This window comes from Malaclemys terrapin, chromosome 9 (assembly GCF_027887155.1).
Source record: "Malaclemys terrapin pileata isolate rMalTer1 chromosome 9, rMalTer1.hap1, whole genome shotgun sequence".
NCBI lineage: Eukaryota > Metazoa > Chordata > Testudines > Emydidae > Malaclemys > Malaclemys terrapin.
Window position 1 is genome coordinate 60,662,410 of NC_071513.1, and position 66,159 is coordinate 60,728,568.

Genomic DNA, 66,159 nt, shown 5'->3' on the forward strand with positions numbered 1-66,159 from the left:
ACAAAAGGAACGTTTACTAGACACGTCCAGGAAAACAATCTGCCTGGCTGCACAAGGATCTCCTCTATGGAAGAGGAAACAATCAGTGAAGGGAACAGAGGATTCCCCACAAAAGGACAGTCCTTGCAAAAATTCCGTGCAAATACCAGAGCAGCCCATTGAGGGAGCGCCGCCTGGAATTCAGTGAGAACCTTATCCAAAAAACACACAGACTGGATTCTGGTCTGAGAAGCAAAAGCTGCTGCCGATTTCCAGTATGACCCACATGGAACAATCAGGTGGGACAGCTTTGTCAAGCCACTTGGAGTAAACGCAGAAAAAGCAGGCTCCTGGAGGAAAGAGTTTCAGAGGGGGAAAAGTGGATTAAAAACAGTGTCTCTTCCAAGAGCCACAGGCTAAAAAAAGAATGGAGGCAAATCTAGACTCTGTACTTGACCAAGTGCCAACAAAAGCAAGTAAAGGTCAACACCCATCCCCCCAGCACAGAGGAGGAGAGAGAGGGCAAGGGAATCAGAGCACAGCAGCCGTTGAACAGACCGCAGGTGAAAAGCCACCACCCTGCTGACTAGGTCAATGAGCCCCTGGCTACCCTCATCTAGTGGCAGGAACAGCAAAGCAGGGCGCAAGCAGTGGTAACCATTCCAAAAAATGTGATTCGTGTGCTTCTGAATCTGGTCCAGGAGACTTGGGGGAGGTCTCAAGGCTGTTAGCAATCAAAACACATCCCTGAAAAGAGAGTCCAGGAAGGAGCCAATGCTATTTCTGCAGGTTGCCCTGCATCTTCTCCTCAGCCCCTTCCTATGTATTGTTCAAATCAAAATCCCCAACACCTTAATCCCAGAGATGCCCCATTGTAATTGTTGGGGCAGCAGTCGGGGACTGCTGCATTGCCAAGAGCCCCATAAAATCAAATTACTCTTACTCCAGGTAATTCAAGCAGCGGACACTTGTTTGTATATTTGTGAGCAAGCACAAAGCGCCTGCATGTCACCTTCAGACATGATGAAAACTGAGACATCGTCTACACAGGCCAACAGATAAACCAGGAAATCATCAGCATCCCTGGCATAGATCAAGCCAGTCAAACAGCTTCTAAGAAGGTGCAGGAATGGCTCCAGACACCGGGCATATAACTTCCCAGACAGAGGGCACCTTTACATATGCCCCTGCAGACTGGGGAGCAGCAGCTAAGACCCCCATTAATCCTTAAGACACTAAAAAAGTTATGGTACGATAAAAAATATGACATGAACACTAGCTTCTAACATTTTTATAAAATAACTATGGTTAACTCTATCAAAGACCTTCTCCTGGTCCTCTGAAACAAGCCCTACATCCAGATTAGAAAGTTTGCTAACAATAAAAACATCATTAATTAAGAACAAATTATCAAAAATACAGCTATTAGGAATAGGATATATTTGATCAGGGTGTATCAAAGAGTCCAGGTAGTCCTTCAGCCAATTGGCTACGGCCCTGGATATAATCTTATTATCAGAGCAGAGAAGGGAAAATAGATCTCCAATTCTGTAAATCACAGAGGTTCTCTTTTCTGTGCAACAGGGAAATCACTACTCTGGGGCAACTGAGAAGGAGTTCTTTCTCCTGGATACACTCCAGCACCAGTGGAAAAAAGTCAGGACCAATAAGATGTCGGAAATGTTTGTAGAATTCAGATGGCAGCCCATCAATACCTGGGGCCTTGCCTGTAGAGAGCTGTTGGACTGCAACAGAGAGCTTCTGTAGTGACAGCGGGGCATCAAGGCACCACTGCATCTCACCAGTTAGATTAGTAACCCCTGAAGCAGCTCTGCTGGTGCCAGCATGTCATAGGTTTCAGGCGAATACAGAGTACTGTAAAAGGAAACAGTTGCTTTCTGGACCTCAGCAGGGTCAGTCATCAAATGACCATCCAGCAGCAAAAGACGAGATCTGCTGATGGTCCGTTGTCTTTTTTCTCCAACCTGAAAAAAAAAACCTTCTGAGAACATGAGTGTCCTATAGCTGGATAAAAAAGGCCCATCTCAGGGCCCCCTGCATCTTCTCTTCCAACAACTATCTCAGGAGTCAGTACATCTCATTTAGAGTTTGGTGAATCTGTACCAAGGTTGCCATGATTGCCATCTGCAAGGTTGCCATGAAGGTCCAAGATATCTCATTCCAGGGCACTAGTGGCCTGATGCAAGGACCATATGGAGGCCTGGATATGCTGCTAGCAGAACAGTTGGATCTGGACCATCTCGACATCCCACCGCTGTCTTAAGGATTCATATAGGGGCTTTTGCTGCTGCCAAGCTCCCAAACCACAGTGAATATCTGCAAAAAGAACAGGAGTACTTGTGGCACCTTAGAGACTAACAAATTTATTAGAGCATAAGCTTCGTGGGCTACAGTCCACTTCTTCGGATGCATATAGAATGGAACATATATATCCGAAGAAGTGGGCTGTAGCCCACGAAAGCTTACGCTCTAATAAATTTGTTAGTCTCTAAGGTGCCACAAGTACTCCTGTTCTTTTTGCGGATACAGACTAACATGGCTGCTACTCTGAAACCAGTGAATATCTGGGTGAAATTCAAGTCCTTTAATAATTTGCTGTTAAAACATCATTGAGAAGCACAGGCAGGAAGAGGGAGAAATACAGTGATCAGACAAGTGAGTGGGAAACACCGAGGACCAAACAAACATATTTACACTGTCCTTCATGGTATAAAAGTGATCCAGTCTAGCATCTGAGATGTGTTTGGGAGTAGCCTTCAGCCCACAGTACTGCCTAACAGTGAGGTGAGAGAACCTCCAAACATCATGACTTGCATCTGAAGAAGTGAGGTTCTTACCCACGAAAGCTTATGCTCCCAGTACTTCTGTTAGTCTCAAAGGTGCCACAAGACCCTCTGTTGCTTTTTACAAATTCAGACTAACACGGCTACCCCTCTGATACTTCCAAACATCTAGTAGCCCAAAGGTCTGCAGGAGACAATACCCTTCTCTGGCTGCCTGAGGGTGTGGCTCCTCATGGTTCCTATCTAAAACATAATCTACAGTGCAATTCAAATCACCTCCCAGGACAATAATAGTATCGGTTTCACAGCCAAGCATGGAATGGGTAAGTGTCTGCAGAAAGGAGAGACAATCTCACCCCACAGTAGGGACATACACAGTAAAAAGATTAAAAACAACAATGCCAGTATGTCTCCCCAGCTGGAAGAACCAGCCCTGCACAAACTTCTTTACAGACAGGATCTACGCCCCTGTACCCCAGGAAAAGAGAACAGCTACCACAGCAGTGACATTAGAGTCATGGCTCAAGAAAACTTCCCCCTTTCCATTCCTTCAACCAGTTTCCCTGATTATCAGGGTCTGAGTGGGTCTCTTGCAAAAGGACCAGATCAGCCCATTTTTGTCTGAGAAATTCAAAGAGTTGTGCCCTTTTATGGCCCCAGCAACCATTAATATTTAGAGAGCCAAAGTTGAGCAGCACCATGGAGACTAGAAGGAGAGAGTCAAAGAGCAGAGAGAAACAATGGAAAGTGGAAGTATCTGGGGAAAAATGAGCCATTGGGAGGCCAATATATCTTGAACAATCCCCACATACTTCCTCTCCTTGCTCAACAACTTTTTGAGATGGAAACATTTCCTATGATCAACCGAGGTATCTTTCAAGACAAGGGCAGCTAAGTGAACAAAGCACTGTAAATCATAAGAACATAAGAATGGCCATACTGGGTCAGACCAGAGGTCCATCTAGCCCAGTATTCTGTCTTCTGACAGTGGCCAATGCAAGGTGCCCCAGAGGGAATGAACAGAACAGGTAATACGTCCCTTGTCGCCCATTCCCAGCTTCTGGCAAACAGAGGCTAGGGAAATCAGGGAAATAGGCCTCAACCTCAAATCCCCACTTTCCTTTAGTGCTATCCAAAAAGTCATTAATCTCTTGCATACTGTACCTACTCTTCCTAGATAGCTGACTGGCTGGGGCATCAGGAACCAGTGAAGAGTCAGTGACATCATCAACAATCTCTTCTAGCTCCCTCAGACTCTGCCAACTCAGAAGAACATTGAGCTACTATTGTAACATTCACATTTGCGAAGGAGAGAGATTCAGTAGGAGCAGCTGTCATATCTATTTTCCCAAGAGTGGAAGGCAGTACAGTCCCAGGCTGGGACATAGTGTCATCACTGCAGTATACAGGATTGTGGATTTGAGGATTTACCATCCAAGGGGAAGACAGCACGCATTGAGAACTCTAGGCATGGAGCTAAACCCCCCCCCCCCCCCCCCCCGCCAGCACAGTGCTGTCCTCCTTCTCAGGACACACAGCTCCATCCTCAACCACTTCCAGAATCTCATGTGCCTCCAAAGTCTTAGCCCCTTTAGAAACAGTCCCACATAAATCCATCTCATCAGAGTGTTCTTCACCCCCATCTCTAGAATCTCTCTCTGCTTCCTCTGCAGGGAGGTGCTCCTCAACCTCCAGGACTTGCTTCTTTCCAAGCACAAGTGATGGGATCACAACAGAGGCTTCTTCTGGGGAGGCTGCTCCCTAGACAACAGAAGACCACATATGGCGAGTGGGAGGATAGAATCTGGCGGTACAGATGCAGGCTCTGTCTCCTGCTGGTTCCTTGATGTCCCATCTCCCTCCCCACTATCCTGGGATCCCATATTCTTACCAGAGGCCCCCAAGCCAGAAGTGCATGGGTAGGAACCTCTCAAATGACCAGGGTCTCCATGCAGGAAAAAATTCATATTTGCAGAGGTAGCAAACACTGTATAATCTGTCCCCTCTATGTGGTCCTTTAACACCAGGTTCAAGGGCTGTTCACAGTTACTTAGAACCACATAATCCTGGCACTGGAATGACATACCATGCCCGCCATTTGGGTTTTTGCAGCCCAGCGGAATCATCCCAACAGCAGAAACTACATTCCTATAATGGGAGCAATCATACACTAGAGTCACTGTGAAGCAAGGGAGGAAGGGTGGGCACTGGAAAGGCTACTTTAGTAGCAGGAGGAAACAAGAGGAAAACTGGAGCAAAAGACTCCTTGATCCAGAGTCCCTCCTGTTCCAAATTATTCACAAACTGCTCTTGAACCAGGAAAATCACTATAGATTTACTCATTCAAGAGGCAGATTTTATATTAGCACAGCCAATAAGCTTACCTACACTCAGCAACACTTCCTTCACTGTGCAGGAGACAGAAGGCACACATCAAACCTGTTGCTTGTGGGTCCTGTGATTTCTGAAATTAGGGAGAAGCATTACTTGATCTGCCATGCAGGGCCATCTCTAGAGATTGGGGTGCCTTACACAGCCCCCCTGCAGGGGGCATCCCAGGCCTCTGTAGAGGGTGGGGGGCGTCCCAGGCCTCCGGGGGTGGGGGGGCTGCGCCCAAGGGCTTTGGGAGGCAGGAGCAGTGCAGAAAGGCAGCAGGGGTCAGGCGGGAAGTGGAGTGACTTGGCCGCAGCCTGCTCCGCTCTGCTCCCCATCTTGGGGGAAGAGGGGAAACCACCCCCCAGCTAGGGTGACCAGATGTCCCGATTTTATAGGGACAGTCCCGATTTTTGGGTCTTTTTCTTATATAGGCTCCTATTACCCCCCACCCCCGTCCCGATTTTTCACACTTGCTGTCTGGTCACCCTACCCCCAGCACTCACTGGCAGCACAGCTGGGAGCTGGCATAGCATAGCGGGCTGGGTCTGGGTCGCTCCACTTCCCGCCGCCCGGTAAGTGCAGGGGCGGACCCGACCCCTCCAGTCCCCCAGGACGTATAGCTCAGGGTTTGGAGTTTGGGGGGGATGGGGCGGAGTGGTGGCAGGGCTGGGGCGGAGCAGGGGCGGGAAGAGGCGGGGTGGGGGCAGAGCAGGGGCAAGGGCTGAGGGGCAGGGGTGGGGCAGGGCAGGAGGCAGTGTTCCTGGGCCCTGTTGTGCAGAGCCCATGAGGGGCCAGCTTCACCTCGGGGGATCGGGCTGGCCGCTGGAGCTGGATGCAGCACACAGCTGCGTAGAGTGTCCCAAATTTACTGGTGCCTACGTAGCTGCATAGTTTGCGTATGGGTAGGGACGGCCCTGCTGCCGTCTGCGTGAGTCAGGTTGAATTCAATCCCCTTTTATTCCTGTTGAGAAGGAGAATCCACTTTGCTTCTCTCTCTCTCCAGGAGAATGGGGCAAGAGAAAGATGTCAGCCTGCCCTCTTGTCACAGTCCAGATACCCTCCCTACTGTAACATGTTTTTGTATGTGAAATAGAGATTATAAATTGTTTGTGCTTTAGAATAAGTTATACTTTATGCCTTTACATTTGGTTAAGATATTTGATCATGTATTAGATATGGAGCCTAAAATTAAAAATGGCGTGCCTGTCAAACAACAGCTCGACTCCATCTTTGTTTAGCTTCTTGTTGAAGTTTTGTATCCTTTTGGACCTTTGGCGGGAAAGGCAGCCAACGGTCAGCATAGAACTAGTTCAAACAGGTTCCAGCAGGAGAGCTGCCAGTTTTACCTCAAAACTTTGGCGTGCTTGTGCCTATATAAACTCTGAGCACCCACTGCCTAGCAGCTGTCCATCCTAGAGGCAGCCATGGTACCGTTGTATTTACGCAGTAATGTAGTCCAGAAAATCAGCATCTGAAGACATCAGCATTAAGAACTGTGACTGTGCTTACCAATCTCTGAACTCCACATCAGTTTCAGAGAAAGGTACAGAGGTCCTGTTGATCGCTCACGCTTGGGTGATCTCAGAGCCAGGCCCCTCTTCAGCATCATTAGATGCTATTGATCTCCCACTAAGAAGTGGTTGAGACCCAGGGTCCATCAGTCACCTGTGACAACAGTGTTGTACCATCTGCTGCTTATCAACACCTAGAAACAGTGCAGTATCTGGGGTATTTTGTTTTAGGTTTATTTGTTTATTGCCAAAGTACCTATTTGGTTGGGCCTGGGTTTTAGACCCAAACTGTCAAACCACATCTCACTGTAGTCTCTTATTAAGTTATCTGTTTCAAATAAAGCTGTTATCTGTTTACTTTATTCTTCTCGCTTCTTTATCCATTTGCATCTCGGGATAGGGAGGTACACTATCTTTCCCTTAAAAAGCAACAGACTAACAGAAGTCTTAAAGGTGCCATAGGACCCTCTGTTGCTTTTTACAGATTCAGACTAACACAGCTACCCCTCTGATACTATCTTTCCCTTCTAATCCCGTGGTGATAGATACCAGATAAGGGTCCAAGATCCTGCTAATTGGCTGCAAGGTATAGCTAGCCTATACTATCCTCACCAACATAGTTAATGTTGCAGGGTTAACACTACTCCCCCGTCACGCACCATTCCCACTTGCTGAATAAAGAAGCTTTCCCCTGTTGTATTCATTTAGATGGAATAAGTGGGCCAAAGATGTTAACATAATTTAGTCACTGTCCAACATTAAACAGTGTTAAACAAGATTTGCAAAAAGAACAGGAGTACTTGTGGCACCTTAAAGACTAACAAATTTATTAGAGCATAAGCTTTCGTGGGCTACAGCCCACTTCTTCGGATGCATATAGAGTGGAACATATACTGATCCACTCTATATGCATCCGAAGAAGTGGGCTGTAGCCCACGAAAGCTTATGCTCTAATAAATTTGTTAGTCTCTAAGGTGCCACAAGTACTCCTGTTCTTTTTGCGGATACAGACTAACACGGCTGCTACTCTGAAACAAGATTTGGTATACAGAGACTTCAGCCTGCTTTGTACCATGGCTCAAACACCATTCAAAATCCTTTTAACCTTTTATTAAAGATATGGAGAAGAAAGAAAAGGAGTTAAAGCAATTGAAATATAAAGTATTAAGTAAGGCTTTCATTTTCACAAAATTTCTTGTTCCCTTTTTCTTTAGCTACAGAGAGTTTTTAGAAGGAAAAAACATCCTTGTTTGACAGTATGTTAGATGGTGTCAAATATGGTAATAACTGTCCTTTTGGGGAAGAGAGAAGTTAGTTGAGATGAGCTGAATCTGCTCGTTACTGCTGTTTTTAAAGTCTAATCCCATTTCATCTCAGGTGGTGGTTTGGGATTCAACTGGAGCTTCCGGGGCTGCTGTTGTCCTCTGGATACCTCTCCGGCCTGACCCGATCAAGACATCCCTCAGGATTATGATGAAGGTCCAGAGTCCCAGGAGACAGTGAGGATGGAAGCCATGATGGGGAAGCTCACTCCAGTAGTCTCTGTCTGTTCTTCTTATACTTCCCACACACACACACACCCAAGTCTCTTTGTTTAAGAACACAAAAAAGGAATGATTGGTGGATAGCCCATTATTTTGTCCACCAATTAAGCCTTGTTTCTGACACACCAGTTTTGGTTCACTGATTTCTGGTTCCACATCTTGTTTGCATCAAGCATGATTTTAACAGTCTTTGAACCGATCAGCAGGCCTTTTAGTTTAGACTTATTCAGTTTTTCTGTCTCCTTTTTGTACCTTTTCCCATCAACATTTATGATTGTAGGTTGTTGTTACATTTCATGAACTTTTAAATACTTTTACAGTTGAGCTCATAATTAAAGTAAATTTGTAGGCTCAATTATTATAACACCCCAACTCATTACTGCTTTCTTCAACCTGCAGAGAAGTGAGCTGTTTGTAGGTCTAAATTTCCTTGTACTGCTGCCTCCTTCATCTGTTACTGGTTCACTAGCACTGGTAGCAGGTGAGGACATGGCAGATTGTGAAGAGCTGGGCATGCAGAGAAACTACTACCTAAATATAACCAGGAATTATACTATTTCCTCTTCTCCCCATCTCTACAGAGTGGGAGGGAGAGTCTGAGTAACATCTTGGCCCCTTTTTTCCTCATGCAGTGAACTAGCTATGCACTCAGGTGCCTTAGAAATTCAGCGGTATCGGAGCAGTGTTGTTCTCATACAATCCTTGGAGCCAATCTTGCCAAAATTACAGCTTTTCCTGAAGTGAGCAAGAAGGAAAAATCCTGACATTTGTGTTAAACACAATTAAATGGTGCCTACTGACAACACGGTGTATATTGGAGAACAGAGATTAATTGGGGGAGATTGTAGCTGGAGTAGATGAAGTAAGGATCCTCTCTTTTTTTCTTTTTTAACTATTTCCTATTTTGGGGCCTATTTATGAGAGGAGACATTGTCATATTCATTAGTCAGTTGTGTACTTTCCTAATATATATTGGGTAGGCCCCAAAAATACATTTGTAGATTTTGGGGGACACAGAAGCACCAGATACAAAATGCAACAACTGAAGAGAAAACAGTGCTTTAATTTGAAAGATATGGTACTGTCAGATTGCAAAATTATACTCACTCAGGGTGAAGGTTCATTTTTTTTTTTTGTAAGAGGAGTAAAATATAAATTGTTGGTTTTTTTCATTATAATCTTGATAAAGGGAGTTGAGTAGATTTTGGATTTAGGCTGCTAAAATTACATGATAATTTGTAAGCTGTAATACTGTATATCAGTGGGTGTTGGAGAATATTTTTCACTGAGCCTCTCATTTTCTTCTTGCCTGTTCTGCTTCCAATTTCCTCTTCACTAGTTTTTTCTTCTTTCAACTAAATCAGAATTGAAACATTGACTATCGAACAAGAAATCTAGTTTAAAAATTTCACTTATGAATAATTTTCCAATATATAATGTCCTAACAGTCAAGGGCATAAATCAGAACTTTTGTGAGCACTGATGGTTGCACTCACCAAGATTGTGGGCTCATTTTTGGAAGTGGCCTTCTGAAAATATTACCTCAAGTTACAGCTAAGGACTAAATTTTCACTGCAGTTAAGACTATTCAGTTCTAGTTCCATTCAGAAAATTCATGTGTAAATTATACATGCCAACAAATGCCTGGGTGTATCTATATTTTAGATGGGTGGTGCAATTATTTTTGGGAAGTTGGCCCTTGATAGTTGCTAATGGTTTAAAATACCAACTTCAACTCTGACCATGGACTAAAATGGGCAGGCAAACGACGTGACACGGATGTTTGCATCGCTGTGGTCTCTTTGAACTACATCTCCCAAGTACTTCTGCCGCTGTGCTCCCACTGGCTGGCGTGTCACTGACATCATGTGTTTTGGCTTTGGCAGGTCACATGTTTCTCAGGGTCTCCTTTGTTTTGAGTTGAGCTGGAGCTAGAGAGACAGCCCTAAAACAAAAAAGGCAGAACCAGAGGACAAGCAGCAGCCCCACTTCCCAGCACCAGCAAATCTGCAGGAGCCAGGACTGAGAGGTAACGGGTGTCTGTGCGTAGCTGTCAGCGAATCACAGCGGCAGTCACCCTGTGTGTTGGGGGGCTCCAGGGGCTGGGGCCAGGAGCCGTGTCCCAGCACACCAGGTTGTCTGCTGCCAGCGGGGACGGGTGTAAAGCAGCCTGGGGCAGGGACCATAGACTTTAAGCCCAGAAGGAACCAACGTGCTCATCTTGTCTGACCTCCTGCCCATGGCAGGCCACAGCGCCTCACCCACCCGCTGCTGTGACAGACCCCTACCCCCACAGCTCGTGGCCAAGGGAGCAGGAGGCTGAGCCTGCCGGTCTCTGGGCGCCTAGTAACGTCCCCCCCCCCCCCAGGTGGGTGTCAAGTTCCCCTCCCCGAGCATCCGGTCTCTAGGTACGGAGCGGTCCCCAGCCTGGCGGGGAGGGGGCGCAGGCTGGGCTTGCTGAGGGGCCCGGGGCTCGGCCGCAGGGGGACAGGCCTGGCGCAGGCGCGGAGCCTCAGAGAACCGGGCTCCTCGCCGGGGTCCCCCGTGTGCCGGCTGTGTCCGTCGCGGCGGGACACGTTGTGGTTGAGCCGATCACAGGGGATGACCCTTTCTCGGGGGGAAGAGGTGCTGCCCCCCCATCACAGTAACCCCTCCGGGCCCGGCGAGGGTACTACAGGGCCTAGAGAGGGTAGTAACGTTCTTTCTCCCCCCCCTTGGAGTATGTGGACTAGGGCAAACCACAACGGAGGGAAGGGGTGGCGCTGCACCCCTCGGTATTTAGTAATTTGGATCCTTCCTTTCTTAGCCTCCTCCTAATAACAAAGGTGTTGGGGGGGGGTTAAGGGTACTGGCGATTGGATAAAAAGGGAGCAGGAGGCGGGACTTTGGTGCTGCTTCGGTCTGATTGGGCAGAAATATTCGGGCGAGGAGATGGGTTGTCGCTAAGGCTTCCCCGGGTGAAGGTGAGCTGGAGGGCGCGCGCGTGCGCACACGTGGCAGCCCATGATGCTGGTAGTGCCTTGAGGGAGCCCATTGTAGTAACGCGCATGCGCACACCTTGTGGTGCCCAGTGGAGGTCGGGATGGTTATCATTCCTGGCGCCAGTCTGAGGCATTCCTCCCCCGTCCCCTTGGTTCGCCGCCGGACGGTCTCCAGCCGGAGCCCGAGGGAAGGGGACAGGCGGGCGGGCCAGGCTGTTGTCCAGGCCGCCGCCTAGAGTAGTTGTGTAGAGCGGGCTCCGGACCGGGAGAGACCGACCCGCTCAGCGCGGTGCGGGCCCATGTCGGGAAGTGCCAGGTGTGGAGGCCAGGGCTGCTCCCTTGTGCGCCTCCCCGTGGCCCTGGCAGTGGTACGCGCACAGCGCCTATGGCTGCAAGCGCCCTTGTGTTGTGATTCCAGGTAACAGGCTGCCAGTTGACTAGCTCCATGTAGATACTAGAAACTCCGCAAACATGGCTTTTTTTTTTACCCGGAACAACTGTTTGTGGAGGGCTACGTCTTCACTAGCAACGTTAAAGCTGTTCCCGCGCTATAAAAAACCCACCTCCAGGAGGGGAATAGCTACCAGCGCTGTGCCGAGACTACACATTAAGCGCTGCTGGGTGAAGACGTTGCCAATGAAGACGTGCCCATAGTAAAGCCTTGACCATCTTTTGCAGAACAGAATCTCCCCGGTATAGACAGACCCTGAATTGCATGTTAGTCTGAACTAGTTTTGAAATGCATTTGTTAGGTCTGAACTGCCATTTAAACCTTTTTAAAAACTTAGGCAACTGTGCCTATTTAAAAACGGGTTTTTTTTTAAATTTCTAGTATAGACAAGTCCAAAGTGGGATTAAACGAATATTAAAATGAGATATTTGGCAATGCTTCTCAAAGCAGTTAAGTGCTTCCTGTCCCACACTGATTGTCCTAAATAATTCCAAATCACAGAGATTAGAAACAGAGGGGTTTCTTAGTTGACAGTGACACAGCAACACAACTGTGTCTCTTTACCATATATTGTTTCTGTTGCAAATAATCTAGAGTCTGGTAAATCATGCACTGGGAAGAATGGTACCAGGCTTCTATTTTTGTAGTACTGTTCATACCGACCCTACATAGAGTAAACAAGTTATGAGTACATTGCCTCAGCCTGGGAATATCGCCACATGGGCCTCACAACTCACTTAGGCAAAACTCCCATTGACCTCAGTAGGCCTTTATGTTGCAACCTTTTGTAGCAGTTTTTTGCCATTTCACTCTTGTGTGTGGGGGGGGAGAGGGGGTGGGGAACAACAACCTTGAAACATTCTTGGATTATAACTGTGCTAATATGCAGTTAGCCCTCAGGGCACAAAGTATAAATAGAATCCTCCTGATAATACCTGGTGAAATAGTACTCAAGTTTCAGGACATACATTTATAACATATGCAAAATCTGTATTTAAATAATGTTAGGGCTGTGATGCAATCAGACAAAAGCCAGTAACCCATGCTCTGCCATTGACTCAAGTGGCTGTAAACAGGAAAAAGTCAACAGTGTAAACTGAAGACAATATCAGCCTTCAATTTCCTGGCTTTTGTCCATGATTTTTACCGCCTTGATGGTACAATGCATCTTTTTTCTATTTCTGTGTTTCTGTGGGATTTTTTTAACAAAGAAATATTCAGGTGTATAAACGTAAGTATAAAACCAATCTTGCCATCGTTACACGCTCAAAACTCCCACTGATTTAAATTAAACGTGACATAAGGAAATCCCATTGAATTAAGGCATTAGGAGTGGTTTTAGTGTACTGCACGTCAGTTCTTCAGTCACAGATTTCAAGAGCATGCAAGACCTGAATTTCTAGTGTAAAATAACAAGCAGAAAAAAACTCTTAAAAATCCCTGAAACTTTTTAGACCTTTCTAATGTCACACAGAAACAAAAAAAGAAACATTTCCCCCCTTTTATACATCACTTTTTAAAAGCAGGCTGAACAAAAGTTAGAGAATATACTGTAGGGAACAATCCTATTTTGGTCAGAAGGATGGACTAGATGAACAGTCTTTTCCGTATTTGATTTATGATGTCCAACTATGTGGAATAAAGCACATCCACCTGATATGTTTGTTAAAATAATCATTAAAATAATTAGAATGAGAATTAAAATGCAGTTATTAGGCTTCAGCATAAACACTGGTATTTATTTAGTTGTATTACAGTAGAGGCCCACCCAAGGTCGTTGCACTAGGACAGTGCTATACAAACACATAGCTTTGTCTTGACTAGGATTAAAGGTGTGTTGTTAGAGTAGATAACACCTAGTACTACACACAGCAGCCAGACTATGGATTTGGATTTTGTTTGTTTTTACCATGTGTTAGTAACGTGATAAAAAAACACCTGTTTTCCTGGTAAAGACAAGGCTCTGGGCCAGGTTTACATTAGCAACTTTTGCCACTGTATTAATGTTGGTAAGGGTGTGATCTTTTTCTTATGACATTTCTATGCTGGCAAAAGCCCTAGTGTAGATGCAGTTATACTGGCATAAAAGTGCTTTTGCCCATGTGTCTTATTTTGCTCAGGGAACCAGTATAAGCTATCCTGACAAAAGCAATTTTTGCCAGGGCAAGCTATATGTACAGTAGATGGGTTTGCCAGTAGAGGTATACTGACTGTAGTCTTTCATTAATTTGGGGTGCAGATTACACAAGTCACTAATCACAGGTTCTTTAGTCAGGTGGCTACTTGAAATTATTATGAGATTGGAGAGCCACACTTAGAAACTTGAATTATCCAAATAAATCCAAGGATAATCGTTAGGGCTGTCAAGCAATTAGAAAAATAAATCACGATTAATTGCTCTGTTAATAATAGAATACCATTTATTTAAATATTTTTGGATATTTTCTAAATTTTCAAATATTGATTTCAATTACAACGCAGAATACAAAGTGTACAGTGCTCACTTTATATTTATTTTTAGTACAAATATTTGCACTGTAAAAATGATAAAAAATAGTATTTTTCAATTCACCTCATACAAGTACGGTAGTGCAATCTCTTTATCAGGAAAGTTGAACTTACAAATGTAGAATTATGTACAAAAAAAACCTGCACTCAAAAATAAAACAATGTAAAACTTACAGCCTACAAGTCTACTCAGTCCTACTTCTTGTTCAGCCAATCGCTACAGACAAACACGTTTGTTTACATTTGCAAGAGATAATGCTGCCTGCTTCTTGTTTACAATGTCACCTGAAAGTGAGAACAGGCGTTTGCATGGCACTATTGTAGCCACCGTTGAAAGATATTTACCAGCCAGATGCGGTAAAGATTTATATGTCCCTTCATGCTTCAGCCACCATTCCAGAATACATGCTTCCATGCTGATGAAGGGTTCTGCTCAATAACAATCCAAAGCAGTGTGGACCGACGCATGTTCATTTTCATCATCTCAGTCAGATGCCACCAACAAAAGATTGATTTTCTTTTTTGGTGGTTCGGATTCTGTAGTTTCCTCAGCAGAGTGTTGCTCTTTTAAGTCCTCTGAAAACATGCTCTATACCTCGTCTCTCTCAGCTTTTGGAAGGCACTTCAGATTCTTAAACCTTGTGTCAAGTGCTGTAGCTATCTTTAGAAATCTCACATTGGTATCTTCTTTGCATTTTGTCAAATCTGCAGTGAAAGTGTTCTTAAATCAAACAACATGTGCTGGGTCATCATGCAAGACTGCCATAACATGAAATATATGGCAGAATGCAGGTAAAACAGAGCAGGAGACATACCATTCCCCCCCCAAGGAGTTCAGTCACAAACTTAATTAACGTACACCTCTACCCCGATGTAACATGACCCGATATAACATGAATTCGGATATAACGCGGTAAAGCAGCGCTCCGGGGGGGCAGGGCTGCGCACTTCGGCGGATCAAAGCAAGTTCAATATAACGCAGTTTCACCTATAACGTGGTAAGATTTTTTGGCTCCCGAGGACAGCGTTATATTGGGGTAGAGGTGTATTATTTTTTTAACAAGCATTATTTTTTTAACAAGCATCATCGGCATGGAAGCATGTCCTCTGGAATATTGGCCAAAGCATGAAGGCACTTACAAATGTTTAGCATATCTGGCACGTAGATACCTAGTAATGCCGACTACCACAGTGCCATGCGAACATCTATTCTCATTTTCATGTGATGTAAATAACAAGCGGGCAGTATTCTCTCCCGCAAATGTAAACAAACGTGTTTGTATTAGTGATTGACTGAACTGGAACTAGGCCTAAGTGGACTTGTAGGGTCTAAAATTTTACACTGTTTTATTTTTGAGTGCAGGGTTTTTTTGTACATAATTCTACATTTGTAAGTTCAACTTTCCTGATAAAGAGATTGCACTACAGTACTTGTATGAGGTTAATTGAAAAATACTATTTCTTTTTATTATCATTTTTACAGAGCAAATATTTATACTAAAAATAAATATAAAGTGAGCACTGTACACTTTGTATTCTGTGTTGCAAATTGAAATCAAATATTTGAAAATGTAGAAAAACATCCAAAATACTTAATAATTTTCAATTGGTATTCTATTGTTTAACAGTGTGATTAAAACTGCGATTAATCACAATTAATAACAAATTTTGAGTTAATTGCGTGAGTTAACTGCGATTAATTGACAGCCCTAATAAGCATCAATACACAGAAAACTCCTAAAGAATAAAGCAGTCCCTGCTGACATACTCACAATATAGTAGAGACTGGTGAAGATAGAAGAAAGAGTCAGTGCAGAACATCATAAGTGGGATGTAATGCTCCCGGCTTCCACCATCTGATCACCCCGATGCACACACCAGAGATTGGGCATACATCTTTTTTTATACTCCTTTTCCCTGAGCACCCACACACCCAGGTACCATATTTAGATTATTTTCCAGCCTAAGGTTCATGTAGGGTTATCCAGAAAACCATAACTGGGTTCTGATTGTTGACACAAGCCACATGCCTCGGTACATTTTCTAATATTTCTAACGCATCAATGCAGTTAACTTCATGTTTACACATACTAAAAGTCCCCCTGGTTTTTGTTCTTTTCCAGTTTACTTATTTATTACAAGATCTATATTGCAAAAGTACTTATAACCTAAGCCAAACACTCAAGCTAACTTATGTCAACTGTTTATGCTAACTGCTAGGCCTCACTAGGTCTACTGCTGATAGCAAAGCCTATTTGAAATAATTCTTTATAGTGTTTCCCCTACTTTTATAACAGCTGTTCTTAAGCAGCTTAGTTTATTTTAACATATGAATTAACAATACAGAAACTCCTAAACAAGGGTTTCCAAGATCAGGTCGGGCTTCAGTGGTCAATCTGGCAAACCTTTCATAATGTAGACCTGGCCTTAGGGCTTGTCTACACTTGGGCCAAGTCTACACTACAAAGTTTTGCCTATACAACTTATGTCAGAATATGAAAAAAATCATCCCTCTAGCCAACATGCTGGCAAAAAAAATCCATGTAGATGCAGTTTATCCTGCAAAAGAATCTTCATATGCTGTAGCTTACGTCATTTAGGGAGGGTATATATAGCTATAGACACTTACTACAACAACAAGCAGGTTCTTCTGTTGACCTAGCACTGTCTACACTGGGGCTTAGGTCGTCTTAACTCCATTACTGAGGGTGCAGATTTTTCACAACTCTGATGAATGTAGCTAGGTCAACCTTTTTCTAGTGTAGACTAGCCCTAATACCACCTTCCCGAACAACATTAGCTGTGCTGACAAAAGTACCCTTCAGTCGGAATAATTGGGTTTACACTGGACTGTTTTTTTTTTTTTTTCCAGCATAGCTATATTGGTTAGGGGTTATGATTTTTTACATTCCTAGCCAATATAATTATGCTGGCGTAAATTTGTAGTATAGATCAGGCCTACCCCATGGAGTTATTCGGGAACAGTTGTTCCTAAATCAGGCAATGTGTAGCATAGCCCTTAGACAGCATAGACTTTAACATGTGCTAATGTGATGAAATTGAAGTTTATGGGGGAGCAGTATGAGATGGTCCCTGCCCCAAAGAGTTTAGATGAATGGGGAAATTCACATCTCTCCAATCTATTGTTTCAGGTTGTCTGCAGACTCAGGAAAAGAGAAGCACAGTGGTTCACATTCCAAAAGTTTTCTTCACAACTGTAAGGGTAAACATTTACAGTATTTACTTTTTACAGAAAATGGTAGGGCCACCAGAAAAATGCCAGCTACAACAGTGATTGGTACTATATGAATACCAAAGATTAATAGATAAAAACAAGTTGGAACAGCTTTTTGCCTTTTTCAGTTAACCTTTGGCTCAGCTTAATTAAAACTTTTTTTATTATGAAGTAGCTGGATTTTTCAAGGGTTTAGATCCCCTTGTGCAATACAAGAAATTAACATTATGTTAGGGAGCAACTTTTCTTGCCAATTTTAATTACAGAAGCACAAAAGGTATGTCACATCTGTCAAATTTTTCCTTTCATATAATTTTAAGTGTATCCAAATTATGGGTAAAAATTTGGTTTAAAAAAAATTAACTCACTGCACAAACCTTATACACCAAAGCAGCGTTTTACAGTTGATGTATAGTTCACTTCATAACATGGGATTATAAAAGTGACATGAAAGACTGCTGTACTGGAACAGTGAAAATTTATGATCTTGGTTCTCCAGTGAGCTCTGCCTGGCTCAGGGGTTTGCCTACCCATAGCTCATTGCAAGATCAGGGCCTAAATATTAAAGTGACCTCAAAACTTGTCAATGGAAAAAATGGATTGTTCTTTCTGACAAAATAAATGAACATACCTTCTTTGTGCTGATTTAAGGGCCAGTCTCACCAAACCTTCCGCATGAAAGTCTTCCTTACTCTCACAAGTAGTTCAGTTACCTCAGTGTGACTCTCCATGTAAATAAAGATTTACACAAGGTCTTGCCATTATTTTTCTTCTATGTATTATGTCATTTTAGAGATGTAGGGGTTGCTTAGAAACTTTACTCTTTGGGGGATTTTTCATTTCTCTCTCTTTAGCTTTAGTTAAATTTGTGCCTTGTTCCTGTTTCGTTTAATCCACTCTGAATCCAGTAACATGGAGTTAGTCAGGAACAGCTGTTGCACTTGACATTCACACCCTAATTTACCTGTGTTAACTTTCAAGTGTAGACAAGCCCTAGGGCCCACCCCCACTCTCCCTGTTAACACTGATGCAACTGAATGGGTGGTAGCACCAATGGAAGTATTTTTCTGATATTACCTAAACAAGGCCATAGAAAGGACAGTACGTATAAATTCTAGGAACTACACCTCTACCCCGATATAACGCGACCTGATATAACACGAATTCGGATATAACGCGGTAAAGCAGCGCTCCGGGGGAGGGGGGTGGGACTGCGCACTCCGGCAGATCAAAGCAAGTTCGATATAACGCGATTTCACCTATAACGCGGTAAGATTTTTTGGCTCCCGAGGACAGTGTTATATTGGGGTAGAGGTGTAATTCCTGTTCCCATTGCAGTTAGTGGAAATACAACCTTTTAATTCAGCAGGACAAGGATTGCAATCTAAAACGTTTAAAAGCAGTGAATTCTACTATTGGTTTGTTGTAATTTGCTTTCCTCCCTAATTTCTTCCCCCCTTTGGTATCATTTGTGTGATATACTTTGTTAGTAATAATAATGTGATAAATAATAAACTAAAGCTTCATAAAAGTGCATGGTACTTTAAAGAAATGAAAGAAGATTGGTAGCTCTTGAGAGCATTTCTTTAAAGTACCATGCACTTCGATGAAGCTGTATTTTATTATTTATTACATTATTATTTTACTAATTGATTGCTGACTTTTGTCCTCATCCCTGTACAAAGTATAGAAGACACACGTTCCCTTCCTCAATGATCTTGCAGTTTAGGTCAGGGGTTCTCAAACTGTGGCTTGGGACCCCCAAAGTGGGTTGTTTCGGTCCCCGTTCGTGAGGTCATGTAGTAATTTTTCTTGTCAGAAGGGGGTCACGGTGCAATGGTTGGTTTAGAACTATTGGTTTAGGTACATGGCTTGAAAACACAATGCCTGTTATTAAGCAATTAATAAGTATTATGAATTGCACTGTATATTGCATGCTAAAACTTAAATTTGTCAATTTAATAAGAACCAAATCCTGCTTTCTTTACTTATGTGAATAATCCCATTGAAATCAATAAGATTGCTCATGGGAATAAGATGAAAAGAATTTTGCCCTGTTATGCTATACACTAAGGCCATAATTCTGTTTACATGCTAGTTTTACCTGGGTATAACTCCATCAGCTTCATTGAAGTTACTTCTGATTTACATCAGTTAGATCAAAATCAGGCCTTTAGGTTTATAGTTATATTCTCACAGTTGCACTTTCCTTTTTTACTGCTGATGTAAATCCCAATCTGCCACACTTTCTCATGCTGAGTAGCCTGAATTTACTGTACAATTAGTATCAATATGAGTAAATGTGGCAGGGTTAGGCCTCAATATAAGAATATAAGAACCATACTGGATCAGACCAATGGTCCTTTTAGCCCAGTATCCTGTCATCTGACAGTGGCTGGTGCCAGATGCTTCAGAGGCAATGAACAGAACAGGGCAATTTAGCAAGTGATCCATCCCTGTCGTCCAGTCCCAGCTTCTGGCAGTAAGAGATTTAAGGACACTCAGACTACAGAGTTGCATCCCTGACTATCTTGGCTAATAGCCATTGATCCTCCATGAATTTATCTAATTTTTGTTAACCTTCACAACATTCCACAAGTTGACTGTGTGATGTGTGTACAAGTACTTCCTTTTTGTTTGTTGTAAACCTGCTGACTAGTAATTTCATCAGGTGACCCCGATTCTTGTGTTATGTGAGGGAGTAAATAACATTTCCTTACTCACTTTCTGCACACTATTCATGATTTTATAGACTTGTATCATGTTCCCCCCCTTTAGTCATCTCTTTTCTCAGATGAACACTGTCTTTTTAATCTCTCCTCATCTGAAAGCTGGTCCATTATCCCTAATCATTTTTGTTGCCCTTCTCTGTAATTTTTACAATTCTAATATATCTTTTTTGTGATAGGGCAACCAGAACTGCATGCAGTATTCCAGGTGTGGGCATACCATGGATTTATATAGTGGCATCATGGTATTTTCCATCTTATTATCCATCCCTTTCCTAGTGGTTCCTAATATTCTCTTAGCTTTTTTGCCCTCTGCTGCCCTTTGAGCAGATTTTTTCGGAGAACTATCCACAGTGATTCCAAGATCTTTCTTGAGTGCTAGCAGCTATTTAGGCCCCATCATTTTGTAAGTATAGTTGGGATTATGTTTTCCAATTCACAATACTTTATCAACATTCAATTTCATCTGACATTTGGTTACCCATGTATGCAGTGTAGTTGTAGCCGTGTCAGTGCCAGGATATTAGAAAGACAAGATGAGTGAAGTAATATCTTTTATTGGATCAATTTCTGTTGGTGAAAGAGACAAGCTTTCAAGCCACACAGAGCTCTTCTTCAGGTCTGGGAAAGGTATTCCGAGTGTCCAAACTAAATGTAAGGTGGAAAAGATTGTTTAGCATAAGTAGTTAGCACATATCGTAAGGGACCATTCAAGGTACAGTGGCCTGTTAAAACCTCTGCAGTCATAGGACCAAAAGGGGGCTAGTGGATTACAGATTTTTGTAATAAGCCCTAAATAAGGCTACGTTTTAGTCACAGGTATTTTTTGTAAAAGTCACAGACAGGTCACAGGCAGTAAGCAAAAATTCACGGTCCGTGACTTGTCCATGACTTTTACTAAAAATACCCGTGACTAAAACGGGGGGAGGGGAGGCTGCCTGAGGGCATGGCAGGAGCTGAGGGAGGGCGGCCTGTGTGCTGGGGGAGGGCAGTTGGTGGCACACGACCTAGAACCCTCGCTGGTGCTGGAGGGGGCAGTTGCGCACTGCCTCCGCCCAGAGCACTGGCTTTGCGGCTCCCATTGGCTGGGAACCATGGCCAGTGGGAGCTGTGGGGGTGGTGCCTGCAGGCAGAGGCTGTGTGTAGAGCTGCCTGGCCATGCCTCCACCTAGCAGCTGAGCGAGGGGGATGTTGCCACTTCCGGGGAGCCCCCCAGGTAAGCGCCATCCAGAGCCCACCTCACCCCGTCCCATGCCCCAACCTCCTGCTCCCTCCCACACCTAAACTCTGCTGCTGGGCGGGGAGCGCAGTGGCCCAATACTGCCCCAGCAGCAGCTGGTACGACTGGTGCAGGGGCTGCCTGAGGTGCCCCATAGCCAGGTGCACCGGCCGCTGCAGAAGTCATGGAGGTCACGGAATCCGTGACCTCCGTGACAAATTTGCAGCCTTAGCCATAAATCCAGTGTCCATTTACCCAGTCATCCAGTTTTTTGAGATCCCTTTGTAACTCTTCACAGTCAGCTTTGGATTTAACTATCTTGAATAATTTTGAATTGTCTGCAAACTTTGCCACCGCAATGTTTACCCCCTTGTCCAGATCATTTATGAACAGGAGTGGCCAACCTGTGGCTTTGGAGCCACATGCAGCTCTTCAGAAGTTAATATGCGGCACCTTGTATAGGCACCAACTCTGGGGCTGGAGCTACAGGTGCCAACTTTCCAATGTGCCAGGAGGTGCTCACTGCTCAACCCCTGGCTCTGCCACAGGCCCTGCCCACTCCCCTCAGCCTGCCACGCCTTTGCTCCTGCACACCACGAAACAGCTTATCGGGAAGTGCAGGGAGGGAGGGGGAGGTGCTGATCACCGGTGGGTGGGAGGCGCTGGGAACAGGGTGGAGGAGCTCATGGGGGGCTGCTGACATATTACTGTGGCTCTTTGGCAATGTACATTGATAAATTCTGGCTCCTTCTCAGGCTCAGGTTGGCCACCCCTGATTTATGAATATGTTGAAAAGCACTGGTCCCAGTACAGATCATTGGGGGACCCCACTTTTTACCTCTCTCCACTGTGAAAACTGACCATTTATTCTGACCCTTTGTTACCTATCTTTTAACCTATTACTAATACATGAGGAGCTTCCCTCTTATCCCTTAACTGCTACTTTGCTTAAGAGCCTTTGGAGAGGGGTCTTGTCAAAGGCTTTCCGGAAGTTCAGGTACACTATATCAACTGGATCATCCTTGTCTACATGTTTGTTGACCCCCCTTAAAGAATCCTAGTAGATTGGTAGGCCATGATTTCCCTTTACAAAAGTCATATTGACTCTTCCCCAACAAATCGCTTTCATCTATGCGTCTGATAATTCTGTTCTTTATTATAGTTTCAACCAGTTTGCCTGGTTCTGAAGTTAGACTTATTGGACTGTAATTGCCAGGATTGCCTCTGGAGCCTTTTTAAAAAATCAGTGTTACATTAGCTATCCGCCAGTCATCTTGTACAGATGCTGATTTAAGCAATAGGTTACATACCACAGTTAGTAGTTCTGCAATTTCATATTTGAGTTCCTTAGAAAGCAGTATAACTGGTGAGTTTAATATTTTCATTTGGCCCAGGAGATGTCACTACTGGATAAAACTGTTGCAAAATCAATTGGATAGAGTATAGAGATACAGGTTAGAATATCAAGTGACACAATATTAACTGGGTGCTTTAGCAGGCTTTATTGAAAATGTTACATTGAATGCAACAGTATTCTTTAGGCAATAAATTGACATGTAATCCATGTGTTAATCCAAATTAAGGATAATTATTTTGTAGCCTTCATATGACCTTATCAAAAGTGTTTTCTACCTTGTAAATAATTTCTAGAGGTTTTCATTAAATTGTGTCTGAAATAGAATTGAGCCCTATGTAAAAAGCAACAGTATGACGTTTGGTATATTTATAGTGTTCCTTTTTAAAATTGTCTGAGTGAGAAAATTGTACTACAGAATACAGTCAAGAATAGTGCCTTCTAAAGAGGCTTTATAAAAAGCCTGTTTAAAAAAAAGTATGGTTCATTTTGTTCTATGTTAAGAGATGGTGTAACCGGACTTTGGTCCAGTAATATGCAGCTCTGAAGATGCTGGGCAGTCAGGAAATAAAATTAGTATTAGAAACAGCATTACTGTCTCTGCACATGGGGAATGAGAGGAAATGAACGTAATCTCTTAGAATCCTTTTTTTAAAAAGAATCTTTTGCACAAGTTTTAAAATAATTTGAGACACATCTTCCTGGAAGTTTAAAAATGAATCCATGCACTTAGAATTATGGAAGTTAGTGCAGGAGTGCTTCCCAGGTTTTGTAGGTCTTTAATCCAGTTGGTTTTAAAAATCAGGAATCAAAAGATATACCAACTGAGCTATGCTTATAGGGATGATCATCGTATATACCTTCACCAGGCTATGTCTAGGCAAATTAATTATATTATATTCACAGGCAACCTTAATTCATTTCCTAACCTTTGAGTGTTTGACTTTGCAATCTTAATAGTATTCTTTTAACATACTTTGTGTGTGAGTGAGAGAGCTGTATATATTGATAATGATATAATGCCTTCGACTATAGTCTTTGCTTTTAAATTTTAGATAGGAGTTAATTATTGTCAGAAAATAGAAATTCTCCTTTAACTCATTAGGTAGCCCCCACTTCTTACTTCCAGATGCAAAGACTCCTTATTCATTTGCTTGCATAATGGTTTTCTCACACATATACATAATTTTTTATTTGATACTTATTCATGCGGTTGCCTTTTTTCTGTGGTATCTACATTATGCTTCAACATGAATTTTAAGTATTTTTTCCAAAATGCACATTAGTAACCTGTATTAATTTTTAATTTCACCATAGCATATTGATTAACTGATTGTTTTGCTGATAAGGAGAAAGAGTTAAGACATTTGCTTTTGCTGATCAGGAATGGTCACTGGGATAAACAAAATCATTAAACTCCATAGATTGCATTATGGTACTGATGGATACTGAAGACTGAGATGTGGTTTGTAGCCTCCCTCTACAATTGTTCTAGTTTAAAAATTTCTTCTTTAATATTACTTTTATTAGTGGTATTACAGGAGCACCTGGAGGCCCTGAGATCAGACTTGCGTTGTGCTAGGGGCTGTGCAAACACGTAGTAAGAAGCAGTTTAAAAATCTGTATAGCAAAATCCTGAGGTCTTTACTCAGGCAAACTCCTGCTGATATCAACTGAGAGATTTGCTTGAGTAAGGACTTTAGGATTTAGCCTTTTGACATTTTTAAGCTTGATATAAAGGTGATACTCCAATTAAGCAAAGGCTAGGGTATTCATAATTATGGTTCTCACAGCAGCCTTAACTCAGTCCTTTGTGTGTATGCATTACAGTAGGATATATTTCATTGCATTGCATGGTGTCACATTTCATTTGCCAAATAATAACTTTTGACCGTTACTAGAGTAGTGTAAGTTACACAGATTTTAGACTGATCAGGCTGTTTGTTTTGTATTATGCAAGTTTCATAAATTTCATAATTCTTTCATTGCATTAACTGTCAGAATTGATTTGTTGGGTACTAAAATGTTTTAATTCTTCTAGCCATAGCACCGTACAGAAGACACTCAGAAATCTTTTCTCAATGATTCTATAGTCAACGGATGTAACAATGGTACTAATACTGGGCCGCAGACTGAATAGAGAGGATAGCGGGGTCCGTGATTCCCCTGCAACCAAACGTAAAGTTTTTGAAATGGACCCGAAGTCCTTATCAGGTCATGAGTTTTTTGACTTCTCTTCAGGATCATCCCATGCTGAAAGCATACTCCAGATCTTCAATGAGTTTAGAGACAGCCGCTTGTTCACAGATGTAATTATCTGTGTGGAAGGAAGAGAGTTTCCCTGTCATCGAGCTGTTCTCTCAGCCTGCAGTAGCTACTTCAGAGCTATGTTTTGCAATGATCACAGAGAAAGCAGAGAAATGTTGGTGGAGATCAATGGCATTTTTGCTGAAGCTATGGATTGTTTTTTACAGTACGTGTACACTGGCAAGGTGAAAATCACTACAGAGAATGTGCAATATATCTTTGAAACATCAAGTCTCTTTCAAATTAGTGTTCTGCGTGATGCTTGTGCCAAGTTCCTGGAAGAGCAACTGGATCCTTGTAACTGCCTGGGAATCCAGCGTTTTGCTGATACACACTCACTAAAGACACTCTTCACCAAATGCAGAAATTTTGCACTGCAGACATTCGAGGATGTTTCTCAGCATGAAGAATTTCTTGAGCTTGGGAAAGATGAGCTCATTGATTATATTTGTAGTGATGAGTTGGTGATCAGTAAAGAAGAGATGGTTTTTGAAGCAGTTATGCGCTGGGTTTACCGTGCTGTTGATCTGAGAAGACCAGTGTTACAGGAACTTCTAACACATGTGAGACTCCCTTTATTACATCCTAACTATTTTGTACAGACAGTGGAAGTGGAACAGCTGATTCAGAATTCTCTAGAGTGTTATCAGCTGCTACATGAAGCAAGAAGATATCACATACTTGGAAATGAAATGATGTCCCCAAGAACTAGACCACGCAGGTGAGAGATTTTTTACTGTTTTTCTGATATGCCCTAGAAGAACATTATTATTTTTTTTACCTGTTTATCTAGTAGATATGAACTGTAACCAAACTGCAGCATAGTGAAGAAAAATTTGAAAGTGTCTTTTATTTTGTGTTACTGAGTTCTGCATTTTTACTGCCTTATCCACACACAAAAGCCTGGTCACCTCACATGCTTACCTTTAAGTAGGCCTTTGAGTAATCTTATTCACACATATATGTAACTTTACTGATATGAGTAGTCCCCTAGAATTCAATAGGAAGGACACTGATGTCAGTAAGTTACTCACAGGTGCAGATGTTGGCAGGATGAGATCCTAAGCCCTTTCCACTAGTTGCCCAGTTAAGCCACTTGCAGCAGCTTTCATTCCGGCTCATTACAATGCAGCCATTAATCCACTACATTTCATAATTATTTAATTTTTACAGTGTAAAATAATAATGTATTGTACACTTATCAAGGAGTTGGGTGGCATTTTTCAGTTAGGGCAACAGCGACTACTTTTGAAAATCCCACTGTTACACCACAAAACATTTTACAGGTTTAATAAAACACTTTACAGGACTAAAAATACAGTTCTAGAATTATATAACAGATTTAGAGATGAAATAACAAAACCAATGTATATATTTACAGAATTACAGAGTAGCTACAGAAAATATTTTAAGTTTAAATATTGTAACCTGTTTTTTAAAATCCTAAAACATTACTTCTTATTATCCCATAATACAACTGGACATTGCTACTGTAAGCTACAGTAGGAAATGAGAAAAAATGCCGAGGGTGGTATTTTGGGAACTGTTGGTTATGGTGATTTCTTTTAGATTCTGCCATAGACCTTCCTTCCCAGGTAATTGCTAAAAACATTACATTCTTGAAGGAATGGTAAAGAAGGAAAACTAAGATGTTTAACCCTGGAAATTCTGCCAAACATAACATAGGTACTTGAGAAGGTTAGTTGGCTAGCTGTAATGCTGCACTGGAGAATTAGCTGAAAAAGGAAACACCCACCTTCACCCCACTGCTTATGTTTAACAGAGATGTTTTCTGAGCAGGGTTTTTGTTACTAAACTTAAGAAGAAACTAAACACTGAATCATGAATGCAGCAACAAGAGGAATAATTTATAAAGAGAGAAGCTGGCTAGTCCCCCAGTGATGATTTTTCCCTGTATCTATTATTAAATTCAAGGGATAGTTCCTTGTCATTTGATTCTGTTGCAAAAATTGATAAAGTTTTGTAACAGTTACCAGATTCCTCCCTGCCTCCTCCATGCTTTCCCCTTTCATTTCTTCTAAAATGGGATTTTGGTAGCACCTTTACCCATTCCCTCCCTATGTTCCATGTATTGCTGCCTCTTTTTTTTCCTGCTTTGCTTTTATGTAAGCTTTGTTAGTGAGGAAAAAGCATAGAACCGACTGAAAGTTCTGTATACCAAAATTAATGTTTCTACTGAAACTTTTCTTGGGAACTGTTCTTGGGATTGTGTGTGCATATGTATCAGTATGTTTCTGTACTTAAACTGGTTTCTGACTAGCTGTTCAAAAACAGTAGGATTCTGGTCTGAGTTCATTTGAAGCAACTGAAAAATTGTCTGATGTCACTGCACGTTTAAAACTTGGGTTGAGATCCTCCCTTCTTTTCCCTTATGCCCCTAGGCCAGGGGTGGTCAATTATTTTTTGTCAAGGCCCAAATTTCTTTGTGAAGGTATAGTTAAGGTCCAGACTCCAGGGAAGAAAAATAATAAAAATAACTACAATAATGATAATAATAAGTAAATTCCATTCAAAAGCCTCTGATGGTCAGGATTTGGCCTGTGGTCTGCTTATTGACTGTTCTTGCTCTAAGCTTTCATTGTAGAACAAAGTGGCGATGTGAGACCCAGATAACTGAATACAGTTGCACTGACATCTTGAGGTCGTCTCTCATATCTCCATTAAGCTTCACAGTGACATCTAGTGGTCATGTTGTTCTAGTGCAGGGGTGGGCAAACTACAGCCCTCGGGCTGCTTCTGGCCCATCAGACGTTTTTATACAGCCCTCAAGCTCCCGCCAGGAGCTCACAATTCCCTTGATGAGCACCGTCTTCCAGCACGCAGAGCCACACTGCACAGGCGCAACTTCACTGTGCTGTTTCCGGGATCGGAATCCGCCCCAGGTGGCAGAATGCCAAATTCCCTCCCGGTCTCCTACGGTCCCGCCAGTCCCAGCTAGGGTGCCTCCGCCCATGGCGGTACCTGGTACGGCCATCTTGGTGCCGCTGCCGGCAGGGCCCCTAGGAGTCCCCAGTACCACCCCTGTAGAGCCCCCCCCACGCACCACACCCCATGAGTCCCTTCTCCCCCACCTCGGTAACATCCTTTATAGAGCCTCCCCCCATGCTACACCCCATAGAGTCCCCCTCCCCAACCATGTATTCATGGCCCGCCATACAATTTCCATACCCAGATGCGGCCCTCAGGCCAAAGAAGTTTGCCCACCCCTGTTCTAGTGGATGGACTCCTGTGTATTTAAAACAAAATATGAATTGCATACCATAAGCTTTGAATATCTTTAGACTGGCTTACAGTTGTTGCTTATTTCAGTGCACAGACCCACTAGACCAGTCTAATGAAAATATATCAAGATATACTTTTAATTGGTTATTATCATATTTATCCATTTTAACCAGTTCTTCTCAAGTACTTTTTTTTAAAATGTGAGCAGTCAGTAATTTTTTCCTCTTAAGTGATTTACTTTTTATTTAACTACTGCACTGCTGGCTATTATTTTTTATGCAGCATCCAAATATGGTGGATGTTTTTACAGACAAAATTATTGGTTTTTTTCAAAAGCCCTCAGAATTTCTGTCTGTGGAAATTTTTAATTTCTTTGAACAGATTTTCTTTGAACTGATTAAAGGACTTCTACCCAGGCAGCATGTGTTGGTCTATATTGTTTCATTCAGCTTTCTCAAATAATGTCATGAGAGCTGAATAGTTTCCTGTGTGAAGTACATCAGAAATCTGATTTTTAATTTCTTTTGTGAAAGTACTGGATTTAATGTCACTTTAGTAATGTGATTTTCCATTTTTTCTATTTTGGGGACCATGTAATGACAGAGAGATCTCATGGACCACCTTCCATGTCATCTCCATAGGCCACAGTTTGAGAACCACAGCTCTGCTGACCTCCATTTGCATTTTATTTCAGTAGTTAACTGTTGCTGTTAACAGCCTATGCCTACTTGTATTTTGTGCCTGCCTCTTTATTTTTTAGCTTGATCCCTATTATCTTTATTGACGGCACACTGTCCCAATTGCAAAAAATTCTAAGGTCTGGTCTACACTAGAAAATTAGGTTGTCTTAACTATGTAGCTCAGGGGTGGATTTGGGTGTGAAAAATCCACCCCTCTGTGTAGTGTGGTTAAGCTGACCTAACACCTAGTGTAGACAGCGCTAGGTCAATGGACAGATTCTTCTGTCGACCTAGGTACTGCCTCTTGGGGCTTGTCTGCACTTGAAATGCTACAGCGGCACAGCTGCAGCACGTCAGTGTTGAGACTGTATATGCCAATGGGAGGCATTGTCCTTTTGATGTAGGTAATTTACCTCTTTGAGAGGTGGTAGCTAGGTCGACGGAAGAATTCTTCCATCGACCTAGCCTAGTGCTGTCTACACAAAAGCCTGGTCTACACTAGATAATTAAGTCGGCTTAACTGCGTTGCTCGAGAGTGTGAAAAATCCACACTCCTGAGCAGCACCGTTAAGCCAAACTAACCCCAGTGTAGATAGTGCTAGATCGATGGAAGAATTCTTCTATCAACCTAGGTCCTGCCTCTCAGAGAGATGGATTACCTATGCCAACGGAAGGGGTTCTCCCATCAGCATGATGCAGCAGAAAAGCTGCAGTGGTACAGCTCTGCCACCGTAGCATTTCAAGTGTACAGAAGTCCTGGGACTTAGGTTGGCTGTGCCACCCAGGGGTGTGGATTTTTCATACCTCTAAGTGACGTAGTTATGTTGACCTAATTTTCTAGTGTAGAGCAGGCTTTAATCTCCACATATGTGACCGTCCAGAGGTGTGGTTTGTTCATTTTTAAATCCAGTTCTGGATTTAAAATATTTTAGTAAATTAATTCTCCTTCAGAGAGAGCAAAACTATGCATCATCACTCTCAGGCAGTATTTTTGATCCACGGATATTGGCTCATTTATCTCTTAATTTAAAAAAGATTGGCAACCATGCAAAAGGCTGCGAGTTTGTCACAGAAGTCACTGATTCCGTGACCTTCCATGACTTCTGCAGTGGTTGGTGCCCCTGCGCCAGTTGTACCGGCTGCTACTGGGGCAGTCTCGAGCCACCACACTCCCATCCCCCAGCAGCAAGAGGAGTTTGGGAGGGGAGCAGGGGGTTGGGGCACGGGACGGGGTGAGGCGGGCAGGCTCTGGGAAGTGTGGAGCCAGGTAGGGAGCCTGCCGACCCCGCCAACACATCCCCACACCAGCACCAGCGGGGGTCCTGGGCTGCGTGCTGTTACCCCCGCCCTCCTAGCACCAGCAGGGTCCTGGGCCACACACCACTGCTCACCCCCTCCCCAGCACCCACGAGGGTCCTGGGCAGCGCGCTGCTGCCCGCACCCCCCCACACACACACAGCACCTGCCGTGCCCCCAGGCCACCCCCTTCGTCCCCCCAAGTGCTCCCGGAACCCCCAGGCCACCCCCCCCCAAAGGTTTAATCAGGGGTATATAGTAGAAGTCATGGACCAGTCACGGGCTGTGAATTTTTGTTTACTGCCCATGACCTGTCCATGACTTTTACTAAAAATATCCGTGACTAAAATGTAGCCTTAATCATACACAACAAGCTCCTCATTTGGCAGAAGGCCATGATTGTAGTCTTTAAAAATATCAATAGCCAAACCTTGTCCTTTGTAGATATCTTTGGTACATACGCTTGGGTTTGCCTGTTGGGGAAAAAGTAAGAGAGACAAAGTACTTGCTGTTGAAAGAAACCAATTTCTTTTTCTGAATAGTGCTTCGTCGACTCATAAGGTTCCTTCCCTCTCTCCCTTGAGAGATAACTTTCCAAGATTAGTTCCTCAAAAAAGAAGATGGGATAACTAAACATTAAACATTAAATAGATAAAAAGCAGGACCTGACATCACTTCAAGGTTGGAGCAGCTGAAGGGAAATTTTCGTTGGGTTTTTTGATAGCTATGAGAGAGTAACTGAGACTTTGCTTTTTCTAAAATATTTAGAGTAAAAAGGACTTACTTGTTTAACAAGAGAACAGTAATAATCAGCTAGTTTTTACTTGTGGTGTCCCACAATGTGAAAAAAGTATGGTTTTAAATAAAGGCCTACAGCACTTTTATCATTTATAAACAAAGTTGATGACGGGTCATGCAGTTGTTATAGACACAAGGTAATGTGATTTTTTGCAGGATTGGGTCATAGTAAATAAGATATCTGCTCTTATGGAGTTATTTGTAGTTAAAATAGTGTACAGCAGTGGCTCTCAAAGTAGAGTCGCCGCTTGTTCAGGGCTTGTTCAGGGCCACTTTGAATTTGCTGGCTTTGGTACTTGGTTTTATTATTTCAATCTTCTTTGAAGTTTTCCTCCATCACCATACCCTCTTTCACATTACTGTTACATATTTGCAACCATATGTCCTAACAAAGTTTTTATCTGATCCATAAGTCTTAAACTTTTTTTAAAAGAAATTTTCTGTAACACTTGGAAGATAGTTCTAAATTTGTGAAATATTAAAGTGATGCAAACTGTCACAGGAGTCTTTGTGCTATTTGTAACTTTGCAGAAGACTGTTTTCAATATGATGGATTTTATATGAAACTTCCAAAACTGCATATATAAATTTCTTACACATGGCTTCAGCTTTACCTCTGATATTTCTCCATTTTCAGTCAGAGGAGGAAAACAACCTTAAAGTTTAAGGTCTTTCTTTTTAAAAATTTGATTTTTTTCATGGAGCAATCATGCAATATAACTCCACCCTTTATTTAAAAAAAGGTTACTTATTGGCCTGGTTACCTGGCACACAATGGGACAGCTGGAAATACAGTGAAACCCTTAACCATTTTGTAAGGAAATAATTATTGCTGTAGAAGTCAGTATAACATTAAATAATAGATTTTCAGATTTTAAAACTGTACGACCTTGGTTTTTCAAGCTGATATTGTTTGCTACATATGCTTTAATAAACATCTATTTTGTCTTTCTGTTTTCATTCTTTTAGATCAACTGGTTATTCTGAGGTGATAGTTATTGTCGGAGGCTGTGAACGAGTTGGGGGGTTTAACCTGCCATACACTGAATGCTACGATCCTGTGACAGGAGAATGGAAGTCACTGGCTAAGCTCCCAGAATTTACTAAGTCTGAATATGCAGTGTGTGCTTTACGGAACGATATTCTTGTTTCAGGTAAATAATTCCAGGAAGCTTAAGCTTAAGTGATGACAGCAGGAACATCCTTGGATAATTTACAGTTCTTTAGGTGATTGTTGCTCTTTGAACTTCCAGAAGCTGCTGGAATGAAAATTTCACGAATTTCACCCCCTCTAGCCTATGTGTTGCTTACCAAATCATCTCCCTCAGTATGTGTTGAGCATAAACCCTATGCCTATATTTGGTAGCCACAAATATTTTTTGCTTATTGTTTTGTTTTTAATCATTAATAATTACAGCCCTGGCTGAAATTTCATCAGAGAGGTCTGGGGATATAATATTGTTATGAGTGGAGCTTAGAGCTAAATGACTGTATGAACTGACCCACAATCCAATATGTCCTCCTCCATACCGGTTAAGTATGCAGCTTTTAAATATTAGTGCTCAGGTTCTGCAGTGAAAACAGATCAAACCTTTTTTCAGCATAGAAATGCAGAGTAGAGGCAAATACCTCACCCTTCTTAAATCCTGACCTGGAGGTGCTGAGCACCTGCATCTCCTAGTGAAGTCAGTGGCTGTAGCTGCTCAGCACCTCTCAAGTTTAGACAAAAAAAACGTTATTTGGGTCCATGTCTATCATCTGGACCAATGGTGACAGACTTAGCTGGTTACTAACTCCTGTCCTGGAACTATCTATCTCCCCCATTACATTTGTTTGTTACCTCAAAGCAGGGTGGATTTGATTTAAATCAAATTGATTTAAATCATGATTTAAAGCACTAGTCAGGAAGACTCGATTTAATCATGGATTTCTACATAAAAGTGCATTCTTGTTGTTGTTATCAGGGCCGGCTCCAGGCACCAGCTTACCAAGCAGGTACTTGGGGCGGCCACTTTGGAGAGGGGCGGCACGTCCAGCTGTTCGGCAGCAATTCGGCGGACAGTCCCTCACTGCTGCTCGGAGCGAAGGACCTCCCGCCGAATTGCCACCGCAGATCGCGATCGCAGCTTTTTTGTTTGTTTGTTTGTTTGTTTGGCTGCTTGGGGCGGCCAAAACCCTGGAGCCGGCCCTGGTTGTTATAACCTTAATACATATTCTTCACAACTCAGAGATAGATGTAGATTTCATTTTTAGAAGGTACACACTATACATTTTTAAAGTGATTTATTTTGAAAACTTTTCAGATGAGTTTTACAGGTATATCAGAAAATGAATGATTGTTTGGTTATTTCATATACCAAAGGTAATTGAAGCAGATATTTATGAAGTCATTGGGAGGTGAACTATCTCCAATTCAACAGGTTAATCATTAATATTTGGAGGATTTTCTTTCCATGCTGTATTAGGAGGGGAACATCACCAGACAGACATTTAAATTGTTTCATTTAACTAAAACAACAGTGTTATGTATTCTGGATTTTTTTCTTCAACAGCAAACATATAATATTTTAACAAAACAAGCATATGAATTTTTGAATTTAGTTAAACATTCAAGTTTTTTAAGATCAGGTTTGTTTTTGTTAAAATTGTTTAACTAAAATCGTTAAATGAAATATTTTTTAAAAAAAATTAAATCGACTATGTCAGTCAGGTCAGCAACTTAAAATATTGACTTCTGCAGCTAACTCGGTCGTCTTCATCTTAATTTTCTTGTTTGTTCATAATCTGGAAAAGAAAAACAAGCTTTCCTGCTTTTTCAGGTCCCAAACGATTTATCAGTTTGGAATGAATTAGTCCAAAGGAAGAAAATATTCTTTCTACACCGGCAGAAGAAGCTACTGCTGTTAAAAGTGAGATTATCACTTCAACAGTCTCTGAATCCAAGTGCTTTAGTGACTTCCACCAGTTCTCTGGTGTGACTTTCTTTAAAACATCATCAACAAACATATATTTCTTGAATGGTTCACTCTTAGCTCTGAAGTTTATTATAGTTGGCATTATGGCATTATGATTGCTGGATGTCTATGTCATAGCCAACTCCTCTTGTTCAGTTGTTAAGGTTTGACTGTGGTACTGAGTATTGAGAATATTTGCAAGAAAATGAGCTGGAGATAGTGCTTGTCCCATTTGTTTTTTTAATGCTTGTAATTTAACTGTCATTGCATATTTCTCTTTTTAAGATCTCACTCAGTTCCTTCCAAATTTCAACAGTGCCAGCAATAAAACAGCTATTTCTCTGCATTTTGTTCAAGGCTACAGAAATAGGCTTCAGGATACTCAGTACGTGTTCAACATTTCTCTTAAGCCTAATGTTGAGAACTTTGGCTGTGACAGTGCCATCTATTTTTTCACTATTTTGTTCACAAACTGTCATCAGATTAGGCCAGTTCTTGATATAGTGCTCAAAACAGTCCACTACTGAGTTCCATTGCATGTCTTGTGGGAGAATTAGCTTGGTTCCTCCCACTTTTTTCAGAGCAGCTGCTGCAAAGTGGTTGTTATGGAACAACATGAGACTTTATTTCTGGAACACTGAAGTCTTTGGCTAGGAGGTGCATCAAATGAGCACTGCAACCGTATGTTATTATCTTGGGACTCTCTTCAGTCTCTTCTGAATTTCTTCTCCTCTTGGATACATTTGCAGCATTGTCTGTGACCAAAGCTGTGTACTAGACATTTGAATTTTTTTTCAGTTTGTTCTAGCTTTTACTGCTACTTCTTGTAAGTATTCTGCTGTGTGTGCATTTCCTGATGTATCAATTGTTCTGAAAGGAAGACATTCCCTTCTTCCGTTGTCACACAAGCACATACAACAGGATCATTGTGGACATGGCTCCACCCATCAAGACTCAGGTTAACAATTTCACTTTCTAGACCTTTTGCACACTGTTCAATTTCTCTTTCATACACTTTATTCAGTAATTTGCCTGCGACATCTGCTCTGTTGGGTGGACTGTATCCTGGTCTTAATGACTGAACCATGTTAATGAAGTGTGGGTTCTCAATCATACGGAAAGGAGAGTTTGTTGCATAAACAAACCAGGCAGTTTTTTCATCAATTACCTCTTTTTGTAATCTGCTGGTTCTTATCACAAACTCATGTATGGTTGTTTCTGCATGATGGAGTTTTCTTTTCTTTTTGCTACAGGTGATATACTGTGGCTATGTGACATACATGATGTGACTGAAACACTATCATTGGCAGATAACTCTGAAACTATAAAAAGAAGAACAGGAGTACTTGTGGCACCTTAGAGACTAACACATTTATTAGAGCATAAGCTTTCGTGGACTACAGCCCACTTCGAAAATGATGGTGATATTGAAGATGGATAGTCTTCAGAATCCTGTATGTTGAGGATGGATTCTCCTAAACGAAATAAGTCAATGCAGTTATTTAATTATTATTACCATACTGCTCATTTAGTATTACTCATTGCATTCACTGACACTCAGTACTACTTTAAAGGTGAAATTGTAAAAGGAAGATCTGCCTATTTCAGTTATTTATTTTTTTATCACAACTGCATCTAAAATGATAGTACCATAGAGTAACAACTATATTTTTTGCTCAAACATGAAAATTCAAGAATAGTCCAGAAGGAAGACAGGCAGTCCTTAAGGAAGAAGTATGAAACAAAAAAGTTTATCAACCTGAAGATCCTGCGTGTTCAGACATGTTGCTTTCATCATCTTCAGCGCAGCTTCCTCCTGAGAAGGAACACTTCATGATGTTGTTTCATTTGGGCAACCAGGCCTTGCATTTCTTTGTTGTGCTGTTTGCATTTTGCACACATGCCTGTCTTACCCACAGGTAGAGGAACTTCATTAAAATATTCCCAAACTGGGTCTCTTTTACGGCCTGCTGCCATTATAGGTTTTCCCTTCTAATGAGAGAATGGTATGGTAGATCTCAAATCAGTGAAGGCTACACTCAGAAAGACCCCAAGACTTCTGGAATATGCTGCTCAAACAGTTTCACTTTTGTTTCTACTGCCTGTCCCTCCCTTTTCACATTTATCTCCAGACTTCTGTCTGTTATTTTTATTTATTTAAATAAAATTTATTTATTTTATTTAAAAACATTTTTGCGGTTAACAAGCATGTTATCTCTGGAGACACAAATCCACAGTTTGAGAACTGCAAAACTAAGCATCTCTGATGGTATCTTCTAGACTGAGCACTGAGTCCTATTGGGTAGATAGAAAGATTAACCAAAATAATCTATACAGAAGCCCATGGAACCCCATAAGATTGGGTCCCTAATCCATGAACTATTGCAGGGGTCGGCAACGTTCGGCACGTGGCTCGCCAGGGTAAGCATCCTGGCGGGCTGGGCCAGTTTTATTTACCTGCTGACGCGGCAGGTTCGGCCGATCGCGGCCCCCACTGGCCGCGGTTCGCCGTCCCGGGCCAATGGGGGCGGTGAGAAGCTGCGGCCAGCACATCGCTCGCCCGCGCCGCTTCTCGCCGCCCCCATTGGCCCGGGGGCGCGATCGGCTGAACCTGCTGCATCAGCAGGTAAATAAAACTGGCCCGGCCCGCCAGGGTGCTTACCCTGACGAGCCGCGTGCCGAACGTTGCCGACCCCTGAACTATTGGAACTCATTTACAAAACACTTCATAGAATATCAGGGTTGGAAGGGGCCTCAGGAGGTCATCTAGTCCAACCCCCAGCTCAAAGCAGGACTAATCCCCAGACCAATTTTTACCCCAGTTCCCTAAATGGCCCCCTCAAGGATTGAACTCATAACCCTGGGTTTAGCAGGCTAATGCTCAAACCATTGAGCTATCCCTCATAGAATTAGAATTTATAACCCCTATTTCATGATGAGATATCTTTGAACTATAATGTATCTTAATTAAAACTATCTTTAGATAGTTTTTTTCCTCAAAAAGCATTTTATCAAAAAAATCTGATTTAAATAAAAAAAATCCAATTTTTTAAAATCATTTATTTTTATCCACCCTGCCTCAAAATGACTATCTTTCCAAATGTAAAATATCTTTCTCATTTCAGCAGACAGACAGTGGAACCGAGAGGGGGACATATGCATGAACCATGTAGAGGAAAACAGCCTGTGTTATGTACATGCCTCATAGCATATAAATCTTAGAGATTTCCTTTCCAGTGGCTCATCCATGCAGTGGTGCTCAAAGAAGTCTAAAGGGTGTGGAAAAAGTCATTGAAATATTTCCCAACATTAAAAAAACTGTTAGTGTAATGTCTTATCACAAAAATGTATGTATTTTGCTCAGCGTGTTATTCTGAAAGGTTTGCATAATGGGATGTATTTCTCGTGTATTTTCATGTTTGAAAATATTAATTAATATTAGCATTTCTTAGAATCATAGAATTAGAAGGGACCTCAAGAGGTCATCTACTCCAGTCCCCTGCACTCATGGCAGGACTAAGTATTATCTAGACCAGGGGTAGGCAACCTATGGCACACGTGCCAAAGGTGGCACACGAGCTGATTTCTAGTGGCACTCATACTGCCTGGGTCTTGGTCACCAGTCCAGGGGGCTCTGCATTTTAATTTTAATTTTAAATGAAGCTTCTTAAACATTTTAAAAACCTTATTTACTTTACATACAACAATAGTTTAGTTATATATTGTAGACTTATAGAAAGAGACCTTCTAAAAATGTTAAAATGTATTTACTGCCACGCGAAACCTTAAATCAGTGTGAATCATAGAATATCAGGGTTGGAAGGGACCTCAAGAGGTCATCTAGTACAACCCCCTGCTCAAAGCAGGACCAATTCCCAACTAAATCATCCCAGCCAGGGCTTTGTCAAGCCAAGCCTTAAAAATCTCCAAGGAAGGAGACTCCACCACCTCCCTAGGTAACGCATTCCAGTGCTTCACCACCCTCCTAGTGAAATAATGTTTCCTAATATCCAACCTGGACCTCCCCCACTGCAACTTGAGACCATTGCTCCTTGTTCTGTCATCTGCCACCACTGAGAACAGCTGAGCTCCATCCTCTTTGGAACCCCCCTTCAGGTAGTTGAAGGCTGCTATCAAATCCCCCCTCATTCTTCTCTTCTGGAGACTAAACAATCCCAGTTCCCTCAGCCTCTCCTCATAAGTCATGTGCTCCAGACCCCTAATCATTTTTGTTGCCCTCCGCTGGACTCTTCCCAATTTCTCCACATCCTTCTTGTAGTGTGGGGCCCAAAACTGGACACAGTATTCTAGATGAGGCCTCGCCAATGTCAAATAAAGGGGAACGATCACGTTCCTCGATCTGCTGGCAATGCCCCTACTTATACAGCCCAAAATGCCGTTAGCCTTCTTGGCAACAAGAGCACACTGTTGACTCATATCCAGCTTCTTGTCCACTGTGACCCCTAGGTCCTTTTCTGCAGAACTGCTACCTAGCCATTCGGTCCCTAGTCTGTAGCAGAGCATGGGATTCTTCCGTCCTAAGTGCAGGACTCTGCACTTGTCCTTGTTGAACTTCATCAGGTTATTTTTGGCCCAATCCTCTAATTTGTCTAGGTCCCTCTGTATCCTATCCCTACCCTCTAGTGTATCTACCACGCCTCCTAGTTTAGTGTCATCTGCAAACTTGCTGAGAGTGCAGTCCACACCATCCTCCAGATCATTAATAAAGATATTAAACAAAATCAGCCCCAAGACCGACCCTTAGGGCACTCCGCTTGAAACCGGCTGCCAACTAGACATGGAGCCATTGATCACTACCCGTTGAGCCCGACAATCTAGCCAGCTTTCTATCCACCTTACAGTCCATTCATCCAGCCCATACTTCTTTAACTTGGCGGCAAGAATACTGTGGGAGACCGTATCAAAAGCTTTGCTAAAGTCAAGGAATAACACATCCACTGCTTTCCCCTCATCCACAGAGCCAGTCATCTCATCATAGAAGGCAATTAGGTTAGTCAGGCACGACTTCTTGAATAAATGAAGACTCGGCACACCACTTCTGAAAGGTTGCTGACCCCTGATCTAGATCATCTCTGACAGGTGTTTTTCTAAGCTGCTCTTAAAAATCTCCAATGATCGAGATTCTACAACCTCCCTTGCTGCAATTTAAGCCCTTTGCTTCTTGTCCTATCCTCAGAGGTTAAGAAGAACAATTCTTCTCCCTCCTCCTTGTAACAACCTTTTATGTACTTGAAAACTATTATCATGTCCCCTCTCAGTCTTCTCTTTTCTAGACTAAACAAACCCAATTTTTTCAATCTTCCCTCATAGATCGTGTTTTCTAGACCTTTAATCATTTTTGTTCCTCTTCGCTGAACTTTCTCCAGTTTGTCCACATCTTTCCTGAAATGTGTCTCCCAGAACTGGACACAATACCCCATTTGAGGTCTAATCAGCGCGGAGTAGAGTGGAAGAATTACTTCTTGTGTCTTGCTTACAGTACTCCTGCTAATACATCCGAGAATGATGTTTGCTGAGTCTACCTCTCAGTCTACTTCTGAACAACTGCCTTGTTTAAATGTAATGTTTTATGAGACAACAGAATGAGATCCATTGTCAAAAATAGCTAATAATATCCTTCTCAATACTGACTTAACAATTAAGAGAAAAACGTTACTTTTTAGTATTAATTATCTTTGAGAGATTTATTAGAATTCTTTCAATCTAAGTTATAATTAACAAAGGATCTGTTGTCTTAAAGTGGAGGAAAGTGGTTATTTAGATTAGAATGCAAGCCTTGCCTCTTTGATTAAACTTTTCTCCAGCAGTGACATCTTCTAAGGAACAACCAACAACTAGCAAATAGAAGGCAAGAGCAAACAAACATGCATATCAGAAACAGGAGGCTTTGAAAATTGTCATCTAGGAAACAGATCTCTCCAATTTTTGTACAGCATGAAGATACCACAGTGATAGGTGCCTTATCTGAGATAGATCATGGAAGATTGTACTTTGTAGAGGGTTGGGAGAAGACTGGTGTAGATCATTATGGTAGATGGTATTTTGGGGGAATCGGTTGGAAGAGATTATTGTTTTGGGAGACTATACTTCATAAGAGATGCACTTCCTCTACACAGTGACCAAGAACATCTGAAAACCTCTATCTACTTAAATTTATATAATCACAGATGAGTCTACATCAGATGTATAGGATGTGACATTTTCCGTAGTCTACTGCAGAGGCGTACGTCAGTATCCAGCACCTCTTATTTAATAACTTCCTTAGTCAAAGATCCATTGGTTTTTTTTCTGTCTTTTTTCATAATTTTAAAGGTGGAAGAATTAACAGCCGTGATGTGTGGATTTATAACTCTCAGCTTAACATTTGGATCAGAGTTGCTTCCCTAAACAAAGGCAGATGGCGTCATAAAATGGCTGTCCTTCTTGGTAAAGTAAGAGAAATAATTCATTACTTATTGTAGCTAATACATTTCCCAAATATAAGCAAAACTTAAATGTAAAACCAGGTGTAACTATTTAGAGTTAGACTGCATTCCCCATCAACTCCTATTGCTTTTAATAACCAATGAATTATGGGCTCAGTCAGGTTGGCAGTGTCCATAGAAGTTAAACTGATGTTTCCTAACTTTTGATTCTTCTTTAAGTGCTTGGTCATGTCAATTCCAATCAGGTGTGTGCGTGCTGCATGCACGGTCATCGGAAAGTTTTCCTTTAGCGGCTCCCATTGGGTCGGCTGTGGAGCCCCCTGGAGTGACACCTTCATGGCACTCAGTATATGACCCTGCCAACCCGGCCCCTCCTCGGTTCCTTCTTATCACCAGTGACGGTCTTTTGAACTGCAGTTGCTTGCTTAGCAAGTGCTTCCCTTAGCGTTCTTTCATATAGTTAGCGCAGCCTAGTTTAGTTGTAGTTAGTCTTAATTGTTAGTGTATATATTGCATATAGTGAGGTTTGGGAGCAGGGTTTCCCCAATCCCCAAACCTCCCCTTCCCTCCCACCTCCCTTTGGGCTCCAGGGCATGCCGTGAGCGCAAGGCTTTAAACCCTGTGGAAACTGCAGCAAGCCGATACCAGCAAGCGCCCCCACAACTCATGTCTGAAGTGTCTGGGGGAGGCACACCAGACAGAAAGGCGCAAGATCTACAGGGCTTTCCGCCCCAGAACTAAAAAGGAGCGAGATTTCTGATTGAGGCAGTTGCTTATGGAATCCGCTCTTCATCCCCAGTCTACTGCAGACCGCCCCAGCATCGGTACGTGACACAGTACCAAGGAAGGACTCTAGTCTAAGAGACCTTCGGCACCAGCACTCTCTGGCACTGCAGGATGCAAAGACAACCCGGCACCGCTCGCATTCACCAGTGCCGTACAAGCGGCATAGAAAAGCCGACAGAGGGCATTCCCCGTGCAGAAAACAATGGGATCTGCAGGCGCGGTACCAGGACGTCCCATGAAGGAGCCCTCGGCATCCAGGCAGCAAGAGTGGGTGCAGTCAATTTCAGTTCCCACGATGGGACTGTTGAGTCTGGTGTACAGCGACTCCCGGGATGGGCAGTGCCAGGTGGAGGAGTTGGAGTTACCCTCCACCCCGGACACGTTTGAAGTCACCAGAGACTTAACAGCGATGATGACTCCTCAGCCCCCGGTGATCAGAGATAAGCCCCCGGCGTCGCCACAACCATCGCCATCTAGAGGCAAGCTGGCCATGATGTGGCGGTCTCCCTCTCCTGCCCGGCACCGACGAGTGAGCAGCAGCAATCCCTGGCTCCAAGAGAGAACTGGAACCGACTCTCGGCACTAGTCCCTTGGCACTGGACCCTCGACACCGGTCCCTGACGCCAGATTCCCGGTATCGGTCCCTGGCCCGGGCATCTCGACATCTGTCCCCTGCATCATCGGCACAGGTTCTCGGCGCAGTATCATGCGGCACCACCATGGTCATCTCAGTCGAGATCCATGTCTTCGAACTCAGATGGTGACTCGTACTATTCCTGTCGCAGCAGGCATAGATCCGACAAACAACGGAGGGAGGCACCAATGGCATGGCAACCCCAGTGGCAGCCTCTGGTGCAATGGCCTTTTTGGACCCCCTGGGCTTACCATCAGGCCCAGGGCTCCCGTTCGGTGGCCTTGGAGCACCGATCACCCCAGCCAAAGATCAGCCTATGCCCTGTGGTTCCGAGGCGACCTTGGCACAAGCCCCACAGCTGGCGCAGGTCGCCACCAAGGCAACTCTGAGGCACAACCCATTGCAAGGCCAAGCTACAGTTGCCACAAAGGCCCCAGAGGCTGAACAGGAGGAGATCAGGGAGTCAGAGGGTCAGGAAGACCCTGTACCACCTCTGATCTCCTCATCTTCATCTTCAGATGAAGTGGTGGCGGGAGCTTCAACCTCGGACCCTTTCCCAATTGACCACAGGGCCCACCAGGACCTTCTACAAAGGACTGCCTGTAACATGGGGTTACAGGCGGAGGAGGTGGTCAAACCCGAAGTCCCCATGGTCGACATCCTTGCACCAGAGGGACCGTCCAGGGTAGCTCTGTCACTAATAAAAACTATCCAGAGCAATATTAAGACTCTGTGGCAGATTCCTGCCTCAATCTTGCCCACCGCCAGGGGGGTAGAGCGCAAGTACTCCGTTCCCTCCAAAGGATAGGCATACCTGTTCTCTCACCTGCAACCATGCTCTCGTAGTATCGGCAGTGAATGAGAAAGAGAGACGGGGCAGCAAGGATCGGCCCCTAAATCCAAGGAGTCGAAAAGGATGGACCTTTTTGGCAGGAAAATCTACACAACTGGGGGCCTGCAGCTGAGGGTAGCTAACCAGCAAGCTATCCTCAGCAGGTACAACTTCAACTCGTGAGCCTCCATATTGAAGCATAAGGAGCTGATTCCACCAGACTCCATAGCTGAGTTCTTGGCTATCATTGATGAAGGGAAGGTAGTGGCGCGAACCTCTCTCCAGACTTCATTGGACTCAGCAGGCTCAGCTGCCTGCACCCTTTCCTCAGGAGTAGCCAGGAGGAGGAACTCATGGCTATAGGCAAACCTTCATCTGGCTCTAAAAAGGCCTTTTGAAGGGATGCCCGAGGACTGCGCACACACCATGACATTGGATCCTTCCCCCTGTTTTATGAATCACCTATCCCACTTTTACCGTGCGTGGTCCCAAATAACATCGGACTGCTGGGTTCTTTGCATGGTAGAAGTGGGATATTCTCTCCAATTCTGCTCCTCCCCTCCCTCCCACGTCCCTTCCCCGTCCCTTTTCAGGGACCCTTTACATGAGCAACTCCTTATCCAGGAGTTGCAAATGCTTGTTGCAACAGGGGCAGTGGAGGAGGTTCCTCAGGAGCTAAGGGGCAAGGGATTCTATTCCCATTATTTCCTAATCCCCAAAGCCAAGGGATGTCTCAGACCCATCCTAGACCTGCGAGGACTCAACAAATTAATGATAAAGTTGAAGTTCCACATGGTCTCCGGGGGACTAGTACACTGCCCTCAACATGAAAGATGCATATTTTCACTTAGCCATTCGACCAGCACACAGACGATTTCTCTGGTTTGTGGTCAACCAAAAACATCAGTTTGCGGTCCTCCCCTTCGGCCTGTCAACAGCCCCTGAGTGTTCACAAAGTTCATGTCCATCGTAGCAGCCTTCCTTCGAAGGAGGCAGGTGCAGGTATACCTATACCTCGACGACTGGCTGCTCAGGGGCCGCACCAGGGAGCACATGGAGTCTCAAGTCCAATTAGTCAGATATACTTTCAGCAGACTGGGTCTCCTCCTCAACGTGAACAGGTCAACCTTGTCACTGACCCAAAGAGTAGAGTTCATCGGGGCACTGCTGGACTCAGTACGGGCAAGAGTGTTTTTGCCAGAGACCTGATTCCAGGTCATGACAGACATTATTCAAGGCCTCAGGCAATTCCCGACCACCACAGCAAGGGGATGCCTGAGTCTCCTCAGCCACATGGCAGCCTACACTTACATGGTCCACCATGCCAGATTGAAGCTCAGGCCACTCCAGGCGTGGCTCACTTCAGCCTACCGCCCGGGACGCAACAGTCTAGATGTAGTGGTCATGGTACCAGGGCAAGTACTTGAGTCCCTCCAGTGGTGGCTCAAACCCTGGGTAGTCTGCGAGGGAGTTCCATTCAACAGCCCCCAGCCCTCCTTTTCCTTTGTAACAGACGCATCAGCTCTGGGATGGGGTGCGCATTTGGGAGACCTACAAACACAGGGCCTATGGTCACAGGAGGAGCTTCCCCTTCATATCAACAACAAGAAGCTCAGGGCAGTATGGTTAGCATGCCAAACCTTGCAGGCCCAGCTACGAGGTCAGTGCATGGTAGTGATGATGGACAACACCACTGCCATGTTTTACATCAACAAGCAGGATGCAGCCTGTTCCTCCCCCCTATGTCGAGAAGCCCTCCAGCTATGGGAGTTCTGCATAGCCCACTCCATTTACCTGGCGGCATCCTATCTCCCAGGAGTGCAGAACAAACTAGCAGACCACCTCAGCAGATCGTTCCAAAATCACGAGTAGTCCATCTGTCCGGATGTCATACACACCATCTTCCAAGGGTGGGGGTTTCCCCGGGTCAACCTGTTCACCACCAAGAACAACAGGAGGTGTCCAATGTTCTGCTCCTTCCAGCATCGCTGTCCTGGCTCAATCACGGACACGTTTCTGCCTCCCTGGGGAGGCCACCTGTTGTATGCCTTTTGCCCGATCCCTCTCATGCACAAGGTACTTCTCAAGGTCTGCAGGGACAGAGCGGAGGTAATTCTGGTGGCCCTAGCGTGGCCCTGACAACAATGGTACACCACGCTCCTGGAACTGTATGTGGACACTCCAATCGAGTTACCACTGCATCCCAATCTGATCACTCGGGACCATGGTCACCTTCACCACCTGGACTTCCAGTCCCTCCATCTCACAGCCTGGAAGCTTCATGGTTAAACCCTATGGTGCTTCTGTGCTCAGAACCAGTAAGGGAGGTCCTACTTGGCAGTAGGAAACCATCTACTAGAGCAACATATCTAGCTAAGTGGAAAAGGTTCACTTGCTGGTGTGCCCAGCAGCATATGCCACTCATTCTAGAGTACCTTCTGTACCTGAAACAACAAGGACTGGCAGCATCATCCATCAAAGTACATCTCGCTGCTATCTCAGCCTTCGACCCAGGAGCGTCTGGCCGATCGGTATTTGCTAACCCCAAGGTAGGCTGTTTCCTCAAGTGTTTGGAACGCCTACATCCTCAGACCAGACAGCCTGTCCCAGTGTGGGACCTCATTCTTGTCCTCTCCAAATTAATGGGGCCCCTTTTGAGCGAATAACGATTTGCTCCCTTCTCTACCTATTGTGGAAGGTAGACTTCCTGGTGGCCATCACATCAGCTAGGAGAGTAACAGAGCTAAAGGCTCTTACCTCCGATCCACCCTACACGATCTTCCACAAGGATAAGGTCCAACTCGGGCCTCACCCAGCCTTTCTTCCTAAGGTAGTGTCACTCTTTCATACTAGCCAGGACATTTTTCTACCTGTTTCCTATCCTAAGCCTCATGCCAGTAGTCGAAAGCAGAGGCTATACTCATTGAATGTTCGGTGAGCACTAGCATTCTACATCGAGCACACTAAGCCGTTCAGGAAATCGAACCAGCTCTTCTTAGCGGAGCAGACCGGATGAAAGGACTCCCGGTCTCATCTCAAAGAATATCTTCCTGGATCACGTCTTGCATCTGCACATGCTACAAGCTGGCCAAGGTCCCAGCCGTGGCACTTACAACACATTCCACGAGGGCACAGGCCTCGTCAATGGCGTTCCTGGCCCAGGTCCCGATACAAGAAATTTGCAGGGAAGCAACGTGGTCCTCGGTGCATACGTTCACCGCTCATTATGCTATTACCCAGTACGCCAGAGATGATGCAGCGTTCAGCAGTGTGGTGCTCCAATCAGCGCTCCGACCCCACCTCTGGGTTGGAGCTTGGGAGTCACCTGATTGGAATTGACATGAACAAGCACTCGAAGAAGAAAAAATGGTTACTCACCTTCTCGTAACTGTTGTTCTTCAAGATGTGTTGTTCAGGTCCATTCCTACCCCTCTGTCGGAGTAGCCGGCAAACAGGAATCGAGGAGGGGCTGGCTCGGCAGAGTCATATATTGAGCGCCATGAAGGCGCCACTCCAGGGGGCTCCACAACTGACCCAAGGGTCAGCTGCTAAGGGAAAACTTTCTGACGACTGTGAACGTGGCGCACACACACCTGATTGGAATGGACATGAACAACACATCTCAAAGAACAAGTTATAAGAAGGTGAGTAACCGTTTTTTTTTTTGTTTGTTTCTTTGTTTCTTTGCAATGGAGCGCTGTTCTGGTACATTGTGGAAGATCTAAAAGGAGATAAATGTTATGGGTACAAATGAGCAGCAAATTACACCTCTTCATAAATACACAGGTTAAAGCGTGTATCCAACAATGATTTGGTACATAAAATAAAACTGGGCCTTAGACATCTTTTATCTGCAAATCCTTCACTTATGCAGCCACTAACTCAAATTGATTGTGACTTTAGCAGAATATCTGGGCCTTTTTATTTACATGCAGATTATTTTATTTAATAATCTGCATGTATATTGAACATTTAAATCAAAATATAAATCAGTAAAGAAACTCTTATTCTTGCTGCATTTCCAAAGGCCTATTTTATTATTCTACACAAATACAATAAATGAGATCGGGGATCCCCAAAGGTTTCATTCATGAGCATGAGTGGCAATATATACACTTATCAGGGAACTGTAGTATGTAGCTTCTTAGAGATAACAGCACCTGCTTTAAGTTGGGATTGACCTGAGGTGAGCAAATTGAGCAGAGACAGTATATCTGTCAATATGCTAATGGTAATATATTTGTGAGTCTCTTTTTCTTAAACTGTAACTTATGTGATAGGCAGCCAGGTAAGAAAATACACGACCAAAAGGTAAATCAGAGTAAAGAATGTCATTTTAGACAGGAAAGAGAGAAGTAAAAAGTTGAGGAGAAAAGGGTTAAGTTAAATAGAGTTTCTTTTTATTTCTGAATATAATTTTATATTATTATAAATTTATATAATTATATATTATATATAATTTTATATTATTATAAATTTATATTATTATAATGGTTATAATGAAGATAATCATAGAGATTTCTTATAGAGCATGTTCAAGTAAGAAGGAAATCTAATGTCCATATTTGTAACATATGTTCAGGTGTCCATTGACTCCAGTATCCCCACATACCAATGTATGGCTGCTCTCTTGAGATTCTTTAGCTCAGAATCTTAAAAGGCAATATTCCTGTTCTTCTGCATAGAAGCATTCTGGAGGGAAAACCTATGCATTCAAAAATATAGCAAATCAGAACTGAGGCACTGAAGCTTTGAATGAGTTTAATCCTATACTTGCTTAATTAAAACTGGAGATAAAGATAAAAAAGATGCTATTTTCTCTTTGTTTTGCATAGGTGTATGTAGTTGGAGGGTATGATGGGCAAAGTCGACTCAGCAGTGTAGAATGTTACGATTCATTTTCCAATCGATGGACAGAGGTAGCTCCACTTAAAGAAGCAGTGAGTTCTCCAGCAATAACCAGCTGTGTAGGCAAATTGTTTGTGATTGGTGGAGGTCCTGATGATAACACGTGCTCTGACAAGGTTAGTTAACTATATTTATTTCCTTTCTATGTATCTTAATAATACTGCTAAAAATGTAAGTTATACAGAGAGATTTTTCAACTGAATTACAAATCTCCTGGCCCGGTCTATTGCCTGAATGCAAAGTATATATCTCACAGTAGAAAAAGCTAACTAAATAAAGCACAGTTATGCCATTAATACAGTCTTTGTCGTAGTCACATCATCTTTCGCTTTGTGTATTAAGAGTCATACAAGTTCTTAATGAAACAGCATATTTAAGTAAAGAATGTAATATACTATATAATTTATTATGTAAGTTGCTGCTGTTTAATATTTTTTGTTTTTAATGTTGCAGATGTACAGTAGGAACAAGGTGTATGTTTTTGACATAGCAATATCTTGAGTTACTTTGGGTTTTTTGTGAGGCACTCCAAATAGATACTGTAAAAAGCAACAAAGAGTCCTGTGGTACCTTATAGACTAACAGATGTATTGAATACCCACTTCGTCAGGAAATCTAATGTCCATATTTGGACATACTTGTCAGACAAAGTGGGTATTCACCCACGAAAGCTTATGCTCCAATACGTCTGTTAGTCTATAAGGTGCCACAGGACTCTTTGTTGCTTTATACAGATCCAGACTAACATGGCTACCCCTCTGATACAAATAGATACTGTTATCTTTAATCTCTTTGAATCAAAACTTCTGTATGTACCTAAGATAATAAGTTTGATTTTTGTTCAATTGTGGTGTTAAACCTAAAATGTGTTTACTTGTTTTCAGGTTCAATCATATGATCCCGATACTAATTCTTGGTTGCTCCGTGCAACTATCCCCATTGCAAAGAGATGCATAACAGCTGTATCTCTAAATAATCTAATCTATGTCGCGGGAGGGCTCACCAAGGCAATTTACTGCTATGATCCAATTGAAGATTATTGGATGCATGTACAGAATACATTCAGCAGACAGGTAATAAACACTAAAAATACTTGAAACATCTAAAAATGTATTTTATTTTCCTTGTATTAATAATTTGATATGAAATGAGTTTGATATGAAACTCTGTTAAAGTACATCTCTCAGATCCACTAGTTTTAGCTTTTCATTTATTAAGGTTAAGATTTTTGCCTTGGGTATTTTTAGTAAAAATCATGGACAGGTCGTGGGCAATAAACAAAAAGTCAGGGAAGCCCACAACCTGACCTTGACTTTCCAACCCCGGCCACAGCTCCAGCCCCGGCCACTGCTCTGGCCCCTGGGGGCTGAACCAGCCCTGGCCACTGCTCTAGTCTGGGCAGCTGCTCCAGCCCCAGCTGCTCCTTCAGCCCAAGTGACTGCTTCAGCCTAGGACCCAGTCCTGGCCTCTGTTCCACACCCAGCCACTGCTCCAGCCCCTGTGGCTGCTCCAGCCCTGAAGTCCACCCTGGCTGCTGTTCCAGCCCTAGCGCGGTTCCTGCAGCAGGGCCAGATAGCTGCTTCAGCCCTGCTGCTCTGGTCGGGGCTGAAGCCAAGGAAGTCATGGAGGTCTGATAAAGTCACAGAATTTATGACCTCCATGATAAAATCATTTCCTTACTCTTTATAGTCTAGACACTCAAAAACAAACCGTGAAACATCTAAAAGTAACACTTCAGGTGAGCGCCAATATGTTAGAATGGGCAGTCTACTTATTGGAAACCACTACCCCAATGTAACACATTCAAACATGGATTTATACTAAATTCAATTGGATCCTTTTGTTTAGTCAAAATATTGTTTCCTTGAAATTGATTAGAACTACAAAATGTTGTAGGAAAATGTTTTAAACAGAGCAATAAACTGGTCTGTGTAGAACTAAAAGCAGCAGAGAGCAGTGTCACAGCAATGTGTGAATGAGCCTTCTGAACAGAATTTCTGTGTGTGCCCTTCCCCTTGGGATACTATTTGTATGTCATCGTATAGCAATAAATTTCACCATGTTTTTTGAAAATCTACTAATGAAACACTATAAAATGGAGGGGAAAATGCCCTCGAAGAGATCTGCTTCTGCCCTTTCTCCCCACTTTCCATCTCTTCCTTTTACCATTTTCTGCATAGTGTTTTCACTTTGGCTCCCTCTTTCTGTCTCTCCTTTAGGACAAAATAACTCCTAGCCTCCCTTTTTTCCTCTAGAACCCAGCATCTCCTTTCTTTGTCTCTTATTTACTCTATCCCTGGCTCTGTCTTCCTTTCCTTTTTTCTAACCACTAATTGTTACCTACTTCTGTTCCCTTAACCTCTCTCCCTGTTCCCAGTCCACATTTGTTACATTTAGTCTTTCCACTTTTCTCTCTTCTTTCAATCCCTCCATTCTCTCCCCTGTTTTCTTATCTTAGCTGCTTAATTGTATTATCCCCCAACGCTGGATATCTCATGTATAGTGTCTGAATCAGCCATACTTAGCTGCTTCAGCACCTCGTAGCCTGATGCCTGAATAGCTCAAGTCTTCAGGATTATCATGCTGCTACTTCCCCCGAGTTGAGCCAGAGGAGCAGTATCCTGCTTTCTCCGGTGGGCAGCATCAGAAGGAAATAATATAGCACAAAGCTATCTCCTTTTGGTAGTCAAAATGCTGGACTATCTCTCCAACCTTGAATAGGGTTTGGGTTTTGTAAATAGTCATGTATTTGTTTGTGTATTTGATAAACAGGAAAACTGTGGCATGTCTGTGTGTAACGGCAAAATCTATATCCTTGGTGGAAGACGAGAAAATGGAGAAGCCACAGACACTATTCTTTGTTATGATCCTGCAACGGGCATCATCACGGGAGTAGCAGCCATGCCCAGGCCAGTATCGTATCATGGCTGTGTGACTATTCATAGATACAATGAAAAAGGCTTTAAACTGTAAAGAAAGGAAATCTTAAGAAAGAATGCAGTGCCTTGGTACAGGACAGAATTTCAAAGATTCATAAAATGGGAAACTGACTTTTCCCTCAGTGCCATATGAAACTAAATATCCATGTGCCTTTTAAAACAAAATGTTTTCAATTAATTAAAAGGTAAAAAAAAATCTACAAACATATCCAGGACCCGTTCAGCCATTTCTGGCATGATAGCAGTGAACTAATATTTACATAGTTTTCCCCTTCTTTGTGATCAGTAATTAAAATTTGGGATGTTGTGTAGGGAATGTGCCTTCACAAATAGCTGTGCCTATATCTTAAGGACTGATGTCTGTATTATTTTTTCAGTTATTTCAGAGTCAGTTAATTGAAAAATATTTAACCAAATTGACCTACAAAAAATGTGTTGGTTTAAAAGAGTGCATATCATTCTGATTAACAGGCATGATGCAGTGTTGTTGTAGCCATGCTGGTCCCAGGATATTAGGGAGACAGAGTGGGTGAGGGTAATATCTTTTATTGGGCCAACTTCTGTTGGTGAGAGCTTTTGAGATTATATAGAGCTGAAGAAGAGTTCTGTGTAAGTTCAAAAGCTTGTCTCTCTCACCAGAAGAAGTTGGTCCAATAGAAGATATTATCTCACCCACCTTGTCAGTATGATGTTCTTTTATCAGAAAATTGCTTGGCGTACCAAATACACTTTATTTCATGATCACCCACTACTATAGATTTTTTTAAATGCAATGCTTCATAGGAAATAAATATTAAAACCTTTGAGAAATAATGTTCCTGTGTAAATGGATAGGGAATAGAGTGGCATCATGGTTGTTCTCTGAGCTACTGCAAAAAGTTGCAGTAACTATTGTTTTCATAGTAACAAACCTGAGTGTTGCTAATAATTTATTATAAGTCTTACAAATACTGGACTACATGCATATGGAAAAATAATGATCCTTGCAGCACAGGCACACTTCTGTGAAGCAGTTTTGTATCCCAGTTCTGACCTCCTTAAGTTGTAGAGCTGAAGTCTGCTAGTTCCTGGTATCATTCTTTGCTAACTGCAAGGTACCTTTCATCATTCTACTGCATGAATCGACCCCTAGTCAAGGGGGTCTTCATGAATTCCACAGTGTAAACTCTCTGTTGATAGAAAGAGCTAGAGACTACAGGCCTAACTCTGCTGTTTTATAAATTGATCTTTGCGGTACCTCGTTATGCGAAGTTCCAGGATATCTGCCAACTCTGTTTCTACAGATTTCTTCAGACAATCACCTTTTCCAGTGCTATTGAGCTCCCATAAACCCTACAGGGGGCATGTGTGAAACTGAAAATTTCCCCACATCACCAGAACGCTACCCAGGGACCCGTCCATTTAGCCATGTGACTGTGTGAGGAGTATATTTTAACTTGTTTAATTTTGAAGGCTTAGAGACTTCCAAAGTATCCTCCCAAATTTTGGCCCATTGCTTTTCAATGAAACTGAAAATCGTGCTGAAGATATTCCTCCCATTCCTGCTTAGATCTCTGTAACAGAACTATATGCTCAGATAATTGGGGCACAAATTCATGAAACTGTACATAGTGCTTTGGAGTTTGCATGTGGAAGGGACGCTCGCTCCCCGCACCAATTTCCCACCAGAAGGCAGGGAGTGACACCATATCCTCTATCCCCATGAAGCCTCTCCTTACTTTAAGAACATAAGAATGTCCATACTGGGTCAGAACAAGGGTCCATCCAGCCCAGCATCCTGTCTGCCAACAGTGGCCAATGCCAGGTGCCCCAGAGGTAGTGAACCTAAAGGTCAATGATCAAGTGATCTCTTTCCTACCATCCATCCCCACCCTCTGACAAACAGAGGCTAGGGACACCATTCCCTTTGAACTCCCTTTATGAGGAATTCTGAGGATAGCTGTCAGCCAGAAAAGCAGACAGTACTGGAGCAGATGAACGCAAAGGGCCTCTTCAAGGACAACCATAATCTCCAGCAGACCCAGGAGATTTATGGGTTCTGAACTCTTTGTTCAGTCTGTAGGGAATAGGAACAAACCACATGTCCGGAACATAATCTGTTCTCCTTGGAATTTCTTCTCCATCTCCTTCCCACAAGTTTTCCCATGAAATAGGTATTCTGGCTCTTGGTGTGGAAATGACTCATTTAGAGGGTCATCGTTTTCAGTACTGAGTTACTGATGACATTATAAAGGAGCACTGAGCATTAACTGCGCATTGTGCCTTTTCATTTGTAACCTCAGGAATGTATGCAGATTTCAATTGCTAGCAAAATACCAAACATTGGTACAGTATATTAGGTATATTGATGAAATAAAATTATATGCATATTACTGAGGTAACTAGTGAATCAGTCCCTGAGTGTATACACCCAGGTGGACCTAAATTGGAAGAAATGGAGTAGTGTAAGAAAAGTGAATCAGATAAATTAATCCTTTTCTGGATTTCTTGGGTCCCTGTTCACCAAGCCTGACTTTGAACATATAATTCCAGCACCCGTGAATAAGGTCCATTGACAGCAATGGTAGTTGCACAGTAACTGTTTTGTAGTAACATGGTAAATAGTTTTTGCCATCATTGTAAGTGAAAATGTAATTATGGAAGGAGCACCTGATTAGAAATAAGATATTAAGATAGATTTCCATTTCCCCCAACTTCCTTCCTTTTTGTATTAAGATACTGACTGTTGATTCTTATAGTAAGCTGTTCTGAAATGTTTTTTATTTTGTAGCTATATTATAATGTTATTTGTGTGGTGATTACTTTTGATTTGTGTTCATAAGACTCTGTAAATACAAACACATTGTTTTCCTTGTGTCTGAAGATTCAGTTTGAATGTTGTCTTTTCTATGTTAACTGTTTACATGTATCTTATTACTGTTACATATTAATTTTGAAAGTAGCTATTTACTGTACCAGTAATTGCAGACATTTAGATGTAGAAGAAACTTTTTTGCATGCAGCTTTTTAGACCCTGTACCAGTAATGGAAGAGTTAGTGTGTTGAGTATAGCTAAAATGGCAGAAGTTATTTATGCAGTAATTCCTTTTTAAGTGAACAGTCAATATTTAATATTTTTGATTCAGTACATATATAGTTGAAGTTATCACCCATTCTGTCAAAATAATAATTTTTAGAATGTAAAAGAAAACTACTTGTTATTGAAAATCTAACACGGTTTAGAGGGATCCATTATATATTGAGCCACCTTCTTGGGTTACTTGTTCTCCAAGACATTTCATTTAGGGACAGATGGATTCAAAGATTCACCATGATGCCAACCCATTTGATTGGATCTTACGTGCCCTGATGGACAAAAAAAAAAAATCTACTTGCATTCCTTGAGAGAAAATATGGAAGTACCTTTCAGTATAATCAAAAGAGCTTCATGATGAAAAGTCACAACTTGTGTTAACTCCCAGGGAATGAGATCTTCTCAAGGATATAACTTAAAAATAGCTATGTTTGGGAAGCAGAGCAAAATCTGTTCTAGGTGTTCCACCCATTTAAAAACTCACTGTTAAGAGTTTATCTAATATTTAGCTAACAGAGAAAAGTAATTTCCTTAAATCTCATATCTTTAAAAGAAGCTAGATTAAATGTTTTCCTTCTGAGTTTTGATGTTCATGAGCTTTGTCACTCCACTCTTCGGAATCTTGGCATTGACTGAAAAGAACATTGGTACTTAATTGCAACTTGACTGTCAAGAAGGTACCATCTAAATAATTTAAGTAGTGCATCCTAGAGAGGTCTACAACCTTTTACTTTTAAACACACCATGCATGACATCAGTTTTATAGTCATCAGCATGTTACGTTTCCTAGAGTCTAGAAGTTGCTCATTTTCTGGTCAGTTCCCTCATACCCCATATGCCTTCAGAGTAGGCTGAACTTGTGGGACCTCTTCCATTTGTACCATTGGATAGTTCATCTTGCAGTGTATGCATCCTATATGATCCAAGGATTAAGCACTGTGTTTTCTCTCCTAACAGTGGGAGTTCAACATATTACTGATTTTTGACTCATGCACTAATACAACAGCATTAAAAATTGTTTTGATATTCTTACTCCATGGCGCAGATACCTTTAATTCAGGAGATGTTGATATGGACTCCTCCTATATTAATTCACCCAGAATTTTTATAGGATTTTCAACACTCTGCAAGCTTCAGGGAAAGGCTGATAATGGAGGAAAAGGAAGTGTTCATCTTCACAGAGAAGAAGTTCAGAGAGGAAACTTTGGACATCTGTGCTTGAAAGCAGGAGACACTGATGATTGTTAGCTATTCTCTATAAGACAGACTGAGTTCACTGCCTTATCTTGTGTGATTAATCAGGTTATCCTGCTTAAATTGATAAGATGCCAGGACACAAGATGAGAAATAATCAATTTCTTGCTATTTAAGACTCTTATCCTCCTCCACAGTGTGTTGATGGTGCACTGGACCTTCATTGTTCCCTACCATAAAGGGGAGGTGATGGAGTTATAAACTAATTCTCATTCCAGTTCAGAAGAAAATTAATAGAAAGAATCTGAATAGATGGGTGGAAGAGGAGCAGTTAAATTCCAGTGCATTCATTTGGTAGTTGAGGTTGCTCTAACCAGGAGTTTCTAGACACTCTTACAGTTCATGATCTCAGATATTGACTCATTTAACAAAACGACATCATGTTTGGCAATTCATTGTCTTCAGCTTCAGAGAAAAAGATGCACATGTTGATATGCTTGTAGTCCTTCTAGTGATGAAGCTCAGGAAAGACAGGAGGGTTCAGTTTTCTTACTTGCTCAATTTGGACAACGTTTTTTTTACTGTTGAAGGTGGCAATCGCCAATTCAAGCAGATTATAAAAATTGCTAGATTTTGTCACTCAGAAGCAAAGCAGATGTTTTCATTTGAACTTATTCTTTTGCACATGAGAAGGTACAAATTAAATTGGTTAATGGTGCCTGATTAAAAAGTCTCTGTCCTAAGTACTGAAAGAGAATCTGTTAGGCAAGGTATAATTTCAGGTAGAAGTTTGATATCTGGAATGGAGCCAAATATTTATATTCACATATCTTGCATAGAAGTTTGTTTGTTTGTTTGTTTGTTTGTTTTTTCACATAATCTAGCCTTCAGGTAGCCTCAGTAAAAATCCACTGCAATTTTAGCTTTTTCTGAACGTCTAGATTCAATCAATACTATTGCGAAAATAGAAGCCAGCCTTCCATTGTCCCTCCAGGCCAGATTTGTCAGTCATGAGTTCTCAAGGCACTGACAACACATGGCAGCAGTTTTTCATAACTGATGTTATGTACAAGAGTCCAGGTAACTTAGGAGTGTGTATCCATAGATAACGTTGCCTGAGAGTTTTATTTACAGGAAATTCTCCTCTTTATCATATCATAATGCTTCAGTCAATATTTTTAATTATTTGTGTGTATGTATTATGTGTGTGTGATTAGATTTTCTGATCATTTTATGATAGTGCTTATGACGATCGTTTACAAAAATGATAAATAGGTAAAGCCACTGTGTGCAGCATGTAGGTAGCTGTACTTAAGTGATGGTGGCAGATGTGTAATTGCAGCTTCTTTTGTACCACTGGTTCCAAAGAAAAGAATGTGTTTAAAGTTGCCAAAATATGTGTGCCTTGAACTCACTAATATTTCATCTACTTTCAGTATGAGCTTGTATTGTTCCTCCTAAATATTTTGTGAAGGTCAGTTTTACTGCCCAGAACAATAATGTCCTTGTCAATGACAGTAATCTCTACATTCATTAATTTAAAGCACAATTAAATCAATTTATGAAGAATATGTAAATTGGGGGGGATTAAAGTGATGGGGGATTTAATTGATGGGGGGATGTAATAGTGTGCTTTTTCCATTCTCTATTTTCTGTTTCCAGAACTCCCACTGTGACAAAGGAGAGTAATGTTGCCGTTTTTAGCCAACTGTCCTTAATGTGTACAGTGCATTTTTTGTTAGTATCTTAGTTCAGGACATTGTCTGAAATTTCTGTCAGAAATATTTTGTTTAGGACAACACATTTCCCTCTCCGCCCCCTTCCCACCCCTCCCACCCTGAAGTACGTAATATGAAGCAACTGTATAATGCAGCCTGGCAATAAGTGAGACTAAGAGACTTGAATACAATGTATTGGTATTCATTTCATATGGGTGAGCACATGACACAAGGGTCTATTCTCCTTTCAGTGCACACCCACATAATAACTTTGAGTCACATTAATAGGCGTTACCTCTCCAGCGAAAGAGAATATACCCACTGAACAACAGATAGACTTTCCTCACCTGGGGTTATGTTTTGTGTTTTCCTTTTTGGAAGCAGTTCATTGTTGTTGTTGGGTTTTGTTTTGGGGGGGAGGGGAAGGTGTTGGCCAGTTTCCTTATGTACAGAACATTAAAACATTTTGTTCCACCAAGAGCTAATGTTCATTTTCAGGAACAAATTGGTACAGCACAAATCAGATCTGAACAAAAGTGCAGACCACTTAACATGTACCAGAATCAGCTGAATATTACCTTGCACGAAGCCAGTTTTAGAGATCTTCACTTTATGTTGGCAGTGGAAAAAAGATGCCTTTTTGTAATGTAGCACAGAATTTCAATAACTTGTTATGTACTTGTTATATTTAAATGTATTTCTTGCATAATTCTTTTTTTTTAAAATTAAGTTCAGTGTATCTAATAAACATTTGTCTTTTGAATATTGCTTTGTGTGTTGTGCTTAGCCCATGGAAGAATCCATGTGGAGGCTTGGTTGCAGAGTTTTTCCCAGATTGTTTAGTTTGATGGTGAGTTCCCCGCTCCTCTGAATCCTCCTCCTCTCTGGCAGGATGGCTTTCCCTGCAGTGTGCACATGCGCGCACACACACTCTCTGTAAAAGGGAAGGAGCACAGAACACTTAATGCAGCCTCAGACCACACACACACACTAAAAGGGAAGGCGCATAGAACAGTTAATGCAGCACAGATCCCATCCCCTCAGAGTCCAGGGTGCAAATGCAGCTCACTCCCTGTGTCTATGGAGTAAGAGGAGATCTGTGGCCAACCCCTTAACACCTTATTGCAAACTTCTTATAGGTTTGGTTCAGACTAAAATGTCTCCAGTGTGGGCATCCACAAATGGAAAATGTTGCCTTAAGAACTGCTGATTCCAGGATCAAGGAGTTAGTGGATTATATTACTAAAGCTGAACGAAGGTAGAAAAACTATGAAAAATAAAAACACACAAGATGTTTGTCTAAACACAATTTGTATAGATTACTGGACTCCATTGAGACCCAAGCAGCCATCATTACCTTCCCCTCCCTTATTTAATATATTTCAAGAGGTGGGTATACAGTGTTTGTACTTCCAAAGATACTATTCCATCACTGCTTGGGACCTGACTCTCTGTGTAGTCCAAGACATATCTAAAGCTAATACAGTCAATTATTGCAGAATTGATATAGACACCATTTATATTGCAATGGGAGTAATTTAAATGCTGGTGCTGCTCTTACCCAAGAGCAGATGAAGGTAGGGCCGGCTCCAGGCACCAGCTTGTCAAGCAGGTGCTTGGGGCGATCACACCGGAGAGGGGCGGCACGTCACTCCGGCTCGGAGCAAAGGACCTTCCGCCGAATTGCCATCGCAGATTGCAATCACGGTTTTTTGGGGGGGTTTTTTGGCTGCTTGGGGCAGCCAAAACCCTGGAGCCGGCCCTGGATGAAGGGCCTGATTCAAACTTACATCAGAAAATTTAAGTATTCCCATTTGTTTCTGTGGAGCTGAATCAGGCCCGCTAGTGATGTGTGAGACTAAGTATTTTACCCGCAAGGTATATAGCATTTTTAAATAAATGTTTTGTAATGGGAACCATCAAGTTTGCCATGCCAGCAGTGTACTTGCCGCCTCAGTGTTTCACAATGGGGCCAGAGTGTTTCCAGCATCATTTGTGAGAGCCAAATTAATCTTACTCAGACATTAAAAATAAATTAAAACTCTCAGAAAATGAGTGAGCTCCGCACTGACAGAAGTAATCTCACATGAAAAAGCAGACTGCTGTTTACAAAGCAATGAAAATAAATACATTTGTAGGTATCTGGGAACTGTTCTTAGAACACATTACATCTTGAAAACAGCAGGCTCACAGTATTAATCATTTCAACAGCTCCCTGTATTTCCCCCTCCTTTTCCTTTAAGCAGATAATAGAAAGAAAATAAAAGCAAACTAAAACATATTAATAACATTATTGAGGAAAAGGGTATAAACTAAAAAACTTGTCCTGGGAACATTTGTTCATTTGAGTTGTTCCATTGCCCTTGATTGACACAAATCACAGAAATGATTGTGGGATCAGGGCCTGAGGGGCAGAACCTGAAAACATTTTTTGCCTGATTATTGGTATTGAAGCCAAGTAGAGATGACCGGGTTTGCAGGATCAGGCCCTAAATATCATATAATACAGCAGAATCTTTGCTGATCCCCATTGCAAATTACAAAATAAGGGCCCAATTCTCATACCTTTAATGCTGTTGGGTAACAGTTTACTTCGGAGTCAATGGTATTATTTGTGGAGCAAGGTACTGTTTGACATGATTATTGGTATCTGAATCTGGACCTAAGTGAAAGAAAGAAAAAAAGAAAGAAAGAAGAGGACACTGCAAAATTAATCTTGCTGATTTATTTTGCCAATTCAAGTTCTCATTTAGTATATTGTGAAGTACTATAAACAGTAAACAGAGTGTAGTATATTTTATAATGAAAAAAAATCTTTGTAATCTGAGTTTGCTGCAACTCACTGCTAGTAAGTCTTTGCAGACAAGCTAAGAGTGCTACTTTTTGTGCAAATTTATAGAGTGTGAAATAAGATTTTACTTTCATTTCCTGAGTTTTTTGTCTTGCATCTTGATCTGTTTATACTTTATTTCCTATGTTATGTACTTTTTTGTAATAATCATGTTTATTTAATAATCATGCACTTTCACGATTTCCTGTTTAAAAAAAAATTGACAATGTTGCTTTGAAATTACGCTGATATGTAAAATACCTAAACCAAATATGCTTATTTATTATTTTTCCTTTGTTTTTCTGGTCTTGAAGGATATTTATTATGCTACAGAAGTACTAATCTTTACCTTCCCTTCCCAAGTAATGGTGGACAATATGTATGCTAAGAAGGATTTAAAACAATGAAGTCTGAACACTATGCAAAATTAGTATCTTTTAATTTGGGATAATAGGTCCTAAATACCCTTTGTAATTATAAAGGAATCTTTTTATGTATGTATTTTTTCTATTTTCCAAACACTGATTAAAAAAGAAACACCAAACCAAATTCCAAAACAAAAATGGAAATTGAAATGCACTTAATTTGATATTTATATTGTGATGCTGGTAAACAAGGAGTCAGTTCTTGCCAAGGCTCAGGGTGTTAGCTGAGCACTGACAAATTCATAGCTGGAAACCAGACCAGCTCACCTGTGTTAATATTGTTCAAGCTAGGCGTTAGACTCGTAAAGATGTGTGTAGACTCTATAAAATGCTTGTAAGTTGCTGCATGCATTAATCTTACTTGTAATGTCTGTATCCCATGCTATAAGGTAATATGAACGTTTTGCTTTATAATTGTAAAAATGCCTCCTCTGAGCTTATGAACCTAGGCAGGAAGAGTGGTTCTCCCCCTCCCATCAAGAAGGACTATCAAGACTAAATGAGCAATTGTAGAACAAAAACTTTTGTTGATTGCCCCATCCACCCATGAAGTTATGGGCAGGAGCTCTCGTTCCATCAGTTTGAACTCTGGGGGAAGGGCATATAAAGATGCTCACAAGAAGAAATCAACAAAGAGTCCTGTGGCACCTTAAAGACTAACAGATGTATTGGAGCATAAGCTTTTGTGGGTGAATGCCCGCTTCGTAAGACGCATGTCACATGCATCTGACGAAGTGGGCATTCACCCATGAAAGCTTATGCTCCAATACATCTGTTAGTCTTTAAGGTGCCACAGGACTCTTTGTTGCTTTTTACAGATCCAGACTAACACGGGTACCCCTCTGATACTTGACAAGAAGAAATGGTTCTCTCTTTGCTGTTTGGACTCTCACAAAGGCTGGAACTAAGAAACAAAAGAAGAGTTCTTGAGGATCAGCCTGGGTTAGCCCTAAAAGACATTCAGTGGACAGACTACTACATCTCTGTCACTTTTTGGAACATAAGACTGTGACTCATCTGTGCTTATATGCAATACCGAATTTATAACGGCGCCAGTGGTGCCATGGCACCGGGCCCACGGTCAAAAGGCACACTCTCCTTCGCCTCCTCTCCCCCCCCCACTCTCTCCTGTGGGGTCAGAGTTTGACACTGCGGGCTGCTGTGGCTCCGTGGCAGCCTCTGCTGGCAGCCTAGTTCCTGCCCCGCCCCTTTCCCCAGCGTGCTACATAAGTCCCCGCCCCCCGCCGATCAGCTGGATCAGCTGCTAGCCTGCAGGAGGGGGGAGGAGGGAGCCACAGCACGCTGCTCCGGGGGGGAGGAGGAGGAGAAGAAGAGGCAGGGATGAGGCCTCTCACCCGCCTCTTTCCCTAGCGTGCTACGTTCCCCCCCCCCCCCCCCACTGGTCAGTTGGATCAGCCTTGCAGGCAGGAGGGGGGCAAGGAGGAGCGAGCCGCAGCACACCACTCCGGGGAGGAGGAGAAGACGAGGCAGGGTGAGGCCTTGGGGAAGGGTCTGGAATTGGGGCATACCCCCTCCAGCCCCCTGCATGAGCACCCCCACGACCCCAGCCCACCCCCTCATTCCCCTGCCCACCCTAACCCCTGCATCCCCCCAGCCCCCTGAGCCCCTGCACTCCCCTCACACCTCCTCAGCACCCCTCACCTCCCCAGCCCCCTTCCCTGACCCCTGCACCCCCCACACCTCCCCAGCCCCCTTCCCTGACCCCTGCACCCCCCACACCTCCCCAGCCGGCCCCTTGCGAGCCAGGCTCTCGGCCACCGGCCCCACTCAGCCTCCTGCTGGCCTGGGTGAACGGCAGGAGGCTGAGCGGAGTCGCCGGCTGGGACCCCAGTTGGCAGCTGAGTGAACGGAACCCCAGGCCGGCAGCAGGCTCAGCAGTGGCCAGGACCCGCAGGCTGCCATTAAAAAAAAAAATCAGCTCGCATGACACCTTTAGCCCGCATGCCGTAGGTTGAGGACCCCTGTTCTAGTGTCTACTGTACTTTATGGTAATTTTCACTATACGCAATTTTCCTCTCACGCGCTGACCTTAGAACCTAACCCCCGCGTAAGATGTGACTCCACTGTATTCATTTTTGAAAATGTATAATAAGCAATGCTCCGGAGGGGAAATGGGGGGTGGGGGCAAGGTGGAAGTTTCGCCTAGGGTGCAAAATATCCTTGCACCGGCCCTGGGTACTGTGTCAGCTGATTCGCAGTCTCCAACCTACCTGGGCAGTACAGCAGACATGGCCCTGCCCACTAGCTCCTCTCCACGCCCTAGCCCACCCACCACTTGCCCCCCCCCATTAAGGCTTAGCCCTCTTACTTTTAAAAATGATTGCTTGCCCGTCTCCCCCCTCAGGTTTTTCTGGCAGCCCTGTTGCCAGGTATCCAGTTTTAGACTGGAAACTCCAGTAGAAAACGGGACCTGAGTGTCCGGTTAGCAGTGCTGACTGGACACTAAATGTCCGGTTAAAGGAGTAACCACATTAGCCTCTGCTCCTCCCACTCCCAACACCCACCCCAGAGGGCTGGAAGAGAACCTGTCCTGCTGTTGTGGGAGGAGGGGCAGCTCAGTGCAGAGAGAGACAAAGAGAATGGGCTAGAACCAGATAGGTACCCGCTCTATGTGGGCAGGGGCGGGGGGGATCCTGTTTACCCCCTCCCCAGCCCTGCTGCGCTTGCAGTTTACCCCTGACCCCTCCCTTGCTCCAGAGACCAACCCTAGCTCCTGCCCCACTGTGCTTTTACTCCCAGCCCCTTTTACAATTATTCCCCAGGGGGGCCCACAAATATGTTTGGCACTGGGCCCACAAAAAGTTAATCCGGCCCTGCTTATATGTTGTTTGCTTTAACCTGTAAATAACTCTCATTTCTTTTTCCTAGTTAATAAATCGTTTACTATAGAATTGGCTACCAGCATTGTCTTTGGTGTGAGATCTAAGGTACAAATTGATCTGGGAAAGTGACTGGTCTCTTGAGACTGGGAGCAACCTCAGTATTTTGTGATTTTTGGTTTAAGTGACCATTTATCACTACGTCCAGCTTGCCTGGTTGGCAAGATAGTCTGCAGTACCCAAGGGGATTGTCTGTGACTCCATGGTAAAACTGTTACAGTGATCCAGGAGTTAACATTTGTTACTGGGTTGGTGAAATCTAACTATAGAACACACACCCCACCAGTGTGGGGTGTCTGGCCTGCTTTTTGACAGTCTGCTGTCAGATTGGCACTCACAATCTTGAACCACTCCAGACAGCGTGACATATTATGAGGTGAATACCATTTCCTTTGTACAGATATTTATTCTTAATGTTGGCAAGAGGCTACCAAATAACCAAAAGGTGCCACTGATGTATGTTAAAATTTGTTCATACTTATCATTTGCATTGTGATTACACTGATGGGCCCTATCGTGGATCAGGGCCCCACAGTGCAGTATAAACACAGAACAAAGAGACTATTCCTGCCCTAAAGAGACAACGAGTGGTTACAACAAATAGACAAGTGCTACAAAATGAGACAATACTGGTCAATAATGGAAAACAGTCATCACAGCACAGTGGATGTCTAACCACTGTCCTGTTTTTGTATGCATCATGTCAGAAGACAGTTTAAGGAGTGATTGGAAGAAAAATGAAATAGCTTTGCAGACGTTTACAGGGATCTCCTCCCATGGGTGAGGAACAGCATGGGAGAAAGCAGAAAGGTGTACAGTTTTTCTTTGGGAAGAACTTGCAGTGCAGAAATACAAGCCTCATCTAATTTGATCCACTCTGGAGTAGATACATACATTTTCTAGAATGGTGAAAACCTTTGTGCTGCCTGGTGTCTCCACCAATTCTCCCTCTTGACAAGAAAACATAAATTACTATCCTTATCTGAAATGTATCATCTGTCTCTCCTACCTCCCAATAAATCAATTCCATATGATTCCAGTCTATGCTGCTGATCCTTTTAGAGAAAACATATCCCATGCTGTCAGTCCTAAATTCTTTTAACCAGCTTCTCAAAATGACTTCTCTTTGGCCTGGTCTACACTATGGGGTTAGGTCAAATGTAGCCACCTTAGGTCGATTTAAAAATTAATGCGTCCACACAACCAACCCCGTTCCATCAACCTAAAGGGCTCTTAAAATCAACTTCTGTGCTCCTCCCCGGTGAGGAGAGTAGCGGTAAAATCCACTTTGCTGGGTCGAATTTGGGGTAGTGCGGACGCAAATCGACTGTATTGGCCTCCAGGAGCTATCCCAGAGTGCTCCATCGTGACCGCTCTGGACAGCACTTTGAACTCTGATGCACTAGCCAGGTACACAGGAAAAGCCCCGGGAACTTTTGAATTTCATTTCCTGTTTGGTCAGCGAAGCAAACTCAGCAGCACAGGTGACCATGCAGTCCTGCCAGAATCATAGAGTGTAGAATGTTTCTACACTCCCTCCTCATCTCCGTCCCTGAGGTTATCGCAGATTAGAAGGCAGAAAAAATGCACTCGCGATGACTTGTTTTCCAAGCTCATGCAGTCCTCCCACACTGATAGGGCACAGCTTAATGCATGGAGGCATTCAGTGGCAGTGGCCAGGAAAGAATTAAATGAGCGCAAAGAGCGGAGGCAGGACGCGATGCTGAGGCTAATGGGGGAGCAAACGGACATGATGAAGCGTCTGTTGGAGCTGCAGCAAAGCCAACAAGAGCACAGACCCTCCGCTGCATCCACTGTATAACCGCCTACTCTCCTCCCCATGTTCCATAGCCTCCTCAACCAGACGCTCAAGAATGGGGGGAGGAGGGGAAGAGGTTCCAGGCACCCAGCCACTCCACTCCAGAGGATGGCCCAAGCAACAGAAGGCTGTCATTCAAACAGTTTGATTTTTAGTGTGGCTACAATAAGCAATGTGGCCTTGTCCTTCCCTCCTCCCCCACCCCACCTGAGCTACCTTGTCCGGTCTCTCATTTTTTTTTAATTAATAAAGAAAGAATGCATGTTTTCAAAACAATAGCTACTTTATTTCGAAGGGGGTGGGTGGTTGGCTTACAGGGAATTAAAATCAACAAAGGGGGCAGGTTTGCATCAAGGAGAAACACACACAACTGTCACACCGAGGCCTGGCCAGTCATGAAACAGGTTTTCAAAGCCTCTCTGATGCGCATCGCGCCTTGCTGTGCTCTTCTAATCGCCCTGGTGTCTGGCTGCTCAAAATCTTACGCCAGGCAATTTGCTTCAACCTCCCACCCCACCATAAATGTTTCCCCCTTACTCTTACAGATATTATGGAGCACACAGCAAGCAGCAATAACAATGGGAATGTTGGTTGCACTGAGGTCTGACCAACAGCGCCAGCAAGCTTTTAAATGTCCAAAGGCACATTCTACCACCATTCTGCACTTGCTCAGCCTATAGTTGAACTGCTCCTTACTACTGTCCAGGCTTCATGAACGGATTCCCCGAGCTCGTCATTGGGGAGCAGGAGAGCAGAGTTGCAGGGGAAGTGATGGAGCCGTACACCATGCCCTGGAGGTTGCTAGGAGCTGGGCAGGGAAGACTTTCCCAGAACCCCCAGCCAAGCTACATGTTTGATGAGGACGGTTAGCAGTCCTACTGCACCATCTGCTGCCAGCAGCACCCACGAGGACCAGTACGGATCCCCCGAGCTCGTTGCTGGGGAGCAGAGTTGCAGCGGAAGTGGTGGATGACAATGGTTAGCAGCCCTACTGCATCGTCTGCTGCCAGCATTACCCAGGAAGCCAGTACAGATCCCCCGAGCTCGTCGCTGGGGAGCAGGAGAGCAGAGTTGCAGTGGAAGTGGTGGATGACGACGGTTAGCAGTCCTACAATTGTCATTGCACACCACTGATTCTAGTGTGAACCCAACAATACAAAGCTGGATTAGACATGGGACAGGTCAAAATCAGATGTCTGGCTGGCAGCCCTGCATATAAGCCAAAGGTCTCTTTTCTGAGCAAAATATTTACTAGTTCCCACTCTGCCTTTCAATCAAACAACAAATCCCCAAGTCTCCTAATCCCTTCAGCCTGTTCCAGCAGAGTTCCTCTTGCTCTCCCCAAATGCCAGTATTGATTGCTTTTAGAGAGAAAAAACTGTATGCAAGAGTGGAGCCGTTATTTTTAAAGGAGCATTTCACTTGATCAGTGTGTCACTTGGTTGTAGTAGGTCAGCCAGAGTGAGCGAGGTGGAGTTAAAAAGGGATAAGCCAGGCTGCCGATGGCTCGTTGATACACACAGCAAGATGTTTACTCCCCAGAGAGAGAAACTTTAATAGTAGTTCCCTTAAAATCAGTCTCCTGTGTGACAAGGGCGCGTTGCCTTCCAGGCGGTGTGCAGAGCCGCATTACCCCTTGCAGGGCCCTTCCTAACAAGGAGACTGGGTCCCCAAACTCTACACTGG

The 66,159-nt window shown here is 43.0% G+C and overlaps 1 protein-coding gene across 3 annotated transcripts; it reads left to right on the forward strand.

The window, feature by feature from the left end:
- The first annotated feature begins 10,131 nt into the window (after window positions 1-10,131).
- On the forward strand, window positions 10,132-57,262 carry KLHL24 (kelch like family member 24). 3 transcript variants are annotated; one of them, XM_054038988.1, is made up of 8 exons: window positions 10,132-10,243; window positions 17,307-17,377; window positions 24,733-25,719; window positions 31,985-32,169; window positions 40,303-40,421; window positions 47,503-47,691; window positions 48,460-48,648; window positions 50,348-57,262. In XM_054038988.1, the coding sequence occupies exons 3-8, from the start codon at window positions 24,800-24,802 to the stop codon at window positions 50,546-50,548; spliced, it is 1,803 nt and encodes a 600-aa protein (XP_053894963.1). In that variant the 5' UTR covers window positions 10,132-10,243; window positions 17,307-17,377; window positions 24,733-24,799; the 3' UTR covers window positions 50,549-57,262. The 3 variants fall into 3 exon arrangements, with proteins under 3 accessions (XP_053894963.1, XP_053894962.1, XP_053894964.1); XM_054038987.1 differs by having other exon boundaries at window positions 17,307-17,371; XM_054038989.1 differs by lacking the exon at window positions 17,307-17,377.
- The last annotated feature ends 8,897 nt before the right edge of the window (window positions 57,263-66,159 follow it).

Excerpts from the sequence above, each read along its gene's own strand:
- KLHL24 (XM_054038988.1), top strand. The coding sequence starts at position 24,800 with ATGGTACTAATACTGGGCCGCAGACTGAATAGAGAGGATAGCGGGGTC. Across the intron at positions 25,720-31,984 it reads CCAAGAACTAGACCACGCAG|ATCAACTGGTTATTCTGAGG; the intron begins GTGAGAGATTTT and ends TCATTCTTTTAG. Across the intron at positions 40,422-47,502 it reads TGGCTGTCCTTCTTGGTAAA|GTGTATGTAGTTGGAGGGTA; the intron begins GTAAGAGAAATA and ends TGTTTTGCATAG.